The sequence below is a fragment of the Parasteatoda tepidariorum genome, chromosome 12 (assembly GCF_982258835.1).
Source record: "Parasteatoda tepidariorum strain Cologne lab strain chromosome 12, Ptep-v5.0, whole genome shotgun sequence".
Taxonomy (NCBI): domain Eukaryota; kingdom Metazoa; phylum Arthropoda; class Arachnida; order Araneae; family Theridiidae; genus Parasteatoda; species Parasteatoda tepidariorum.
This window is the reverse complement of record NC_141766.1, coordinates 65,471,001-65,543,089: the sequence shown is the minus strand read 5'-3', so window position 1 is coordinate 65,543,089 and position 72,089 is coordinate 65,471,001. Positions and strand designations below refer to the sequence as shown.

The window sequence follows — 72,089 nt, the reverse complement described above, 5'->3', positions numbered from 1 at the left end:
TTAATATTAACTTATAAATTTCAAACTCGGCCAGAAGTTAGAGTTTTATATTCCAAACAATCGTACCAAAGTAAATTTTTTTATGCTAATTAGGGGGCACATAATGGGCCAAAATAGATTTTGTTAATTAACCGGAAGGAAACTCTTTAAGCTATAAATTCGTGGAAGCAACGTGTGAGTCGTGGTGTGGTTGTTAGCGATATGGGGAAAGAAGTTTGTAGACTCGGTGGTCAGGGGATCGGTCTTGCTCACGGATTAATTTTTAATTTTTGTTTCCATTTACTTTATGTTATTTTTTAAAATTTATTTTTCGATATTTCAACGTGAATAAAGTGTTATATATATAAAAATATTTATTTTTCTTTGGCAAAGAGGGAATAATATCTGAAAAACGGATAAATTTCGACTCCGGAGCTACGCACACGACACAATCCGTAACTCCCTTTAATATATACTTATAATTTTCAAACTCGGCCAGAAGTTAGAGTTTTATATTCCAAATAATCGTACCAAATTAAATTTTTATACGCTAATTAGGAGGCGCATAATGGGCAAAAATAGATTTTGATTATTAACAGGAAGGAAGTTCTTTAAGCTATATATTCATGGAATCAACGTGTGTGTCGTGGTGTTGTTGGGGATAAAGAAGTTTGTAGACTCGGTGGTCAGGTGTTTGGTCCTGGTCACGGGTTATTTTTTAATTTTTTTTTCTATTTACTTTATTTTATTTTTAAAAATTTATTTTTCGATATTTCAACGTGAATAAAGTGTTATATATATAAAAATAATTATTTTTCTTTAGCAAAGAGGGAATAATAGCTGAAAACCGGATAAATTTCGACTCCGGAGCTACGCACACGACACAATCCGTAACTCTCTTTAATATTAACTTATAATTTTCAAACTCGGCCAGAAGTTAGAGTTTTATATTCCAAACAATCGTACCAAAGTAAATTTTTATATGCTAATTAGGGGGCACATAATGGGCCGAAATAGATTTTGATCATTAAACGGAAGGAAGCTTTTAAAGCTATAAATGCGTAGAAAAAACGTGTGAGTCGTGGTGTGGTTGTTAGCGCCATGGGAAAAGAATTTTGTAGACTCGGTGGTCAGGTGTTCGGTCCGGGTCACGGATTAATTTTGAATTTTTTTTTCTATTTACTTTATTTTATTTTTTGAAATTTATTTTTCGATATTTCAATGTGAATAAAGTGTTATATATATAAAAATAATTATTTTTTCTTTGGGAAAGAGGGTATAATAGCTGAAAATCGGATAAATTTCGACTCCGGAGCTACGCACACGACAGAATCCGTAACTCCCTTTAATATTAACTTATAATTTTCAAATTCGGCCAGAAGTTAGAGTTTTATATTCCAAACAATCGTACCAAAGTAAATTTTTATATGCTAATTAGGGGGCACATAATGGGCCAAAATAGATTTTGTTAATTAACCGGAAGGAGGCTTTTTAAGCTATAAATTCGTGGAAACAACGTGTGAGTCGTGGTGTGGTTGTTAGCGCCATGGGTTAAGATGTTTGTAGACTCTGTTGTCAGGGGTTCGGTCCTGGTCACGGATTTATTTTTAATTTTTGTTTCCATTTACTTTATTTTATTTTTTAAAACTTATTTTTCGATATTTCAACGTGAAAAAAGTGTTATATATATAAAAATGATTGTTTTTTCTTTGGGAAAGAGGGAATAATAGCTGAAAAACGGAAAAATTTCGACTCCGGAGCTACGCACACGACACAATCCGTAACTCCCTTTAATATAAACTTATAATTTTCAAACTCGGCCAGAAGTTAGAGTTTTATATTCCAAATAATCGTACCAAATTAAATTTTTATACGCTAATTAGGAGGCGCATAATGGGCAAAAATAGATTTTGATTATTAACAGGAAGGAAGTTCTTTAAGCTATATATTCATGGAATCAACGTGTGTGTCGTGGTGTTGTTGGGGATAAAGAAGTTTGTAGACTCGGTGGTCAGGTGTTTGGTCCTGGTCACGGGTTATTTTTTAATTTTTTTTTCTATTTACTTTATTTTATTTTTAAAAATTTATTTTTCGATATTTCAACGTGAATAAAGTGTTATATATATAAAAATAATTATTTTTCTTTAGCAAAGAGGGAATAATAGCTGAAAACCGGATAAATTTCGACTCCGGAGCTACGCACACGACACAATCCGTAACTCTCTTTAATATTAACTTATAATTTTCAAACTCGGCCAGAAGTTAGAGTTTTATATTCCAAAAAATCGTACCAAAGTAAATTTTTATATGCTAATTAGGGGGCACATAATGGGCCGAAATAGATTTTGATCATTAAACGGAAGGAAGCTTTTTAAGCTATAAATGCGTAGAAAAAACGTGTGAGTCGTGGTGTGGTTGTTAGTGCCATGGGTAAAGAAGTTTGTAGACTCGGTTGTCAGGGGTTCGGTCCTGGTCACGGATTAATTTTTAATTTTTGTTTCCATTTACTTTATTTTATTTTTTAAAATTTATTTTTCTATATTTCAACGTGAAAAAAGTGTTATATATATAAAAATGATTATTTTTTCTTTGGGAAAGAGGGAATAATAGCTGAAAAACGGAAAAATTTCGACTCCGGAGCTACGCACACAACACAATCCGTAACTCCCTTTAATATTAACTTATAATTTTCAAACTCGGCCAGAAGTTAGAGTTTTATATTCCAAACAATCGTACCAAAGTAAATTTTTATATGCTAATTAGGGGACACATAATGGGCCAAAATAAATGTTGTTAATTAACCGGTAGGAAGCTCTTTAGGCTATAAATTCGTGGAAGCAACGTGTGAGTCGTGGTGTGGTTGTTAGCGCCATGGGCAAAGAAGTTTGTAGACTCGGTGGTCAAGGGTGCGGTCCTGGTCACGGATTAATTTTTAATTTTTGTTTCCATTTACTTTATTTTACCTTTTAAAATTTATTTTTCGATATTTCAGCGTGAAAAAAGTGTTATATATATAAAAATGATTATTTTTTCTTTGGGAAAGGGGAAATAATAGCTGAAAACGGATAAATTTCGACTCCAGAGCTACGCACACGACTCACTCCGTAACTCCCTTTAATATTAACTTATAATTTTCAAACTCTGCCCGAAATTAGAGTTTTATATACCAAACAATCGTACCAAAGGAAATTTTAATACGCTAATTAGGTGGCACATAATGGGCCAAAATAGATTTTGTTAATTAACCGAAAGGAAATTCTTTAAGCTACAGATTCGTGAAAGCAGCGTGTGAGTCGTGGTGTGGTTGTTAGCGCCATGGGTAAAGACGTTTGTAGACTCGGTGGTCAGGGGTTCGGCCCTGGTCACGGATTAATTTTCAATCTTTTTTTTCTATTTACTTTTATTTCTTAAAATTTATTTTTCGATATTTCAGCGTGAATAAATTTATATATATAAAAATAATTATTTTTCTTTGGTAAAGAGGAAATAATAGCTGAAAACTGCGTCCTGGTCACGGATTAAGTTTTAATTTAGTGACTCAAATATGCTAATTAATTAGTGCAGGCGATTTTTTAATTTACGAAATTAAACACAAAAATGTTTTTTCTCTGAATAAACATACCTTTTTTTCCGACGGATTCAGATTTTGAACCCCCAAAATATAGGGGGTAACCATAATCTGGGGAATATTGTCCCTATAGTTTGATCATGAGGGGGATCCAAAGTTTGGAATCCTCTATCTTAATTTTATATTTTGCTTATTTCACCATACATAGAGCCCTTTTTAAGCGAGTTGAAAAAATTTTGAACATAATTTTAAAATTCGTTTATCCAAAGATAATGGCATGCAGAAAATAAGCTTTAGTAAATATTTATTATTTTTTATTTCGCTATTAAATAATAGCTGGAAAATTTTTGAATTATAAGGCAGGCAACTTTTTCTACAATTTTTATGTACGAAATATTACATGGCAAAATACAAAATCGAGCTAAATCTGTCGAATTGTTCCTGTGTACTATATTTAAAATTCGATTTCTCAGAAACTATTCAGCCGATTATGCTCAAATTTTGCATTTTGGCATGTGAAATTACATATTTTAATAGGATGTAAAACTTTTATACCTCTCAATTTAAATTTTGTCACTGCTGTAAAAGATTTTCTCGAAAAAGTTCATAAGTAAGCAGGTTTGTTAATGCTCAACCATTCCTGAAATTTTGCAGCAGTTTTTTCGTGTCACGAATTTTTTCTATGCATTATCGGCAAAACATTGTTGAAAATAAAAATTTAAAATAAAAAAAAATGTAAAAGGAACTAATAAAAAGAAAAACAAATTTTTCTAAAGGTCTGTTTAATATACGTGTTTAATATTCGTCTGTTTAATATAAGTCTGTTTAATATACAAATATACGTCTAAAATAGATAAAATTGAAATTGAAATGCGATAAATAAAATTTTAAGCGAAGTTCTTTTAAAAACTAGAAAAACTTCTATTAGCCTTATTGTACCGAAACTTTGAGGAAATGCTTAATGTTCAATCTTCAATATTCTTATTCAATTAAAAATAATAATAAAAAATAAAAGAACATAAAAAAATAAAAGAAAATAAAAAAAATAATCTCACTAAATTTGACTTTTGAAAATTATTGTAAACCCCAGATTCTCCTCTCTCTCAAAATACTGTCTTAAAAACTGCTGCCTACGTCTTGCGCAACTTTGCACTAATATTACGGCTTCTGATCATTTACACTTTCAGAGTTTACTTGCTTGATAATAGTTTAAAATTGAAGTTTCTTAATGATATTCTGTTTTATTGTTCCAAGTTTAAGATATTTCCCTGTTTTGATATAGAAAGTAGGTGCACGGTTTAATTGCATTTCATTTGCCTTATTAAAAATTTTAATAAACGCATTGTTATTTGTTTTTTTAAGATTATCAATTAATATTAACTCAATTTAAAACTTAAATTTATGCTTGGAACGGCTTTACCCAAAGGACATTAAACGGTTATTATGCTCCCTTCTTAATTTCAGTAAGTTTCAAGTAAACACTGAAACTATAATTTAAATTTAATTATCGATATTTTAATTTATTACTGTTATTACTATTTTACCTTAATTATTATTATTATTATTATTTTGGAGGTATGAGTTGCCGATAGATTCAAGTAAATAGCTTTACAATACATTTATAGTTATTATAAAAAATGGAAATTAGCACTAACGTTAGTTAGATTTACATTAATACCAAAATATAGCTCAACAAACAAAAATAATATTTCAGAAATTGAAGATTTTTCCATATTAAAAAGCTTTATGAGGCTCCAGACTACTTATCAAGATTTTAAAATAGAAACTGTGTATTACTATAATTTGATTCTGATTTTTGCCAAACGTAGCATTTATAATATTTTCTTAACCTACTTTCGAGTGTATCTATGGCTAGAAGATTGTACTTGTAATTTCGGTAACTTTCCGATTAGCTTAAGCAATTTTAATTTCAAGACAGGATAATACATGTTTTATTCGTTTTTTAATCACCATAAGTAGAATTGATTGCTTATAGGAATAATTGTGATTGATTTTGAAATTGGAATTCATTTGAGAAATTTGTTCTCTATAATTGATCAAAAATCGTCGAATACTGTCAAGTTTCGAATAATGTCCATAAAAAATTTTGTGACCAGTTCTAAGACACCCTAGTTCAGTTTGTTTTAGGCGATAGTTCGGGTTCAACATGGAAGATAACGTGATCGATTGTAGCGGCTCATGGGTACTAATTGATGGATTGCTTCTACCACAAAATTTTCGGAACTTGAATGTAGTTTATGTATTGATTCGACTTCATATTTATGTATAGTGCGAAACAAAATTACTCGGCTTAAATAACTTTCAATCTAATATGTAAATTTTTTACGTCTTGAATCTCAATTTTTTTTTTTTTTTTTTGTTCGAGGACATAATCTTGTACATGCTAATTAATTTATACAAACGATATATTAAGTTACAAAACCAGAAAAAAAAAAAGGATTTTTTTTCTTCTCCGATGGATTTTAATTTTCGATCCTCAACATATGGAAGGTAGTCAATATTTTAAAAGTTTTCCAGCCTGAAAATATTGTCAAAGTTGTTTAGGCAGGAGAGCGATTGAATGTTTGGATCTCTTAATGTTAACAAAACCTTTTGAGCATTTCGCTAGATTTGAAAAACTTTTTTAAGCGAATCATGAAGTTTTTGCACACTATTATAAGATTCGTTCATCCAAAGATAATTCTATGCAAAAAATAACCTTAAATAAATATTATTTTTTATTTTATTTGCTAATTGTCGAAAACACTTTGCATTGCAAAATATAGAAAAAAATTTTCATAATTTTTAAGAAAGTAATTTTAAAGGCAAAATGAGAAATTTGAATGAAATCGGACTACTAGTCTCCAATTAGTCCAATTTTAAAAAAAGTTATTTATGTAAAATTCGATTTCTGAAGAACTCTTCGATTGATTTCATTCAAATTTTAAATTTGCTTTAAAAGTTATACAAGGCGAACTTTGCAAAAAGGAATTTTAACATTAAGTGATTCAAACTTTCTACCGCTCTCCTTCATAAACGGTTGATACCATATTTTGCAGTCTCCTGTTTTAAGGGTCTAGGAGCTGAATCATAAAGTTAGACATTCAAACAACTAAGATCGAGTAGTAGTATGTACATTAAAGTCCGATCAATAGATAAAATATTTTCAGGGGTTTCCCTTTTTTGCGCCCTGTTTATACATAAATGCATACATCGTTATTACATAGCACATGAATACATGCGTACATATATTGAACATAAATTGTGTATATACGTACAAACATACGAGAGTACAAATATACCCACATTTACATAGATACATACATACATTATATGTATATTCATATAAAGTATGAGTGTCCCGCAGTGGACTGATCATTAAGACACGGTTTCCAGCAGATCACCGAAGTCAAGCATCACTGGCTACGGTCAGTGTGCGGATGGGTGACCGCTTGGATCAGTCTGCGTAGGGCCCGAGAGTGTGCGGTATTGGTCCTCGTTAAACTGTTCTACCGTAAAGTGCTCAACTTCGCGTGCAGGTCGTCGGGCTACCAAAGCGGGGGTGCCATCCCCTCTGCAGAGGATCAAAATTGTGATGGCATGTCTTCGGATCATCCTCAGGGGTGTTTCGCAAACCGTCGCCAATAGCCCATCTTGCAGCTCTAGTGCGACGTTAATTAACTACAACAACAACAATAAAGTATGTGTGTATCTACATATATGTGATTTAACGTACATAAGATTATGCATACTTATATGTACTACTTAAAGTATATATACGTATGTACGATACGCATAAAATAAATGGTCCATTCTAAATAACTTTTCATCTAATGATCGTATCTTCACATTCAAGGACTCAATCTTAAAGGTTCGAGAGGATGACATATATGCTAATTAATTTGTGCCCACGATATTTTAAGTTATGAAATCAGACACAAAAACATACTTTCTCTGAAAAAACATCCTGCTTTATGGTGTTACTTGGGTTTTTGTCTCTCAAATTATAGGGATGGCCGCTATCTGGAAAAAAATAATCCCAATAGTTGTAGTCAGAAGAGCGGTTCCCTTAATGTTAATATTTTTTACGTATGAGACCACATCTCAAGAGCATCTTAAGTGAATTGAAAAAAATTTTGCACTCAATAAAAAAATTCATTTGTCAAAAGCTAATTCCGTGCAAAATATAAATTTTAGTCAAAATAATCATTTTTTATTATTTTATTCAATGATAGTCTAAAAAATTTTGAATTTAAGTTAAACAATTTTAAATGGCAAAGCGCAAAATTTGAACGAAATCAATCGAATAGCTCTTAAAAATGCGACTTTTTCAAAATTCAATTTTTCAGGAACTATTCGATCCATTTTACTCAAATGTTGCATTTTGCCATTTAAAATTTCCTACTTTAAAATGTCATAAAAAATTTTATACTTAATAATCAAAAAATTTCAGCTATTACAAAATAAAATTTAAAAAAAGTAAATATTTACTGAAAGTTATATTTTGCAAAGAATTATCTTTGGATAAACGAAATTTATATTTGTATGCAAAATAACTTTAATTCGTTTTAAAAGTTCTCAAGACATGGTGAAATACGCAAAAAATAAAATTAACATTAAGGAGTCTAAGCTTTGGACTCAGACCTCACTATTGGGACGATTTATTTCGGATTGCGAATACCCGTTGGACGGCTCTTTTGACCAACCTATTATTAGGACCATATTTCCCAGAGTGCGGCTACCCCCTATTTTTTGTGGGTCAGAAATGTGCATCCGTCGAGAAAAGGTAGGTTTTTCAGAGAAAGTACGTTTCATTTTTGTCTAATTTCATAACTTAAAATATGGTTTGCATTAATTAATTAACATTTTTGAGATCCTTCCCTTAAGATTGAGTTCAAAAACGTAAATATCCGATCATTAGATCAACTCGCAGTAGAGTGAACTTTAAGACACGGTTCCCAGTAGAACACCGAAGTCAAGGATCACTGGCTACGGTCAGTGTGTGGATGGGTGATCACTTTGATCAACCTACAAAGGAACCAAAGGTGTGCGGTATCTATCCTAATTAAGCTTTTCCACCATTAAGAGCTCGACTTCAAGCGCAGGTCGTCAAGGAGGAGATCCATTCCCTCTGCAGAGGATCAAAATTGTGTTGACATGTCTTCGGATCATCCTCAAGAATGTTTCCCAACTCTACACCATTAGCCCATTGTTCATCGTTAGTACGACATAGACCAACAAAAACAACCGATCATTAGATCAAAAAATTTTCAGAGTAGTCTGCTTTTTGTTTTCAACAAGTAATTTATTCATTCTACGTCCATATGACATACAATGCACTCACGTGTGCATGTACTATGTGCATGTACTGTCTAATAACAAAGTTATTCATACAACGATATTTAAAGTAACCACAGATATATAATTATATACTGCTTGTGTATGCATGTATTTTTATTTATACGTGTGCATGCACCTGTATACATATAATGTAGGCATGTATTCCTGTACGTACAATATGTATGTACCTACAATTCATATGTATATGCATAAAATTTCATTCAATATACGCAAGTACGCACACAAAAATTTCCTCTTATTTTTCAGAGAAAGGAGCCTATCTGACGAGGAAGTCATTTATTTGAATGAAGATTGTTTCGCTAATTCCTTCATGTTAAATATGTTACGTATTCACTAGTGGTTATTATACCTATAATATCATTTGTTTATGTATTGACGAAATAGTTGATTTAATTATGATATATCTGTTTTGTATTATTCACTAATGGTTATTATACAGATAATATTTTTATATATTAACAAAATACCTAATATAATTATGGCATATCTGATTTGTACAAATGCACTTGTCATATACTAATTGTTATGATAATCATAATATTTATTTGTTGCTGTGCATTAAAAAATATGTTTGGAATTTCTACATTCATTAAACGATTTTTTAAAAAAAAATATTTTGTTATCATTAAATTTCCTACATTTATCATATCATGCATATTAAGTAAGAGATAATTAATCAGTTGCATTTTATTTATTTTGACAAAAGAAGATATTTCATGTTAATTTTCTCTGATATACAAAAAACTGAGCACTTTTGACTCATCAAAATTTCCCACACCGCATAAATTTCTGAATAAGAAAGAAGAAAATACGCAGACCCTCTTTGAGTATTACATTGTTTGTTTGTTTGTTTTGTTCATTTACGTCGCACTAGAGCTGCGCAATGGGCTATTGGCGACGGTCTGGGAAACATCCCTGAGGATGATCCGAAGACATGCCATCACAATTTTGATCCTCTGCAGAGGGGATGGCACCCCCGCTTCGGTAGCCCAACGACCTGCTTTCGCTAGCCCAACGAATTACTTTCTACAGCTATGCAAGTCTATATTAAAACAGCATTGAATGCCTACTTTAATCTGTACACATTTATTGCCATCAATCAATCTCAAGAATCAAAAAGATTTTTAAAAATGTAATTTCAAATGTGTTGGAATTCAACACACACCAAGAAAGAAAGCAATTTCAATAACTAAAATTAATTAATACAGCAATTTATTTAAAATAAATTTTAAAACTAAAAAAAATAATAAAAGCATCAATAATTTAAAACACTGTTTTTTAACTTTCAAAATCAATGATTTAAAAAAAATCATTTGATTTAAATCATGTATTAAATCAAGCTGATTTAAATCAACAAACCCTGATAACTAGTAGTTGAGAAAAGATGCCATGAAAAACATTACAAAACCTTATGAGCGGCTAACTTTTGAACTTTGAAACATACAATGCTGTAAAAGTATTAGAGTTTAGAATACAAACTAAGCAAAATAAAACAGGAAGGACCAGGGTAATTAATTTAAGGAATAACTTATCCATTTCAGTGCAAGATAATGACTCATGAAAAAGTAAAGTCTTATTATAAATTTTAAAATTCTAAGTCTATAAAATTACCCAAGATGGCATTTGTAACCGCTGAGAGGCTTTCAAAACACTGTTTCCTTTTTCATTTTAATTTACAATACATCATCACCAATTCCAAGATGGTGCTGAAGTAAAAGAGCATAGATAGCCTTTACAGATGGTTTCAAAATAACATATCTGAAAGAAAAAAAGGATATATATATATATATTATATTTCTTATTTCAGTTACTTTATTCTCTAAAAGAGTTCTTGCATTAGTTCTTTACTTTGTATATGAGAAGCTTCCAAAGCAATGGCCTTTGCATAAATACATTAAACATTGCAATATCAGATTGTATGTTAACGAATCCAATTATCAAGAATTCTATGAATAAATTATGTGCGGAGAAATACCCATACCATCAAAACACTTATCACAGTCATATTTGACTTAAGAATCACATAAGTTAAAATATGTTGCAAAGTTGGGACTTATTCAGCTTTGGATTGCTTTTCATTTTGATATGTACATGGTATTTGCGAAATTTTAGTTTCTCAAATCCCTGACTTTTCATCAATAATTCCAAGAAGTTGTCATGACTTACCGAAGTTACTATTTTATCCGACAAAAACACTACAATAAATTCAAAAAAGCATTATAATAACAATAATTGAAATGATAGGTATAACCAAAGCTGTTACACTCTGAATCCTTGAGGCAAAATTTTTTTGAGCTATCTGCGACAAAACTCTCTAGCACTAATATCTTTCTGCAAGATACTTCTCATAATAATAAACATGTATGTTACTGATCTAAAATAACAAAAGCGCTGTGTTTACAAAAAATATATATATATATATACAGTCAAACCCCGCTGTAGTGAACACGGCTTATAGTGAACTTCCGGATATAGTGAACGAAATGCTCGGTCCCGTGCCTTGCTATACACGTGTAATGTTATTTTTAGTGGATATAGTGAACCAAAAAAGTGAGGAAGTTGGATATAATGAACTTTTTTCTGTCTTCAACTGATTCCCCCCCCCCCATTTTCTTTGTAATAATTTAGAAATTTCTACTTCAAAATAAATACATATACCGATTTTTAAAACCATCTATGGAAGCTACTTTTATGTGCTCGAATGGCTGGTTAGACAGGTTTAAAAAGAGGAATAACAGACACTCAGGAAAAATTATCTGAAAGTCGGGAAGTGTTTCCATATCTGATGTTGAGGATTGCTCATCAGCTAAAGATTACTAATTTTTATTTGTGCACAAGACGAAGAGTGATGAAAAATAACACATTTTTCGCTACTACATAATATTTTTCAGTCATTTATATGAATATAATGTAATAAAAGGGAGGAATTTGGGAACCATTAGTGAAATTACCTGTGTAACGGATATAGTGAACTCCCGGTTATAGTGAACCGAAATTTTTGTCCCTTGAAGGTTCACTATAGCGGGCTTGACTGTATAACTTTTTTTAAATTGAACATGTAATTTTTATTATAACATTACATGTAACATTTTCGCATTTTGTTGGGAGGCAGGGGGACACAGAAATTATTTCCTTCACCTTTTGTAACTAATTATCACAATAAAAAAAATTGCAAATTATTAAATCCGCAGTAGTACATGGCGGAGAAAAAAAGATAGACTACAAATTCAAACGAATAGGTCACCTCAAATGAGTGTTTCGTTTCTTGAATAGGCTGTTGTATAAAAATATCGTATAAAAATATCAGATTTTAGAAACTATAGAGAAATCAATAGCAATAACTGATAAAATTTGACAGAATTATTGACCTAAAAAGTAAATACCCAAATACAAGATTCGAATTTTTCAGGTTGCTTATCGGGATATTTAAAATCTACTTGAAAATCAACAACAATAACTGACGAAAATACAACAGAAAAATTACATCAATTTACGCTACTAACGGCGTATATTGAGCACGTCAAAAAGTTATTATTCAAATGCATGATTCAAATATAACTGGTAAATTTCCGTCAAAAAATAAATGAAGGTAATTTTTTTTTTACTTTTCAAAAGAAAAATCTTTCTGCAAGAACTCTGTAACGTTCAGCGAAAATGTTGCTGTGTCTCTGCAAATCTGCCACGGGGCTCTGAATCTTCTCATTTATAGATATTAAACTTAAAAATTGAGTAAAGAAAGAGTTGAAGCATTTAAATAGCTGAAAGAAAATACAAAAGGAAATAACTTTTATATAGTTATTTAAAGCTGCTTTTTTTCTTCTTAACAGTAAGTGTAACATAAAAAGCCTAAACAAGAATTTTAAATTGATTAAAATAATATAAAAACTAAACAAATAAAATAATTAATAAGGATTCTGAAATCATTAAAGCTTAAAAGATAATTCGCTCTAGAACGGATGCCTACCACAGTTTCGCTTCAAAAGCTCTCTCCACACATCTTCGCAATATACCTTTAGGGGCCCACTGAGATCCCCTTAACTGGCCTCTAAAAACTTTCTCTGGCAGCCATGTTTGGACCATAGACCACTATTTAGGGTCCGAGTTTGAAAATTTTACCTTGATATTAAAGGGAGCTAGAGGGTCTCGAAATTTGAACCTTACTCGTGTCATTTTATTTTTTTATTCTTTTTTTTTAACATTCCATTACACTTTTTTTGCTGGATTTCACACACAGAAAACAACCGATGCATGCTGGAATATCTAAAATGTTACAAAAGGAGTCGAAAAAGAACAAATAAACTGATTTTCCTGGATTTTTCCAGTTTTTTCCTATTTCCCCCGTAAAAAAATTTATTTCCTACATGCTGTACCCTCCAGAATATCGAAAAAAACATTAAAAAAATAATATAATTTAAAATAAACAAAAAAAAAGAAATTTTTTTTTGAAAGAGTGTCCGTCCCTGGGACCCCTCCCTCCAGCAGCGAACCTGCTTGTCTGGTGGCCTACCATCCAGACTACGGTGATATGTGAAGCCGACCACAATTTCGCTTCAAAAGCTCTCTCCCCTCATCTTCGCAATATACCTTCAGGGGCCCACTGAGACCCCTTAATTGGCCAATAGAAATTTTATTCGGCAGCCACGTTTAGACCATAGACCCCTACTTATGGTCCAAGTTTGAAAATTATACCATGATATTAAATGTAGCTAGGGCGTCTCGAAATTTGAATCTTACTCGCGCCATTTTATTTTTTTATTCTTTTATTTTATTATTCCATTTCGCTTTCTTTGCTGGATTTCTCACACAGAAAACACCCCTTGCACGCTAGAGTATCCTAAATGTTTCAAAAGAAGTCGAAAAAGAGCAAATAAACTGATTTTCCTGGATTTTTCCAGTTTTTTTCTATTTTTTTTTTCAAGAAAAAAAAATTATTTCCTACACGCAGGACCCTCCAGAATACCGAAAAACACATAAAAAAAATAATATAATTTAAAATAAACAAAAGAAAAAGAAAATAAAATTTTTTGAAAATTTCTCCATTTCTGGGATTCGATCCCAGGACCCCTCTCTCCAGCAGCGAAATTGCTTGTCTGGTGGCCTACCATCCAGTCCACGGTGACACATGAAGCCTACCACAGTTTCGCTTCAAAAGCTCCTTCCTCTCATCTTCACAATATACCTTTAGGAGCCCACTGTGACCCCCCTAATTGGCCTATAAAATTCGTTTCGGCAGCCATGTTTGGACCGTTGACCCCTACTTAGGGTCCGAGTTTGAAAATTATACCTTGATATTAAAGGGAGCTAGGGGGTCTCGAAATTTGAACCTTTCTCAAGCCATTTTATTTTTTTACTCTTTTTTTTATTATTCCATTACGCTTTCTTTGCTGGATTTCACACACAGAGAACACCCCATGTATGCTGGAATATCCAAAACGTTACAAAAGAAGTCGAAAAAGAGCAAATAAACTTATTTTCCTGGATTTTTCCAGTTTTTTCCCATTTTCCTAATAAAAAAAATTATTTCCTACATGCTGGACCCTCCAGAATGTCGAAAAACACATTTAAAAAATAATATAATTTAAAATAAACAAAAAAAAAGAAAATGTTTTGAAAATGTGTCCGTCTCTTCGATCCCAGGACCCCTCCCTCCAGCAGCGAACTTGCTTGTCTGGTGGCCAACCATCCAGTCCACGGTGATACGTGAAGCCTACCACGGTTTCGCTTCAAAAGTTCCAGGGGGTCTCGAAATTTGAACCTTTCTCGAGCCATTTTATTTTTTTATTCTTTTTTTTATTATTCCATTACGCTTTCTTTGCTGGATTTCACACACAGAAAAGTTTTTTAATGCGTCATTGAGTGGCTAAAATTGTTTTTGCCATTACTTTTTTTGCTAACATAGTCTGTTGTATTGAAGCAATATTTGATTTTTGTACTTTGCGGTTTTCAGGTTAAAAGTTCGCTAAAAGATATTTCTGGTTGAAACTTTTCTTGCTGTTTATTTGAAGATAGTTGGCTGGAACTAATCGCATTTCCTTATGCGGTGCTTACTGTACTTTTCTTTCGAGCTGTATAACGAAAATTTTCCAATGGATTTGCGTCGACTAACGATTTTTTTGAGCGATTCAAAAATGGGAGCGAAATTCAAACTGTTTGCTTTCCTGCCGTGCTGAAAAATTTTGCTAATTTCTAATTTTTGTTGGTGGCAAGGCTAACATTTTTGGCTAACAATTTATAAAAGTATTTGGAAATAGAATTCAAATTTGTGAGTCTCTGTTTCAAAGGTTATCAAAAACATTTTTTGATCCTAACTTATTTTGGTTACCGAACAATGGAAAATTTATCGTAGATGAAACAATTTTCTATCATGGTCTAACGTTTGAAGGCAATATAGTCAAACTTTTAAAGCAAATATTAACTGAAATTTGCTTTGGTCACATCTTTTTTTGTTTGTAGACTAAAGAAAATATTCGTTGAGCTTGCGTTTAAAAACAATATTCAAACTTGTGATGCCATATTATGCTTAACTTGTAGTATTTAACTTGTGACTAATGAAAATTTTTGCCGGAATTACGTGTGATTACATTTCTCTTCTCTCAGCTAATGGTTTTGAGATAAAGGCAAAAAGTAGCTAAAACTTGTTTTGGCCATAAATTATTCTTAGTGAGAGGAAATTTTTTGAAGGAATAACTGTTTTCTACAAAAGTCTTAAGTTTGGTGGCAAAATTCAAACACTCTGTTTCTGTTGGGAAAAAAAAACTTTTTTGCTCATAACATTTTATTGGTGGCTTGGCTGTCCGACATTTTAAGAGAGAATGATTTCATAATATTAGGTAAATGTTTTTGCTTTTAATTTTACGATTTCTGAGTCAAAAATAGCTGATTTCCTTTTCGACCACGTATTTTTCTTTTAAAATAAATATACAGTTTACTCCTTTGACTTAGTGCTCAATTTTGCACACATTTCGTCGGGCTACCAAAGCAGGGGAGTCATCCCTTCTGCCAAGGATCAAAGTTGCGGTGGCATTTCATCCGATCATCCTCAGGGATGTCTTCCAAACCGTCGCCAATAGCCCACTCTACAGCTCAAGTATGACGTAAATAAAGTACCAACTTACCTACCTTTATCAGGGTGTGTAGCGTTTTGAAAAAGTACTTATTTTTGATTTACGTTTTTTAAAAGCCCTTAAGGGTACTTTTTTTTATTCGTAGTTCGTAAAAAGTGCTTAATTTTCTATATTTTAAAAAGAGATTTTTTTCTTTGCCATATCGATTGTCATTCTAAATTACAAAAAGTGCATCATTTTCGCAATTTTCTCTGCAATATTTATTGTAAACTAGTAATTTTATCATAATTAAGTAAAGTTTTTGAGAATTTTTTTGAATTTTATTGATTTTGTGTTTATAAATGAAGAACTTTAAACGCTGGAGAAAAAAATAATTTTATCACTGCACAGATCCCAATTTTTTTTTTTTTTGGGGGGGGGGGGGAAGTGATTAAAAATCTTTTTTGAGTGACTGAAAAGTAGTTAAAAGGTCCTTTTGTTGAAAAATCCAACTACGCACCCTGTTTATGCTTTATTAATTGGTTAAAACTTGATTTGGATGTTGAAAGTTTAATTATTACATGTTTTATTAACTATTATAGTGATTTAAATTATAGTGCTTAAAATAGTTCTTTACTGTATTTAAAACATTTGATTTATCACATCATATATTGCATCAAAAGTAATCGATCCTCTTTTCAGAATATATGAAGAATGTTATTGATAAATTGAAAGATGTTGTGAATATAAAGGTCAAAAGTCAGGTATACATTCCATTTCTTTCTAAATGTGCTTATCTTGATTTATAATATCTCAAATATATTGAGGATTTACTTGATGTTTTGTTGAAGCAAATTATTTTCTCTGATCTTTGAGTAAATAAATATAACAATATCTTCTCTATAAAAATCTTCAATATGAAAATATCTCCTATTATCTCTCCTATTATATGAAAATATCTCTTTTTATTATTGATAAGTTGAACGATGTAGTGATTATTAAGGTCAAAAGTCAGGTCACCCGTTCAACCATTTAATTTCCTGTTGGGGTATTTACATTATATTTGCAGCTACGTTAAAAGATCTTAAATTGAGTAGGATTCTTTGATCTACTTCATTATGAAGGTTTCGTTTTTATCTACTACATAATTTAAAGTCTTAATTTTTTGGAGGTATATCTAGATTTTAGTATTGCTCGGATATATCCGTCTTTAGCTTCATGTTTGCATATTTTATTCAAACTCTCTGCCACAATTTTGCCTCATATTTCCACAGCCTGAGAACAGGGTTTGAGTTTTGGACTTCCTAAACTGGTTTTGGGCAGAACACATGGGTTTTACTGTCATGAACTGTCCTATATCTTAAAGTGTCCAAAACCTTGAACTTTGGTAAAAGGTAAAAATTCTATTGGTGTAACCATTGTACACATAATAATTACACATATTATTAAATATTTGCTATTTTTTATACAATTTTCTTTAACTTATTGAAGGGAAATAATATAGTGTAATATAATAGGAAAATATTTATAAGTTTTGAAGCTCCACAATTCATTGAACAACAAAATTGAATACCTTATCCTTTGAATATGAATAAATATGCTCTTAATACAGATAATTATGTTTTTGCATGAGGATAAATAATGCGACATTAAAAATAATAATAAACTTTCTTAATAAAACGAAAACTTGTCTTCATTTTGTTTCTTGTTCAAGAATTAACCTTTTATTTTTCACAATATTTTTTGTAAAATTGTAACATAATTTTAATAAAAGGGTTTTGGACAGTATGATTTAAACTCTGGATTAATCCATTCTGTCCTTAACCTTGCCAACTTTGCCTGGGAGTGGTATATAATAATTTTAATTAATAGTTTTTTGTTTAAAATTCTTTCTTACATTAGCACATTAAAATTAGCTCAAGAAATTGTTTTTCGTGTCTTAAGTTGAGTTGTTGGAAGCCTGATTAAAATTATAGTTTTTTTTTTAATTAATTTATTTTTTTCCCCTAAGGTTTTGTTCATGACCTCCCTCCCCATTTCAGCTCACCTTCCCATGAATACTGAAAAAGAATTCGTTCTTCAGCCTGAACAGTTACCATCTCTGGTCAACCCCATTGAAGATAAACTGGGTATTATCTTTTTCTCTGATCTTGCTCATTTGACCTATTAAATATCTATTAGATTTGTATTTTGTCTAAAGTAGAAACTCCCCAAGCCATTCATCTGGCCCCTTGTCGGTGACTATTGTATCAGTGACTATGGATGGTATAGGGATTCCAAGTAGGGGTGTGGGGTCACTGTTTAGGACAGGTTTTCAGCTCCGATGGGCGAGAGAAAGGTAATATTTTTCTCCAGTTCATTGTGTTAATTCTAGAGTGCAGAGAAGCTATCTTGTTCCAGATGTACTATTCTTGTTTCCATATCATCAGATGGCCTCAGACTTTATGGTGGGTGGAGTTCTTACCAGAGACAAACTATACTTGCTACCTATTTTGTTTTTGGGTGACTTGTTTTGGGGACTCTTTTGAGCAAAAAAAGTGTCTAAAAACTTATTTTTTTAAAAAGTGGAGACTTTTTGATTATTTAGGCGACTATTTCCTCATATATTGTTTCATGTAAATAAAATAAGGGAATGATTTTTCGGCACTTCTCCTTTTTTATTAATTTGTGAAAAAAACGATCTAGTTTTTTGTACAATTTAAAAAGTGAATATTCCTATTCGTATTCGCGCGTTTGAGAAATCAAATATCGTGATACCGTCATTCTTCGTGGCACTTCTCCTTTTTTATTAATTTGTGAAAAAAACGATCTAGTTTTTTGTACAATTTAAAAAGTGAATATTCCTATTCGTATTCGCGCGTTTGAGAAATCAAATATCGTGATACCGTCATTCTTCGTGATACTTTGTGCAGCGGGGGCTACTTTATGAAAATTCGAATTTGGCATTTTTCAAGTGCTGCTATTCAGTATTATGTTTATTTCACGTTAAAAATGTGTGGAATTTGAAGATAGAAGTCTCTTCTATTACTACAAACATTTTTTCGAATTTTAAAACAATCTCAGAGTGTGTTTCGTTCATCCAATGTCAACAACTTTCCGAGGACGTCGGATGTCGTAAAGTGTGCGTGGGAACTTTAGCTGTGAAATGCAAAAACGTTGATAAAACAATTGTCGTAAGTGAAAATTTTTTTATTTATATATTAATAAACAATTATATCATGTTAGCGTAAAAAAAAATTGAAAATTAATGACAAATAAACGGAAAATGAAAAAAAATGCACTTTGGGACTACTTTGTGCAAAGTTTCATTCGTTTTTTTTTCCGACAGAAAAATGGTCAGACGTTATAAGAAAAACATGGAACGAGAAACTACCGTGATTACACTTTAGAAAAGCTGCAACAATGTTTGCAAGCAGTTGCTGGTGGTATGTCGATTGTAGAAGCTTCTCGGAAGTACAAGATCCACAGAAATACTATCTCTAATAAAATTCACAAGAAACACGTGAAACTTCGTGGTAAACTATTATTTTTCTTCTACAAAGATTTTTCTAATGAATTAATCAAACGATTTAACACATAAAAATATATTTTATAGGACATCAGGTGATTTTGGCAGAAACTGAAGAGCAAGTTCTGTCATGTTCATTCAAGGATGTTATGTTCAAATTTAACAATATTATAAATGTTAATGAATATGTAATAATTATTATTTTTAAAATTTCATCCATTTCAATGTTTAAAAATGTATATGGTTTCCTTATGTTTAAACTCAAATGTTTTGAAATAAACATTCTTTTTAAGAAAAAATTCCTTAAAAAAATAGTTTTTTAACGCTGAAAATTATTTTCAAACTAATATCTTTACATATCTTGATGTTTTTGTCTTTAAAAATGTCAACAATTAACTTTTTTAACAATTTTATATCAATATTTTACTGAAAACATGATTATTAAGCTGAATTCCTATCGCTGCACAAAGTATAGCCCCATTTGGGGGCTACTTTGTGCAAGGTGTGTTTTGACTTTTTATTCGTAAATATTACATACAAATAATGCCAATATTGATCAAATTCACTCGTCTGAGTCCAGTTATGAATATAATATCGATAAATTTTACTAAAGTTTGAATTAACATAGTTTTTTTACATGTCAAAGTTCAAAAACTGCGAAATCCTGCGCAAAGTAGCCCCGAATGACGGTACTTATATTCATTCAATTTCAAAGCATTGCTGACCAAAAAGAATAAGTTTCGTCTCTGGTTTCCTCATATTTCAAAACATAACCTGGCACATATATTCAATAGTCATACAAACAATAAAAAAATAATTTTAAAATTTTTCACATTGTTTTCCCGAAGTCACAGATTTATATTTTCTTAATACTCAATTATCCAAATCTGTGTAAAGAATCTAGATTTATATTAGCAATATTGTTCTAAAATTATATTACTAATATAGATACAGCGTTTTTATTTCTGATAATGATATAATTTATAATTTTGATTTTTATTCAATTATGCTTTAATATGTAAGTATCAAAATTTCATAAAATAAGACAATAAAGAAGTTTATAATTTTTTTGTCATAAAACTGGAGCTTTAATTTCTTAAATGCAAAAAGTGCTAGCAATCAATAAATATGCTCATATATACACATTTTTCTTACCATAGATCAAACTGTAATGGATTTTGTATTTTCTTTTAAAGGTTCAGATAGGTCTCTCCAGCCCAACGTGAACTTTGTTCTGTGTATCCCTTCTAGACATCAGTCTCTACTCAGAAAATCAGAGAGTGAGGGTGAGTATCGAAATTTTAAAAAAAAATCAAGGAAATTAGATTTTTTTTATTAAATCGATTTTTTCTTTTAAAGAAATTTATTTACCAATCAAAACTCAGATAAAATGTATAAATAATACCCCCGTGGCAACGACATGGCGACATTGTCACAGTACATTACAGAGTTTTGTGCAGCAGAGCAAAAAGTAACTTAAATCAATTTTAAAAAAAAGATAAAAAACACTTAAAATTGCAATAACTTTCAACAAATTGGAATTTCAAAATAAAGAAGAAAAAAACACTGTTCATAAACAAGTATGACCTTTTCAGCATACCTAGTTTCAACTCTGAAGTTGTATTCCTGAATTCTGTAGAGCGGTCCACGTAGTATTTTTTCCTACAAGTTAAACATTTAAAATTCAAAAACGAATTTTTGAATGCTATTTTTTTTCTTTTGTCATACTCCTTGTACATTTACATATATTCACTTGCGTAATTTCAAGTTTCTAAATTGTTTTTGCTCTACAAAACAAAATGTAACGTTAAGTTGTACGCCCAAAACAGTAGCCCTTCCGATTTTTTAATAGAGAGAGAATTGAGTGAAGCCCTGTTCAAATACTGCACTAAATGGTAAATAATATTTAATATTTGTAATAATATTTTTGAATAATTCTACATATCATAATCCAGATTCTGCCCAGCTACTAAAAACAGGTTAATGATATCAAGGTTCCCACGGGTCTGGGAAAACCTGGAATTCTCAGGGAATTTTATTTTAACTTTAAAAAGCTGGGAATAGTCGGGAAAAATTTTAATTTTTTTCAGAAACCTGAAAATTTTTTGCGTCATGCCTGAAAAATAACCAATCTTAGAATTGTCAATAACAGTAATCAGTTATTGAGATTCAAGTTCAATAATTCCCATGTCTATTACAATTATTTGTTGTAAAAATTTCGTATTTTAGTGAAACTGGCTCATTTAAAGATATTTTTTTCCTCAAAAAATCTAATAACACAATAAGCCTTAGAAATAAAAAACTAATGAAAAATTACATGGTATAGATAAAACATTGTCTGGATTTGATTGAAATTTACTTGAAATTTCTGGGCAAGTCAGGGAAATCTGAAGTGGGAACCCTTTATATTTTGGAGGAATATGTTTTTAGGTCATTATGTATAGATTTAAATCATTATTTATATGTATACCCGTCAAGTCTCTTGTTTTTTAACGAAGACTCCTGTGTTTTACGACTATTTTCTGTTTACCCCTATATTCTCAAATTTCTCCGTATTTGTCGAAGAAATTTAAAAAATAAAATTTGGGCGATCAAATATTCACTAATGGCAAAAATAATTCTCTTATTCCTCAACAGATTGTCAGTGCTCCAGTATGTTGAGTGTTGATAGTTTAAATAAGTACGCATAATGGTTTAAAGAAATTATCTTTAGATAAAGATTTACAATTTGCATATTTTTTACTTCACTAAATGTATGTGCTCATTGCCAACTTCTCCTGGCTCAATTCTCCTAGCTTTTGTACTTTTCAGAAAATCCTCTAAAATTCACTAAGTTTCCTTTGAAATAGAATTTTTGTACAGGTTATTGCTTGATTTAAATAAGTAATCTCATTTTTAGAAATCCGTTCAAAACATTTTTGTGTTCAGTTTATTTTTATTCAGAACTCTCCTTTTAAATTAATTTTTAAAAAATCTTCGAACAATGTTTGATGAATTAAATGCCTATTGATATTTGAAATTATTACATAATATTTCAAATATATTTAATGTCAATCATAACTGGAAAATATTGCAGTTTTTGTATTTTCATAATAAAAATCTCTGTAATTCCCTATACGCAAAATATTTAGTATATTTTGCGACAGTTATCATGAAATTAATATTATTTCGTAAGGTGTACTGGATTTTTTCCTGTCCATGCTGTCAGCCATGTGTTTTGTTGAAGGACATGAAGTTATTGCATATTATGTATATTTCAGGAAAGGCTCTTCCTTCCAATGCTTTTCTTTTGCACCAGATCCTCATTTGCCTGAGAATTCATCTTTACCCTGCACATTGATATGTCAAGTGTCATGAACGTCTTCTTAAACCAGTTTCGTCTTGGCTTGCTCAATCTTGTAAGTCTAGTTTATTTATTTTTGAAAGTCTAAATAGATATTAGCAATTTTTTTTAAACCTTATCTTAAGAAAGTTACCTTTCTAAAGAAAGCAGACAGTTTCAAGATAGGGTGTGTCAGGAAAATTTGAAATTGACTAAGAAATAGTTGAATAAATCTGAAATGCATAGCTGCCAACTCTACTGGATTTTGCCAGTTTCTACTGGTATAGTAAAAACTCTTCTGATCTAATTGTTTTCCCATGCATTTTACAAAATAGATTGTTTTTATGATGAGATTACGTCATAGGATTGATCAGTATTTCGTAATACATTACATCATCGTTTCATTAAAAATTTAAACTTCATGCTACATCAATTTTCAGGTTTTTTGCAAATATAATGAAAGTTTCTAAGATTATTTTTTCTGACAAATGGGGAGAAAGGTAATAAGAAATGTTTACGAAAGATACTTAATTTTCAGTCACTTTTATAGACTAACGCCTTACCACAATGAGCTAATGTTATCCCCTTGCCGCCAGGCTGACCGTGGGAGGTTTTCTTGGTTTTCTTCTCCGTGTAACGCAAATATGGGTAGGTTCCATCAAAAAATCCTTCTCGAAGGCTAGTTTGTCTCATTGTTTGACCGGAAATTGGAGCTGACATTGGCTACAAATACAACGCTGACCATAAAATAAAATGAGCTAATGTTTAAAGGCAAAATATTAACTTATGTTTAATAGGTCAAAAGGTATCTAAAACTTATTTTGACAATAACCATTGTTGCGAGCTAACGTTTAATGATAAAATACAAATCCGTTGTTTTTGGGTTTAAGTGGTTCTTGTCTAGTTTATAGATTTTTTGTTAATATCTACTTGAAAATTTTGTAAGCATTTTAATTTGTTATACGATAATTTATTAACGGATTTAAAATAAATTCACATTATTTTAAAAGTAAAAAAAATTAGCTTAAGTATTGTTCCCTATAGTATATTATTCGGCCTAACCAAATATTCGATTTGTACTTTGGATACCGATAACTATCCTAACAATTTTTTTATCCCTCTTAGTAAAAAAAATCTATATTTGATTCTGTATATTGTATGATGGCCATTATTTAAAATTTGAAATGGGAAATTTAAGATTGAGATTGTCTGTAAAACTTGTAAAAAATTAAGGATTTTATCTGAAAGTAAAAATATTTTTACACCCTATTGATATTTTATATTATATTGATATTTCATATTATATTGATATTATTTATATTATATTGATATTATATATATTATATTGATATTATATTTATTTTACTGATTCATTGATTGACCAATGTTTAAAAATATTTTTTAAACATTGGTATACATTACAAATGAGAAAAATACACTTCATATAATAAATATTTGTTTATTAAAGAAATAGATTTACAGAACTGCTAATAGAATGTCATTATATTTTGAATCAGAAGCTTGATAAATTTATTAAATTACTATTATTTAGATGTTTACCATTTTATTAAGAAAGGATTTAAGACAATATAGTAATAAATTACACTTTATTTCTTCCTAATGTGATAGCTTTGCATCAAACTGGTCCTGTTAATTGTTTCGAAAGATAAGATACTTTCAGCATGCTTCCCGAAGTTAAATTAAAAGACAACAAATGTCGAATAAATCTTTTCACCTACACAGAAAACCAAAAACGTTGTATCGTGAGACAAACCTCGAAAACCTTACGTGATTAGCCCAACGGTAAAGGGATTTTAACCCATTGGCAGAGATGATTTTTTTACTTCAACTTTCTGGTTGGTGCAAGCCGGGAGTAGAACCCATATAGACCAGTCATCGAACCCAGGACACCTCATTAGGAAGAGAATTTCTTTTCCACTGAGCCAACGAGACTTTTCCTTGACAAACGTTGAAACGTCCTAACGTTGAACAGCCGATGATCAATTTTGGATTTACGATTACCAATGTTCAACTACGTAGCCTTGTAATTTTTAACCCAATTTAGAAGACAAGGGATCAAGTATTGAGCGAGATTTGCCTTCGTGGAGAACTCCTTGAGGGAACTAACCCGCATTTGCGTTACATGGAGAGGCAAACCACGAAAACATCCCCCGGTTAGCCTGATGGCAAGGGGACTCTAACCCATGATTCGTCTGCTACTGAGGATATTTTACTCCAGCATTGTGGTCGATGCAAGCCGGCTGCGGAATTCGAACCAGTGTCACCTCTTTGGAAGTCGAGTGCTCTATCCCAGGCATTAAAAATATGTCTTACATATACCATTTGTGCAATTTCCTTTAAAATTTTTTTACTAGTAGCATATTAAAACACACCATGAATAACTGGAACTGTGAGTGACAATTAAGTATAAAACTATACTACGCAGGAGCTTAAAGTTGGTAAAGTGTAAAAGCCAACATGTGAGAAAAAATACTTAACTGATCAGACTTAAATTCATTTTTGCAAATTGTTTAAAATTTTCATACTGTCAAGCGTTATTAACTAATTATCCCACATAAATGTTACTAATTAATTTCGTGAATTTACTTACTATAAGGCTATAAATTTTTAACAAAAAAAGAGCACGAGAGTTTGCTTTTAAAAAAACGATAACGGTGCTCTAATTCAGAAATAGATCTTAATCGGTTTTGTAAAAAAAAAAAAAAAAAAAAATCGTATTCCAAAATATTTACAAAAATTGAAGTATCTAGGACGTTTTTGTTTTTTATATTTTCCTTTTAGGTCATATTGAGAAAATATGTAAATATTGGCTTGAATTTTAAATAAAATAAATAAAAGTTGAAATTTTTTATTCTTTTAAGAATAACGCGGCTCAAGAAAATATTAAATTACTTTAAATAATAATAATTAAGTGACCGTCTTTTCAATGTGATTCCAAAGTCATAAACTCGGAAAATAAGGTATAATTTTTTAGTTTTAAACTTTTTAATTTTTTTTGCATAATTCCTTTCTTGAAATGTTTGACACCTTTTTCAAATATAAGTAGTTAGGATAAAAAATAGTACAGAAGCAACTAAAAAATTATCAAGGTGAAATAAAATAAAACTCGGAAAATAAGGTAAAAGTTTTTAGTTATAAACTTAATTTTTTTTTACATAATTCCTTTCTTGAAATGTTTGACACCTTTTTTCAAGTATAAGCAGTTAGGATAAGAATAGTACAAAAGCAACTTAATAATTATCAAGGAGAAATAAAATTAAGAAAAAAGAAAATTTAAAAGAAAGAAAATTTAAAAAAAAAATTTTAATACAATATTACTTGTTAAATCTATATTTTTTAACATTAAAATTTTTTAATAGGTATTTTGCATTGTTAGTGTCATCTATTCATAAAGGTTGAACTCTCTTCATTTACGAATGAGCTGAAATTAATTATGAATTTCCAATTTTGTAGGAAAATTCTGAATAAAATGCGAGTTTCCTTCTCAAATCTCTATAATGAACCATCTTTAAAAATAACAAAATATTTCTATTTGTATGAAGACGTCCAAATAAAATAAATATATATTTTTTTCAATTTTGTACACCCTTTTTCTCCTTCTCACCTCAAATAAGTTCCCGCCGTTTCTCACAAGGTTGCCCAACAAAAAGGTTATGTAGAAATTGATTGGTGTTAAACCTCTTATTGTAAGTTTGTTCACTGGTAATAACATAGCCTTAAAGTATTAGTGATTCCGTATTAGCAGTACGTAATTGTTTACGTGCAAAAATTTCAAGTCTTTATATTTACTTCTTTAATTTGAAGAAATCTGCAGCTGAGGAACGTCGATTGCTTGCAGAAGTATATCACAAATCTACATCCCTGTGGTGTCATTAAGTAAAGTTTGAAAGGTTCCTATAGTTTTGCATAAATATTTATATAATTTTAATCAATAAGTGGGGGTGTTTTTTTCAGCTTTCGAAAACTATTTTGGTATACAAATCCAACTAAGAGTCGACGTCTTAGCTTTTTAAAGGTAAGAATTATAAAAGAAGAATTTAATAATCTTTGTGTTTATATTAGCCAGTATTTATATAAGTTTTCAAAGAAATAAAAGGAATATGCATTATAAATAAACATATATATTGGGTTGATGCACAAGTCCCACATTTTTTTCAATTTAAAAAATTTGCGTTGAAGATTAAATGTTTTGGCATAATTTTTTGTGTTATTCGAAAGAGAATTTTTCGCTCTGTAAAATAGTGTATTTCGCTTTTTTTCTTTTTTACTTTTTAGAGCATTTAAAAGGAGTATCAAGCCGACAAAAACAAGTGACATCACCTTTTTGCGTTTAATCGAGGTGCCAAAGCCACAGAAGGTGCTCAAATGCTTTACGCGGCGTTTCGTTCAATAACGACGTCGAATTACAGGCTCGGTTGGGCGACTTTTTCGAGACGCTTCCGTGTGATTTCTATCTAAAAGACATCAAAAAACTCGTTGAACATTGGGAGGAAGTCGTAAACAACAATGGAGAACATTATTGCTAAAGTTGCTGTTAATTTATATCAAAAAATAAAGTTATAAAGAAATTTTAAAAAAAAACACGGGAACTTACGCATCAACCCAATTTATTAATAGCATACATAGCATTTGTGTACTAAAAGGAAATGGCAATCAAGACTTACAACATATTCGTCGAAATTTAAGCAAAAAAGCGGTAGTTTTCGTTCAAAAAATGTTTGAGGGCTTTTAATTATGTTAAAGCAACTTTTAAGACTTTCATTATGGAAAAAAATTCACGATATAAGTAAATTAAAATAAAATTTCCTGAGATGAAAGCATTTAAAATCTTGATGCAGACTTAGGAAGAATAGGTTAACAAATTTTGAATCAACGAATTATAAATAATAATGTTAACTGTAACGTGCTGATAAGGAATTATGTTTTCTAATAATGGTAATAAAACAATTTCGAGAAAAATCCCCTGTAATATTAAATAAACATCTCTATAAAGAATGGTGCATTATCCAATTAAACAGGGTGCGTAACCAAATTTTTCAACAAAAAATAAGCACTTTTCAATCAATCAGAAAATATTTTTAGGCACTTTGAAAAATATCATAATTAGACGGGGTTGGCAAGTTTTTGACAATTGATGGTTTTATTTACATTGACAAAGACGATGGCAAGACACAAACGATGAAAATAGCAAGAGAAATAAAATTTTCTATCACTGAAAGAGAAAAAAAAAATTGGCAATGCTTAGTTGGTCCCCGTAATTCGAGAGGTTTTTCGATTCTATTACAGAAGGCGGAAAATGAAGTAGTCTGAAATTGAGAATTTCTTGCAAAATGTAACAGGGTTGCACATGAGAGTCAAAAGTCCGCTGAATCCAGCTCCCTCTAGTATTTCATCAAACATGTAAAACAAGTGGTGTTTTCATACACTACAGACCGGCGGTAGGCCGAAATAGATTGGGGTTGAATTAATTGTGAAATCGTTGATTAGGTCTTTTTGCATAATTTGTGGCGAAAATCAATTGAGCACTTTTTAAAAACACCTATGGAAAAAAGCAATGCGATCAAAGCGTAAAATGAAGTAGAATTCAAAATATCAAGTAAAAATTTTACCTGAGAATAAAGAGTGGTAAAATGTGAAAAAATCAGAAATATGAAGTTTAAGGTAAAGTGCTACGTAAATAGTGTGACACAAAGTGAGGCAAAAAGTAAATTAGAAAAAAAGTCAATCGTAAGTAAAAAATAGTTAAATGAAAGCGTAAAATACATAAAAGTAAAGCGTAAAGTAAAAAGTGGAAGGTAAAAATCGGAAAGTGTAAAAAGTGAAATATAGAAAAAAGTAAAGCATAGTAGAAAGTATAGCGTAAAGTAATGTGTAAAATATGTGTAAAATATAATGAAACATGAAAAGCTAAGCGGAAATTTAAGTGAAGCGGTCAATATAAGAATCATAAAATGTAAAGTAAAGAAAACAGTCATCATAGCAATCATAAACAAAAAATCAAGAATAGTCATCATAAACAATCATAAAATGTAAAGTAAAGTATAGCGTAAAATAAAAAGTGGAAATCATAATGTAAAAATTGTATAAACTAAAAAGTAAGCGTTAAATTAAATGTCAAGTAGAAAGCACAGAAAACCATAGAATATAAATTATACAGTAAATAAAGTATGACTAAGTTTGGACTAAAACTAATTTGAGACTAAGAGTAAACTAAGCTTAAAATATACGCGTCAAATCTAAAGTTAGGACTAAAATATAAAGAGAAAAGTAAAAGAAATATGAAGACTGAGTAAAACGTGAAGTATAAATTACAGGTGATAAATTACAGGTATAAATTACGCTTTACCTTATATATAAGGTAAAGCGTAAAATAAGGTGAAACGTAATGTATGAAGTGATGCGTAAAGTATAAAATAAAACGTAAAAGGAAAAATAATAATATGTAAAGCCTAAAGTCAAGCGCAAAATATAACGTAAACTTGGAAGAGTAATGTGAAGTAGAGTGAAAAGTAAAGATTGAAGAAAATATTAAGTGTACAAAATAAATAAATAGTAAGTGTGAAGTAAAGTAAAGGGTGAAGGGTAAAATTTTAAATATAAGGTAAAACGTAGAACAAAAAATATATAGTTTATAATGTTTAGTAGAAAGAAAAGTAAAAAGCATGTAACGTAAAAGGGGAGTAAAGTAAAAAGCGATAAAGTAAAATAGAAAGTGTAGAGTAAAGCGGCTTCAGTGAAGAGTTATCTGAGAAATCCCGAAGGCAGTAAACAGCGTATTGGACGGTTAGAAGCATGAATCTGGAAGCTTGCTTGTCACGGTAAGATTTCATCTGCACATAATAAGCCATTTAAAAAAATAACTTTCAATATGGAAAAAAATCTATGATATAAGTTAATTAAAATAAAATTTTCTACTGAAAGCATTTAAAATCTTGACACAGACTTAAAAAAATAGGTTAAAAATTTTTTAATCAATGAATTGTGAATAATGTTAACTGTAACATCCTGATAGGGAATTATGTTTTCTAATAAAGGTAATAAAACAATTTCGAGATGAATCCCCTGTAGTATTAAATAAATAAACGTTTTATTGAAATGTTTTGATAAAGAATGGTATTTTATCCAATTAAAATAAAGAAGTTTCTAAATAAATTTCAGCGTAACAAAGAATTAAATTTAATGAACTGTGAGTAAATCTTGCCTATTCTGACACAGTTTTAAAATGTGGCAAAAATGAAATTAAAAGCCGTAAAAGTAAGAAAAAAGTTGCGAGTAAAAGTAATGCATAAGATAAGTAAAGCTAAAAAAAAATACGGAGTTACAAAGAAGCTTAAAAGCTACTCATAAAAAAGCAAATTCAACGCATGAGAAAAGGAAGGAGCAACAAATTAGGGAGTTTAACACAGAAATGTAACACTAAAAGAAAAGTAACACCCAAAATCAAATATATTAAATTAACGAATGAAAATATAAGTAAAGCATAAGAAAATTGACAGTAACGCTACAAAGTAACTCCTAAAGAAAACTAAAGTTATTGACAAAAAATCACTGATAAAAGTAAACTGGTACATTTAACGCATAGAGGAAAGTAACGCTTAAAAATAATACAAAAGAAGATTAATAATAATGATTAAAGGAAGTAAATGCAACACGCATAACGTGTAACGCATGAAGAAAAGTAAGGGCGTAAAAGTAACGCGTAAAATGTAAAGGAAAACACATTAGAACATGGAGTTAAGAATGAAGTAGAGCAACGTTTAAAGGAACGCAACACATAATAAAAGTAACATGTGAAATTAAATAACACATAAGAGTAAAGTGAAAAAGTATGCATAAGAAGTCTAAATCCTTTGAGTGGCCAACTCTGAATTCGTTCGAAAGTCTTTAGGGCATATTAGTAAGACACGTTTACAGAAAGACAATTCAAAAGCAACTCTGATATGATTTATGCAATCAAGATGTCTCGAAAAAAATATTGATACCAGCATTTTACGAACGCTATCTGGGTCCACAAATGAGAGATTGTAAAATGTAATTGAATACAAAGGATCTCACATTGATTATTGATGTAATAATTGTATCGGCCTTATATTTTTTTTTCGATTTACTTAGCGTTGAAATATTAAAATGACACATAGAGTAATGTGCAATGCATTTTGCTGATAATTTTATTTTAATTTTTTTACTTTATAATCTATGGCTACATTATAAAATCAAATGATATAAGTCCTTTATTCTTAATTTTTAACATTTTCATCAGTGACTTCATACTTAGAATTATTAAGCATGGTGCAATTTGTCGCACGTATTGCAACTGCTTTAACCCATCAAAATATTCCAGACAGCTAAAATACTTTATAACCTAAACAAGTTTCAAGTAATTTTTGGAACTAGAAACAGAGGATCTGTATTCTTACCTCCAAATGTTTGTAACAACGTTTAAATCTTTAATCAAAATAAGAGGAAGAAAAAAGCCAAATCACCATTTTATTAACTTATAAAAACTGACATTTTTAAAACGGATATCGTAAGCCCTTTTTTCCTCTAATATCATTTTTTGAGACAACCAAATTAAATTTTTTTTCTCTTGGAGAAAATAAAGGAAGAGCCGTATGACCCAGAGGTAAAGGCACTAAACTGTATTCGGGAAAAGCTGGGATTCGATCCCCAACGTCTTTAGGCCCATCCAGCTTCAAATCCATTAGCAAAGTAAGTGGTCAATGCATAATGCTGATTAAATTACCATCATGCCGTTGGTAGTGAAATAGGGGATCCTTAACTTTCATGAATACCCCCATCCCACTCCCCGGTACACATAAGGCAGTGGCGGGAATGCATGCTTATAACCTGCTTTTAAGTATACCAAAAAATACTTATAAGCAGGTTAATGCTTATAAGTATTTTTTGGTCAAAAAAATACTATAATACAGGTTCATATCTTTCGTCCTAACATTGGTCTATTGTAGAAATATTTTTACCTATAAAAGACGGATTACGGCTGAAATAACTTTAAATAAATCTAAGCTATTTTTAAACACAATTTCAGATATTGAATTCGATTCATTAGTCTAATTATATTAAAAAAAAACATTAGCTCACTTGCCCATTTCCTTATTTCCTTAGCCCGATTGCCGAAAAAAGTTATGAACCAAAACAAAATTTAGATAATTTTTAACCTGAACCAAAATTCTGTTTGTTAACCCATCCTAGGAAATCATTCACACATCAAAAATTTTGTTAGCTAACCCGCTGAAAGCTTTTGTGGTTAGGACAAACTTTAGACAATTTTTAACCTACGAAACAAAAATTTTAATTCGGTTCCACGCATCAATCCATAGTACGACACCGTTAGCCTATGCACAATTTATTTTTTTTTTGTCTTGAAACGTTTTATATGATTTAGAATCACAAGTTTTGAATTATGCCCCAAAATTTCATCTTCTCTGCCAAAATTTTTTATTACTTTAACAGCAACTAAAAAGCTATGGATAATTTTTGACTATAAAAAGACAAGTTATAATTTAGCATTCAAACGATAGAGAAAATAAAGCAACAAAGTCAGTCGTTGCACATTTTCAGACATAAGAGTAAATATAGATTTATTACAGTAGTTATTTATATAACTGTAATAACAATACTTCTTGTTACAGGATCTTCAATAAGACGAGCCAAAAGTATGGAAAAATTTGATACATTACCAACACAAATATAAATTCATTAAGAAGTGACGAGAAAAAAATTATATCTGATGCCAAATTGATGATTTAATACATGTAAATACACATTTTTACTTATGCAATCAAGAAATGACTTAAGATCTGTTGATTTTTCATGTCCACCCCTAGTCCAAAAATGCCTAGATCAGGTCCATCGCCCTAACAGCACAACTAGTCCACCATCCTTCACAACAGCCTCGCGCAATTAAAGACAGGTCTCTTCCCTGTCCACAAATTGTAAACATTTGATGTAGCCGCTGTGTAACCTGGCTAATGCAGTTTGTGTTGCAGATCATCGAATTGCAGAGACAATTTCCATCGTACTTATCATGTGCGGGAAGCCAAGAATTTCCGAGGGGTGATAGAAAAAATAACACTTCCTTCTTTTGCAAGCAAGTCCGCCTCCTCACTGTCGTAAATCCCAACTTGAGAAGGGATTCATTGGAGGACAACTTTACTGTGAATGAATAAACACGTTAAAAATAATTTCAGGTCTACTTTTTTCTGGAATTTCCGTCCAGTTTTGTAACAGGGTGCGTAGACAACTCAATCAACAAAAAATAAGCACTCAAAAAATATTCTCAAGCAGTATATACAATAATAAAATGCAAAATAATTTTAAAAGACTTTTCATGATCATGATAAAATAACCAGTTTCTGACGAAGAACTCTTTTCTTGATTACATTAGCCATTATAAGAAGATGAAGAGATTTTTCGGTTCGATATCAGAGGGTGGAAACTGTAGATTGAAATTGAGAATATCCTGCAAAATGCAGCAGAGTTGCACATGGGCGTGCAAGAATCTCACCAAACCCCTCAGCTCAGTTGACGCACTAGCGGCCTCGAAAGTATTTCATCAAAGTTAAATGATTGGCGCTTTTACGCTACAGACCGGCGGGAAGCTGAATATTGTGATAGAATGAAGATTGTGATAGAATGAATTGTTAAAACGTTGAATTGAACAATGTGAAAAGCATGCTGTTGCTTAACACTGGCGAAAGTCGACAAGGTTAAAGAAAAAGATCACATTTTCGAAAACGGAAAATTTATTTATGAAGATTAAAAGATTATTATTTATAAAGATTAGAAGCAGCAAGCAATTTAGTGGAACATTACAATTCTTTTACTACCAAGTAATCGCCTTCGTAATATATCCTTCTATCAATTAGTTTCCTTTCTACTTTTCCAGAACAGACAGTTATTGCACTATGGAGTTCTCTTTCTTGAGATTTTAATAGTTCTGACTGATGATGATGGAACTGTAACCAAGCATCACCTAAGAAAAGAATGATATTTGCAATCAGTACACTTAAATTTTCACAAAAAAAGATAGCATTACAAATAAAAAGTATATATTTTAATTTTCTTCGTGTGTGGGATATTCAGTAAATTACTATGTCATCCTTTATAGATAAATTTGGAATCCTAAGCACAGATGAAGATTATATACATATTTGTGACAGCTGATATAAAAATATCTTCTGAATTAAATTTGGATATGTTTCTAATAATTTCCTATCGCTTTTTTTCAATTTTCTAGAGCAATGAAAGACGTTTTGGTACTTTCTGATCTCGTGATGATTTTCCTCGTTAATGTTTTGTCAAGTATCGATTAAACTCTTTTTTTTTCTCTTTTTTTTTTGGCTTATACATTAGTTGGCAACGCCTCAAAGTGCAGATTTTGAATTTAATTTTTAAGAAAGTTTATCATAAAAATTATGGGTGTTGATTAAGGAATATAAAAATTACAAGTGTTGGGCTTAAGAAACGCTTACTGTTAGTGATTAAATCGCTCTGATTACTTATTTCTAATCAGCAGGTTGGTCACCTGGACTATTCCTTGAGCCAACGCGGCCGACCCAATTCTGAGTTTTCAACTACTATGTTTGACTCCGTTACCTTGCGATTTTGAACCCAACCCCGAAGGCAAGGACACTTCTAGATCAAGCATTGGAACAAACTAACCTTCGTGGTGGAGTTTTTGATGGAACTAACCCGCATTTGCGTTATATGGAGGGAAAACCACAAGAACCTCGATCGGTTAGTCCGACGTCTTGTGGATTCTAACCCATGATCCGACTATAGTGTTGACATAAAATTTTCTCAATGGTAGACAGATCATGGGTTTAAATCCCCTTGCCCCGTTGGGCTAACCATGGGATGCTTTCGAGGTTTTCCTCTCAGGTAACGCAAATGCGGATAATTCCATCCCAGCTTGTCCCAATACTTGACCCAGGAGTTCCCTAGTACTGGGTTCAAATTTACAAGGCTACGGAGTTGAACATTGATAGTCCTAAGTTCAGAATTGTGCTGACTGTTCAATGCCGGTTATAAAATAAAATAATCAATCGTGTAAATTTGATTAAAATAAATTAGCTATAGCTTAAGTCTATGAAAGCATAGGCAGCAGGCACCAAAGGAGTAATATATTTTATCTTATTTTTTAATTAATAGGGATTAATTTAAGCTAAGATGAGTTCATTCCATTTGTCACAAAATTATGGGGCCTTGACCTACATGAGCCACTGGCCCACAGTAGGCTGTTTCGAAAATGCTTTACTTTTTACCCTTAAAATAACGCTATAAACGATGCGTTTTGAACTTTGCGAACGCTATACTATTTAAGATTTTTCCTTTAAATTTTCTCTGAGTATTTCTAGGCATACAAAGGTGTTTTCGAAAAACGTGCAGCTCATATTCTATACCAGTTTAAAAGAATTCAGCTCTGAAAATTTAGCTATTAACCAGTTTTAAATTAATTCCACTTTATAAAAAAATTATTTAAAATTTTTTTACAGTGTCTGCGATCATTTTAACGGTTTCTACGCTCTGAATTTAGTGTGCGTTAACCTAAATAAGATGCTGTTTTTTTAAAATTTTCTATAAGTATTTCTGGACTCTTACAAAAGTTTTCAGAAATTGTAGTACCCATATTTTGATTCTAAATTAATCTTAAATTAATTATACATCGTAAAATTTTTTAGAGAATTCATAATAATAATTACGCTATATACTCGTATTCTTTGAACTTTGCGTGTTATAGTTATGTGTGCTTTTAACATTGTGTGTTTTAGACTATGCAAGATTTTTATTTAAACTTTTCTATGAGTATTTCTGGACGAACATGGCTGTTTTCGGAAATTATGATATTCATATTTCATTTCAAAGCAAGTTTCAAATGAATTCCTCATAGTGAAAAAACCATAAACAATTCGTAAGAAGTCTACGCTTATATGATCAACAATTCATTATAAGATCCGAACTTAGCGTGATTTTCTAACTTTGCTTTTTTTCGTGACATTTTTCTGAGATACTTTTTAACTTTATTAGATTCCGTTAGTAAAAATATTGAAACTATTTAGTCTAAAATCTGCTTTAATTTCTGTTAATTCTGTTGAGTATCCATTTGGATACTCAAATATCACGAAACTTTCTTCGGTTTCGTTAAAAACAAAGAAATGCTCCGAGCAAAAATTTCGGCAAATTAATGAAATAACTATCGTCACTTCTTCAAGAAAACGAATTTCTACAAAATTAAAAAAATATTTCGTCATTCTATTTTTATGAACAAAAAAAAATTAGAAAAATCAGTCTTGTAGTTCCTGATGCATCTAATTTTTCGTAAAATCACCTTTACGTGGGCCTCATACAAGTGACACAACAGATGAAAAACAGAAAGGTGTATTACACACACTCCAGCTGCGTGATTTGAACCTCGGATCTTCCTAATACGAGGTCAATTCCGTGACCACTATACAGCCCGTTCAGCTTAACTTGAAACTTTATTTTCGATTCAGAGTCTTTATTCTAGTAAACAATCTCCCACAATGCATTGCGATAACGTTTCCAGTTGCGGAAACATTTTCATCATAAATTTGTGAGCTCGCTTATCGTCACAAAGCATGCAATTTCGTGAAGAAATGATTCTCAAAATTAGCAAACTACTGCTAAAGGATTGCTGAATCGACAAAAGTGAGAGTTATATCTCTGAGAGAGACAAGAAACTAAAATTCGCATAACAAATTTTCGTTGCTGATACAAAGCTTTTTTGTTCAATTAGTACTGTATTTATACATTTTAAGGTAATTTTTATCTCAGCTTTTCATGATTAATAATATAACTGCTTGGTTCTAGTGCTATATGCCTGTCTCTTGCAATTTGCAAATTTAGATCTCAGTAATAACTTTAATAATAAATGCTGAAGAAACCTTTGCATATTTTGTCTCCAATAGTCTTTAGAAGAGTGAAACCAATACCAGGATTATTCTGACTTATATATTCTTCTTCTTTCCATATGTTAGCCAATTTTAATGGATCAATGTTTTCGATGTAACCTGCAGAAGAAAAAAAACTTTGAAATTAAACTAGAATTAACCATTATAGTATATTATTGCGCAATTATAGTTCAATTATAGTACATTATTCCTCACTTAGGACAATTTTAAAATCTACATTTAAGTTGTTTATAATTTATTTCACGATGTTGCAAGAAAGGAACATATTACGGAACTATAAACAACTGTAAATTGTAGTCGTGGTAAATAATATGGACCTACGCAATTGTAGTAGAGGGTACTATGTATAGCATAAGGTTACTCAATTTTCCCACTCTTTTCGCCGCTCATTTATCATGGTTTCTGTAAATCTTTTCTTTTTTTCCAACGACAGCATGTTTCAGTAAGAACTTGAGTTGAAAAAAATAAGATTTGCCAAACCCATTGTAAAAGTAAGGAGAGTGGGAAATCATAAAATCTTGAGACGCATATTCTACTTACAGAGATGTAATTTTATTATTCAGTGATAGTATCATCGTTATTATTATTATTATTTGGAATTTTTTTTAAGTCGAACATTTCTGAAACTTACTCAAATGCTTCGGTACTATATTGATGTTAGAAATATCCCAAAGTTCGTAAGAACTCTTATTTTGACATGCTTCAGTCTAAATAACTCAAATTTGATGCTCTGTAGAAAACTTTTAACTCTACATGTGTAGAATATTCGAAATTATATAAAACATTTACTGGAATCCTCCTACGCGAAGTTTTCCTTAATCCATATCGTTAATATACATTTGTAGAACCTTGCCGAAAATTATTTAAAAAAATATGCGCATTAAGAGTCGAAAATTGATAACTAAGCGCGGAAAAAAATGTTATGAAAACCTGACGAATCACTAAGACGGAAAATTTAGATTGAAAAATTATTAGACGAATTATTAGACGCATTAAAGATTCTATTCAAAATCTTAATTATCAGGTGATACTATACAGCTTTATTATTTTCGTATGGCTGAAACCAGTTTGTATTTGTTTACGTTCGTGTATTAACCGGTTAACACTGCAATGCAATACGTTAAAAATAAATACAAATAGGAAGTATATAAAAATCTCCCGAATAACAACCCATTACATGCTGTTTAAATATAAAAGTATTGCATATAAACTCGTTCAAAACATGCAATTATTTAAACACTACAATGCGTTCAATAATTTGGTCGAATTATTATAATATACTAATATAATACCTGATTTAATAAATATTCCATATTTTATATAACATATCATGTAATTTATCCAATGGTCAAATTTATTTTATGTATCGTCAAATTTAACCAAATAATACACGAACGTAAACAAGTGCAAACCGGTTTCAGTCGGGTAAAAACAATAAAGAATTTACATAGAAGTTTATTGTGCGTATAATAGTTTGGCCAGGGACTGTATATTGATATTGATATAATAATAATTGCAATAATAAATATTTATTTGCTACTTCTGATATTTTCTTTCTTTAAATTCATTTTTCACAAGGATTCTAAAAATATAGAATTATGGTAGTAAGGAGCGTCTTAGAGTATTCAGATCATAAATTATGTGAGATGGTATAATTGAAATGTCTTAAACAATATTCAAAAACTAAGAACAAACACTAAATTAACAGTAAAATTAATTTCAAAATGTGAAGAAAAGCCCAGAATTATAGCGCATTTGTAAATTTATTAACCTTTAAAAATTACTTTGTATATAAATATATATTAAAGGGAATTGCATCAAGGATTAGATAATTACATTCTCGAGTTTACGCAGTTTCCAACTTTTTAAAAATAATTTACTCGCAAGCACTGTGAAATAGTTTTAGATGTATTTTTAAAAAAAGTAAAGTGTCTTTTTTAAAAACTTGGAAAGAATCTCCATAAAAAAGTTCACATGATATGCTTTTCAAACTATGAAATAGTTCAATGTAAGTATGCATTGAATGTGTATTCATTTTATTGTATGTATACATGTAATTGTATACAATGTATGTATACAATTCAATGTATGACATACTGACTGTTTCAGTATGTCATACATTGAAATACATATAAAAATAATGCCATAAAAGAATCACATTACCTTCAAAGCCAGAATAAGTAATATTCGTTTGGTAAGGTGCTTTTCTTAAAACTTGGGAAGAATCTCCATAACAAAGTTCATGTGCAATGCTTTTCGAAACCCCTTGGAATATAATCATATCATAAAATTTCTTTAATGCTTCTCCATTTTTCAGTGCTTCAGATATATGTTTTGCACCTACTTCTCGCTCAAGGTGTTTGGTAGAGTGTAAAAGTTCAACACCTATTAAAATACAATAAGTTTATAGTAAAAAACACTATTTAAAAGTAAACTTGTGTAAAAGCAAAAGTAAGTATTGTTTTTACACAACTGAAACCGGTTTGCACTTTTTTATTATTGTGTATCAATTGGTTAACATTGTAATGCAATACGCTGAAAATAAATAAAAATAGAAAGTATATGAAATTTCTCCTGAATAAAAACCCATTACATGTATGTATAATTAAGAAGTATCGCACATAAACTCGCTCAAAACAAGCAATTATTAAAGCACTACAGTGCGTCTAATAATTTTGTCGAATTATTATAATATATTAATATAATACCTGATATAATAAATATTCTATATTTATATAATATAGCCTCAAATTTTTCCAATCATTGAATTTATATTAAATATCGTCGAATTTAACCAGTTGATACGCGAACGTAAACAAGTGCAAACCGGTTTCAGTCGCGTAAAAACAATAAAGCTGTATAGTATCGCCTGATAAATTAGATTTTACATTGAATCTTATAATGCATCTGCAGTACAATTATCACAAATAACAATTGTTTTTAAGCCTATTTTTGTGTAATGAAAATGTCTTAAGGAAGTAAATAGTAAAAAGAAAATGAAATGTAGATTCATACCTAAGGCAGTTACAAGCTGTAAGATATCGTCAGGCCCTCCTCCTCTTAAGCATTCTATCGATTCCAATACTTCTAAAGAATTCCCACTATTCCTTCCAAGAGGATTTTCCATTGATGTTAACAAAGCAACAACATCAACGCTCTTCGATGCATTAACCTAATATTTACAATAATTAAAAGAATTTGATGAACACACAATTTTTTTTCACCAAACAATCAACTGAAATAGCACAAAAATATAAAATGATTACTATCAACTGAGTGTTCGCAAGCATTTTCATTTGAACTATTTAATAAACTGGGTCTGCTACTTCCCTCTGAGTAAATAGAGTTTTCTTACGAATTTTTCAAAATTAAATTCAAAGGTTGTCAACAGATGGAGCTGCTGACTATATAAACTTTGAAATAATTTTTACAGCTGCATGTCAGACCATTCAAACTAAAATATTTTCACGAGATCTATTATTTTATCTTATTTTATAACAATAGAACCAGTTTTTGATACGTAGCCTTGTAATTTTGAACCCAGAATATAAGGGAACACTTAAATTAAAAGTTGGGATAATTAGCTTTCATTGAGGACTTTTTGATGCTAGTAATTCACACAGCTGTTGTAGAAGTTGCGTAACATGAAAAGAAAAACCACGAAAGCCTCCCACGGTTAGCCTGACGGTAAGGGAACTCTAATCCATGATCCGTCAACCACTGAGGATATTTTACATTAGCACTTTGGTCGGTGCAAGCTGGATGAAGAATTCGTATCGACCAGCCATCACTGGGATTCGAACCCGGTTCACTACATTGGAAGGCTAACGCTCTATCTCCTGAGCCATCATGGCGCAGATTATAGCCATTGTGAAATTAGCAGCGTTAATGAAATGTTACTTTTTACATACCTGTAAAAAGTAACATTTCTTCCGGGAAAAAAGAGTTCTTCATTAATGGTTAAAGTTAATAGTCTTAATAAATAATCTGTGGCACTTTGATGCGACGTCACGAGAAAAAGTAATATTAAGGCATATTACTCGGAACTCACTTGTGATTTAATTGTTATGGCGCCTACTCATTCTCTTTTGACAAGATAAAAGTTTAGGCGAGTTAAATGTTGTAATAAACTATTACAGGGACATTTTTTATCCTCATAAGAAATACGTGCTGGTGTTAGCAAACTCATAATAATTTTTGGCAAATAAAATGTTTACATATAATTCACAAAAATTATTTTCTTCTCATAAAAAATTTATACTGGTGAAATCAGACTTCTACAACTGATTTTTAGCTATTAAAATGTTTAAGTAAAATTTGATAAAAGAAATGTTGTTCTCATAAAAATACTATACTGGTGCAGGCAGTCTTCTACAACTGAATTTTAGCTAATAAAATGTTTAAATAAAATTTGATAAAAGAAATTTTGTTCTCATAAAAATACTATACTGGTGCAGGCAGTATTCTACAACTGATTTTTAGCTAATAAAATGTTTGAATAAAATTCGATAAAAGAAATTTTGTTCTCATAAAAATACTATACTGGTGCAGGCAGTCTTCTACAACTGAATTTTAGCTAATAAAATGTTTGAATAAAATTCGATAAAAGAAATTTTGTTCTCATAAAAATACTATACTGGTGCAGGCAGTCTTCTACAACTGAATTTTAGCTAATAAAATGTTTGAATAAAATTCGATAAAAGAAATTTTGTTCTCATAAAAATACTATACTGGTGCAGGCAGTCTTCTACAACTGAATTTTAGCTAATAAAATGTTTGAATAAAATTCGATAAAAGAACTTTTGTTCTCATAAAAATACTATACTGGTGCAGGCAGTCTTCTACAACTGAATTTTAGCTAATAAAATGCTTAAATAAAATTTGATAAAAGAAATTTTGTTCTCATAAAAATACTATACTGGTGCAGGCAGTCTTCTACAACTGAATTTTAGCTAATAAAATGTTTAAATAAAATTTGATAAAAGAAATTTTGTTCTCATAAAAATACTATACTGGTGCAGGCAGTCTTCTACAACTGAATTTTAGCTAATAAAATGTTTGAATAAAATTCGATAAAAGAAATTTTGTTCTCATAAAAATACTATACTGGTGCAGGCAGTCTTCTACAACTGAATTTTAGCTAATAAAATGTTTAAATAAAATTTGATAAAAGAAATTTTGTTCTCATAAAAATACTATACTGGTGCAGGCAGTCTTCTACAACTGAATTTTAGCTAATAAAATGTTTGAATAAAATTCGATAAAAGAAATTTTGTTCTCATAAAAATACTATACTGGTGCAGGCAGTCTTCTACAACTGAATTTTAGCTAATAAAATGCTTAAATAAAATTTGATAAAAGAAATGTTGTTCTCATAAAAATACTATACTGGTGCAGGCAGTCTTCTACAACTGAATTTTAGCTAATAAAATGTTTAAATAAAATTTGATAAAAGAAATTTTGTTCTCATAAAAATACTATACTGGTGCAGGCAGTATTCTACAACTGATTTTTAGCTAATAAAATGTTTGAATAAAATTCGATAAAAGAAATTTTGTTCTCATAAAAATACTATACTGGTGCAGGCAGTCTTCTACAACTGAATTTTAGCTAATAAAATGTTTGAATAAAATTCGATGAAAGAAATTTTGTTCTCATAAAAATACTATACTGGTGCAGGCAGTCTTCTACAACTGAATTTTAGCTAATAAAATGTTTGAATAAAATTCGATAAAAGAAATTTTGTTCTCATAAAAATACTATACTGGTGCAGGCAGTCTTCTACAACTGAATTTTAGCTAATAAAATGTTTGAATAAAATTCGATAAAAGAAATTTTGTTCTCATAAAAATACTATACTGGTGCAGGCAGTCTTCTACAACTGAATTTTAGCTAATAAAATGTTTGAATAAAATTCGATAAAAGAAATTTTGTTCTCATAAAAATACTATACTGGTGCAGGCAGTCTTCTACAACTGAATTTTAGCTAATAAAATGCTAAAATAAAATTTGATAAAAGAAATTTTGTTCTCATAAAAATACTATACTGGTGCAGGCAGTCTTCTACAACTGATTTTTAGCTATTAAAATGTTTAAGTAAAATTTGATAAAAGAAATGTTGTTCTCATAAAAATACTATACTGGTGCAGGCAGTCTTCTACAACTGAATTTTAGCTAATAAAATGTTTAAATAAAATTTGATAAAAGAAATTTTGTTCTCATAAAAATACTATACTGGTGCAGGCAGTATTCTACAACTGATTTTTAGCTAATAAAATGTTTGAATAAAATTCGATAAAAGAAATTTTGTTCTCATAAAAATACTATACTGGTGCAGGCAGTCTTCTACAACTGAATTTTAGCTAATAAAATGTTTGAATAAAATTCGATAAAAGAAATTTTGTTCTCATAAAAATACTATACTGGTGCAGGCAGTCTTCTACAACTGAATTTTAGCTAATAAAATGTTTGAATAAAATTCGATAAAAGAAATTTTGTTCTCATAAAAATACTATACTGGTGCAGGCAGTCTTCTACAACTGAATTTTAGCTAATAAAATGTTTGAATAAAATTCGATAAAAGAAATTTTGTTCTCATAAAAATACTATACTGGTGCAGGCAGTCTTCTACAACTGAATTTTAGCTAATAAAATGCTTAAATAAAATTTGATAAAAGAAATTTTGTTCTCATAAAAATACTATACTGGTGCAGGCAGTCTTCTACAACTGAATTTTAGCTAATAAAATGTTTAAATAAAATTTGATAAAAGAAATTTTGTTCTCATAAAAATACTATACTGGTGCAGGCAGTCTTCTACAACTGAATTTTAGCTAATAAAATGTTTGAATAAAATTCGATAAAAGAAATTTTGTTCTCATAAAAATACTATACTGGTGCAGGCAGTCTTCTACAACTGAATTTTAGCTAATAAAATGTTTAAATAAAATTTGATAAAAGAAATTTTGTTCTCATAAAAATACTATACTGGTGCAGGCAGTCTTCTACAACTGAATTTTAGCTAATAAAATGTTTGAATAAAATTCGATAAAAGAAATTTTGTTCTCATAAAAATACTATACTGGTGCAGGCAGTCTTCTACAACTGAATTTTAGCTAATAAAATGCTTAAATAAAATTTGATAAAAGAAATGTTGTTCTCATAAAAATACTATACTGGTGCAGGCAGTCTTCTACAACTGAATTTTAGCTAATAAAATGTTTAAATAAAATTTGATAAAAGAAATTTTGTTCTCATAAAAATACTATACTGGTGCAGGCAGTATTCTACAACTGATTTTTAGCTAATAAAATGTTTGAATAAAATTCGATAAAAGAAATTTTGTTCTCATAAAAATACTATACTGGTGCAGGCAGTCTTCTACAACTGAATTTTAGCTAATAAAATGTTTGAATAAAATTCGATGAAAGAAATTTTGTTCTCATAAAAATACTATACTGGTGCAGGCAGTCTTCTACAACTGAATTTTAGCTAATAAAATGTTTGAATAAAATTCGATAAAAGAAATTTTGTTCTCATAAAAATACTATACTGGTGCAGGCAGTCTTCTACAACTGAATTTTAGCTAATAAAATGTTTGAATAAAATTCGATAAAAGAAATTTTGTTCTCATAAAAATACTATACTGGTGCAGGCAGTCTTCTACAACTGAATTTTAGCTAATAAAATGTTTGAATAAAATTCGATAAAAGAAATTTTGTTCTCATAAAAATACTATACTGGTGCAGGCAGTCTTCTACAACTGAATTTTAGCTAATAAAATGCTTAAATAAAATTTGATAAAAGAAATTTTGTTCTCATAAAAATACTATACTGGTGCAGGCAGTCTTCTACAACTGAATTTTAGCTAATAAAATGTTTAAATAAAATTTGATAAAAGAAATTTTGTTCTCATAAAAATACTATACTGGTGCAGGCAGTCTTCTACAACTGAATTTTAGCTAATAAAATGTTTGAATAAAATTCGATAAAAGAAATTTTGTTCTCATAAAAATACTATACTGGTGCAGGCAGTCTTCTACAACTGAATTTTAGCTAATAAAATGTTTAAATAAAATTTGATAAAAGAAATTTTGTTCTCATAAAAATACTATACTGGTGCAGGCAGTCTTCTACAACTGAATTTTAGCTAATAAAATGTTTGAATAAAATTCGATAAAAGAAATTTTGTTCTCATAAAAATACTATACTGGTGCAGGCAGTCTTCTACAACTGAATTTTAGCTAATAAAATGCTTAAATAAAATTTGATAAAAGAAATGTTGTTCTCATAAAAATACTATACTGGTGCAGGCAGTCTTCTACAACTGAATTTTAGCTAATAAAATGTTTAAATAAAATTTGATAAAAGAAATTTTGTTCTCATAAAAATACTATACTGGTGCAGGCAGTATTCTACAACTGATTTTTAGCTAATAAAATGTTTGAATAAAATTCGATAAAAGAAATTTTGTTCTCATAAAAATACTATACTGGTGCAGGCAGTCTTCTACAACTGAATTTTAGCTAATAAAATGTTTGAATAAAATTCGATAAAAGAAATTTTGTTCTCATAAAAATACTATACTGGTGCAGGCAGTCTTCTACAACTGAATTTTAGCTAATAAAATGTTTGAATAAAATTCGATAAAAGAAATTTTGTTCTCATAAAAATACTATACTGGTGCAGGCAGTCTTCTACAACTGAATTTTAGCTAATAAAATGTTTGAATAAAATTCGATAAAAGAAATTTTGTTCTCATAAAAATACTATACTGGTGCAGGCAGTCTTCTACAACTGAATTTTAGCTAATAAAATGCTTAAATAAAATTTGATAAAAGAAATTTTGTTCTCATAAAAATACTATACTGGGGCAGGCAGTCTTCTACAACTGATTTTTAGCTAATAAAATGTCTGAATAAAATTTAATAAAAGAAATTTTGTTCTCATAAAAATACTATACTGGTGCAGGCAGTCTTCTACAACTGATTTTCAGCTAATAAAATGTCTAAATAAAATTTGATAAAAGAAATTTCGTTCTCATAAAAATACTATACTGGTGCGGGCAGTCTTCTGCAACTGATTTTTAGCTAATAAAATGTTTAAGTAAAATTCGATAAAAAAAACTTTTCACATAGAAATATTTTGCTGGTGAAAGCAGATTTCTAAAACTATTTTTTGGCAAATAAAATTCTATAAAAAATATTCTTTCTTATTAAAATATTGTGCCGATGCAGACAGACTTCTGAAATAAAAATAATCTTTTCATAAAAATATCTCAAAGAGTTCAAAATCTCCTCATAATCTATTCAAAAAATCTTTTCAGAAAAGCTGGTATTGACAGACTTCAAAAATTAACTCTATATTTCCAAAAAAGCTCATATTAAAAAAAGTTATGATTTAATTATCAATTTTAACTTATTACTGTTGATTCTAATGAGCCGTAGTGGCTCAGAATATAGAGCCTCCGAATGAGGAGACACGGTTCAAATCTCAGTGTCGACTGGTCGATACGACTTCCGGGTGGCACCAACCACGGTACTAAAGAAAATATACTCAATGGTAGACGAGTAATTGGTTAGAATCCTCTTACCACCAAGCTAACTATGAGAAGTTTTCGTGGTTTTCCTCTCCATATAACACTAATTCGGGTTAGTTCCATTGAAAAATTCCTCAACAAAGGCAAATTTCCCCCAATATTTGACCTAGGAGTTCCCTTGTCTTCCGGATTGGGTTCAAAATTACAAGGCTACGGAATTTAACAATTATAGTCGTCAACTTTTCAACTACAGTTAAAAAATAAAATAAAATTTTTCAATTTTTTTAAAAAAAAGTTAAAATATAGGACATGCTTTAATGAAGGGAAAAAAACGCTTTGAAAACTGTAGCTTACTCTATCACTTATAGATAACAGAAAGATAAAGCTTTTAAGTATTGTATAGAAGTTATAAAATGAGCACACATTGCTAAAAAGTTTATTAATAAGAATCGAGATACATGACAAATGTTTGCTAAGCATTATCACTCAGACTATGTTATCATTAATTCAACATTGAAAAAATGTCTCAAAATTTTTCTGTATCAGCAAGTCCTAACGGTTCTGTTTTTATAACTATTTTTTGCTTTTGTTTCTGATGTGTGTAAATAAGTGATATATGATTCAACAATTTTTTTAAATAAACATTTTATCACTGATAAAAGAACTAATTTTCAAGTCATGTATTCTTTATTTTTGTTTGTTACTATTTATTAGCTTCGTAGAAATATATTACATCGTGATTTAAGATGCATTACACCATTATAAACGCAGTATATTTTAAAAACTGCAAATAAAGAGTAAAGGTTATAAACGTGTCTATGACCGAAAAAATCGTGATTTTTTGGTGTCAAATTAGAAGTGAAACGCTCTAAGCTACATAATGAATCTAAGCTACATTTTAAAATTCTTCGAATTCTATGCATGCCATTATATATTTCTGCCTATTGAGTTATTATCTAGCGAAAATTTCTGAAACCTGAGATATGCCTACCTAGAAACAATACGGAGGAACATTTTGATATAAAAAATGTCACCATAGTAAAAATGGCTTATCAGTATACTGAGGCAATTTCATTAAATTCTGGTGATTGTAATTAGTATGCGAAATCTGATGAACAGTACGCAAGAGAAAAAGTGAACACCCTGAATAATTTTAAATCTAATTATAGGATATTTCCTGTACTCACCATAAATAAGGTAAATAATTATTACAGAAAATATTTTAAAAAATTGTAAAGTCGGACACAAAAGTGTACTTTCTCTGAACAAACATAGATACTGTACCTGTCCATATTATAAGACGCACTATAACATTCCATGTAAATTATAATTACCAGGTGATACTATACGACTGCATTGTTTTTACTCGGATGAAACCGGTTTGCATTTATTTACGTTCCTGTATCAATCGGTTAATTTTGCAATACAATACGTTAAAAATAAATACAAATAGGAAGTATATCAGTGCATCAAAAATCTCCCGGATAAAAACCCATTACATGTATGTTTAAATATAAAAGTATTGCATATAAACTCGTGCAAATCATGTAATTGTTAAAGAACTGCAGTGCATCTAATAATTTGATCTTTTTTTGTAATATTCTAATTTAATTCTTCATATAATAAACATTCTGTATTTATATAATATTTAGTCTAATGTATCCTATAGTCAAATTGATATTATATATCGTCTAATTTACCCAATCGATACACTAACGTAAACAAGTGCAAACCGATTTCAGTCACATAAAAATGGTAAAGCTGTATAGTATCACCTGATAATTAATATTTTACATAGAATCTTATAGTGGATCTAAAAATTTGGCCAGGGACTGTATATATATATATATATATATATATACATATATATATATATATATATATATATATATATATATATATATATATATATATATATATATATATATATATATATATATATATATATATATATATATATATATATATATATATATATATATATATATACACTCAAGAGCCAAAACATTATGACCATCTCTTAATAACGAGTTGGACCACCTTTAGCCCGCAACACAGCTGCAACCCGCCTTGGAATGGATGCCACAAGTACTTGGTAGATGGACGGAGACAGATTGTACCAGATGTTTAAGCAACAGTCACTTAAATCCAAGATATTGCGACTTAGTGGTCTTTGAACTCTGAGCTGCCCTTCCATGACATCCCAAATGTGTTCTATCGGATTGAGATCCGGTGAGTTAGGCGGCCAGAACATTAACTGGAATTCAGCATCATGTTCCTGGAACCACTTCAACATAATTTGAGCCTTTTGACACGGGGCGTTGCTCTATTGGAAAATTCCATTTCCAGCTGGAAAAACAGAGGCCATGTAAGGGTGCAACTGGTCCGCAATGATGTTCAGATACCCTGTAGCATTCATGGTTTGCTCTACGACAACCACGGTCCCAGAGACGCCCAAGAGAACGTCTCCCAAAGCATATTACCGCCACCACCGGCCAGTGTATGACCTACTGTACATTGAGGGAGCAACTGTTCGCCTGGAAGACGGCGTATCCTCACACAGCCAAAATGACAAACAGTGATTCATCTGACCAGGCAACTCTCTCCCACTGATCCATGGACCAGTCGCGATGTTCCCGGGCGCAGCGCAGGCGTAGTTGGCGATGACGCTTGGTCAGCAAAAGCACACGAGTGGGACGCTTGCTGCATAGCCCCATATCCAACAGTGTCAGCTGAACAGTGTCAGCTGATACTATTCTACTTGACCCTGCATTGTATTGGGCTGTCAGCTGAGCCACTGTTTGGCTCCTGTTTTGCTTCACCAAGCGAGACAATCTCCGACGACGTTTTTCTTTGATAGCGTGTGGACGTCCAACACCATGTCGTCTACTGCTGGTTTCACCGTCATTCATCCACTTTACATAAGGACTAACAACTGTAGATTGCGAACAACCCACGAGTCGTGTAGTTTCGGAAATACTTGTTCCGAGCGTTCGAGCCATTACTATCTGCCCTCTATCAAAGTCGCTTAGATCCGTAGCCTTTTCCATCACACACAGAAATAAGTGAAAGAATGATTCTTCAAATTCTCCAGCAACAGTTAAATACCACTTTCACCTGATCAGGGAATCAGCATCCTTATAAATGAAACAAGATTACGGGGTATCAAGCAAATTTTACAGCATTCGTGAATCGATCGTTTTTTTTATTATTATTTATTTATTTTATATCAACTGTGGAAGTAGGACGTATTTTCAAACGTATTTCGTATTTTCAAGCTTTTCAAATTGTTGTTCTGATTTAATAGCATTTGAAAATGATAAAACATAAACACTTGGAAATATTCCCTTTTATTAATTAAGGAATAAATAAAAAAAAACATATTAAGTAATTAAGGCATATAAATTTAAACAAATCTGTTTAAGTTGATGACGTCATTTCTTAATTGGATTTTGGAATGAGGCATTCAATAACAGAAAGTAATTTTATGTAACTGAAACTGCTTTTTCAAGTTTAAAAAATATTTTTATGTCGTGCTGGATTGCAAAGATATTTATAAATATTGGTAGTTAGACCTGCATTATTTCCTTTTATGATATCTTCTTTGAATGAACAAATCTTTCAAATTAGTGTCGTAGTTATCTTTCTTTCCTTAGGTCCAACTTAATTTATGGCATCATTTAATCAACTTTCCTAAAGTTCTTAATGTCCCTTAAACTTGGTGCAGTATAGCCAATCTCGGCTCTTGTGCCATCTAGCCGATTACATTATTACTGAATTATACTAATCCTCTAGATTAAACTTATCCACTACATTGTTCAGCAGCATTTAAACTAGTGGATATGATACATTCGAACCGTATCTATTAATAGTCACATAAAGTTCTCAAAAATTCACAAAAAACTTTGCTGCTAGTTTTTAATGATATCCATTATGTATCTTACGTTGCATATTTTAATTTCGGATTAATGTACCGTGTTATATTTAACAAAAATTCTATATCATGCAACTAAATAATTTTGTATGTAAATGTTAAATTACTTATACTTTCGAATAGAATTAAAACTGAACATAAAGTTTTCATTAATGTATTCAGTCGCATGTTATATTCAACATACATTGTCATAGTGCCATGTAACGTTTACAAATATGTATTTATTAATCAAATAAATAATTTCTGTAACTGGTCAGATCTTAGTTCATATCATTTCATGTTGAGAGGTTCGAGCAGTTCTAAAAGGTAGCTGTAATTTTATTATATCTAAAGGTAGTAATAAAAGTTTATTATTGTAGATATTTTTATAGAAGCAACAGCATAAAATCAGAGTGTGTCCTCGATTGTTATTAGTCTATAAAAAAATCCAGACACGGAAATAAATTTAATTACATTTAGGGAAAACGACCTACATGCGAGGTGAACTACTTTTCATCAAAAGCTAAATAAAAATTTTATTATATATATATATATATATATATATATATATATATATATATATATATATATATATATATATATATATATATATATATATATACAGTGAGCAGATTAGAATTCAGAACACTTTTTACACAATTTGACGTAATAATAGAATGAACATTCACGTATTAGGTAACAAAATTAGTACTTTAAGGGTCAGACTTTAAATATGCTAATTAATTAGCGCAGACAATACTTCAACTTACGAATTTAGACACGAAAACGTACTTTCTTTGAATGAACATAACTTTTTTAAGACAAATTTAGATTTTTGTAGCTCAAAATATGACATACAATCAACAAAATATGGTCCAAATAGTTTGGTCAGTAGAGTGGTCAAAAGTTTGGAGTTAATGTTAAATTCACTTTTTGCGTATTTTGCCATAACTCAGAAAGGGAATAAAAAAGCATTTTTAAGACTATTATAAAACTTGCTTGCCTAAAGATAATTCCGCGCAAAAAACAGTTCGTTATTATTTATTACGTCTACTATTTTATTCCTTTTTAAAAATGAGTTGAAAATGTTTGATTTTAAGACAGTGTTAATGTACGCAGTTTTAAATGTAAAAATTTGAAATTTGAAATAATTGGTCAACTCGTTCTTGATGAAAAAATTTATGTAAACTGATGTATGTTACTTTTGTAAATTTCAGAGTGCTTTATTTAGAAACATTGTACACAAGAGTATTGGTTTTAAAATCAGAAGCAATCAGGTCTCTATCATTAGTCATTTTCCGTCGCATGAAAATTATCCGTGAAAAAATGCAGTGATTTAGCCGATTTCACTACAAAATTTCTGAAATCTAAACTACTGCATATTCACTGCAGAATTTTTGAGGTTAATTAACTGTGCAAAATTATTGCACTTTACAAACTGCAATAATTTTACAGTTCTTCAATCTCAATCATTCTACAAAAATAGCCAAATCAACTTCAAACTGCAATATTTTTTAAAATTTTCTGCAGTTATTAACTGCGTTGATTTTTTGGAGAGCAGTTTTTCTCAATGAATGTCAACTTATTTAAAAAAAAATTATTACTTACCAGGCTTTTAGCAGTATCTAGAGCTTCTTCTTTTGATTTAAAAACTGAGCCTTTCCCATACTTAACATCGTAAACTAATGAATTAAGACCTTCACTCAATTTTTTCGATGAAATGGAAGCTGTAAAAAAGTTGAAATTTTTATAACTTAATAATATTTTTTCAATAATTACTTAAGAATCACGCTTTAAAGTTAACGTGTGTCAGTAAATAATGATGAATTTTTTTGGACTCACCATATGGCTATAAGGGGTCGCAATTTTATAAAAACTCGAGAACAAAAATACCAACGAAAACAAGCGCATCAGCACAAATGATGAAACAGTAAGTAAAGTGTAAAGTTTTGTTTGATTGCCGAAGATAACAAAAAGAAGATAAAAAAGAATCATTAGAATCACCTATAAATTTCCTTTATCAATTAACCAAGTTTAATGCTTTTAATACAGCCCTCTTCACTAGCGTTTCTTCCTTTACATTTCACTACATTCCGTTACAATTCGTTACATTTCACTAGCGTTTTCTTCCGTCACTTTTATATTAAATTACGACCCTTAATGTATTCGCATTTTCAACTTCATTTATAGCAAAGGTACTAAAATTTGCGTATTAAGTTGTTACCTTGTATGTACAGAGTACTTTTTTTTTGTAGAAGATACTTGAAGAAGATATTTTGTAGAAGATAAGTACAAAAATGCCTATGTCCTTAAGGTAAAATATTAATTTCTAAGAAAAAATATTACTTGTGTATGCTTGTATCTTGGACCAATCTCTGCATTGTACCTTAATCCAGTCTAGTGTATATGCAACAGGTCTAATTTTCCGAAATATATTTCCCTAAGGACTAAGCCATTAAACTCCCATTAAGGCAGTCTTAATGTATGGTTTAGAAACCTGACCTTTAAATAAAAACTCAAAAAAGGCACAAAATAACCTTTGGCAAAAACGCTTTAACGCAAAAATTTATAGAATTTTTAAAGAGCTAGTTATCATCTATAGTAATAAAGTTAAAAGAATTAATGAATAAAGCTAATTGGCAGAATGTATGAAGAGAAAAAATCAAGTAAAGAAAATTTTTGTGTCAAAGCTCTTCACTAGTTGAAAAAATGAAAGACCAAAACAACGATGACTCGATTCTGTAGAATCAGATTTTAGAGTGATTAGGATGAAAGAAACTAGCAGTCCAGATCTGAAAATAGTTTGTAATGGAAGACTCTTCAGCAGAAGGCATTGACCCACCCAGGACTGTCGTGCCAAATATGCTGAAGAGGAATCTAATAAAAATCTGTAAACATTTTTATGTTCATAGCAAAGCTATAAATTTGTGAAAAATTGTAATAAAATATATTCCGTAATTACATTTACTATTAACTTGATTTATTTTAGCTCATACGGGCAATACGATAAATAACTTTTAATTGCATGACTATCCAAATTCTATCAGCTCATACATGTATGTGCAACAGTGTTACAAGTTTAAAAAAAGAACTCAAAATGGGTGTTATCCATAGAGCAACATCTAATTCTCTCAGGCAACGATTCCCAATTTTTTCGGCTACGGAATCTGAAACAAGCAACTTTCTTTCGGTGGAACCAGGACTTTATAAATAAAGTTTATTAAGGCAATTCTAAACGTTAGAACCTATACAAGACTATTTTTATATATTTAATTAATGGAATGAAGATTTTTTACCGTTTTATCATAAATAAACTTAAGTTAGTTTTTACGTTTGACAGTTCAATTTGCAGTCCTGTATCTTGTTTAGTTATGATTTTGTTTATTTAGGATATAGATAAGCTGAAAATTAATAAAATAAATATAATATAATAAAATAGCATTGAAAATGGCTATTAAGAAAATATGTCTTTTTAACGAATTTAATTATTTCATTTTGATTTGAAAAGCGCGATAGGAAATACTAATGTATTGGGAGTTCAAATTAGTTCGGTCCGTTTTCAAAAGATGGCTCTGGCTGTTATGAATTTTTCATAGTGACAGCTGGTTTCGATGGTTTCAGAGAGGTTAGACATCTTTCAATAATATTCAGTTTATATCATTTTAAGTTTCATACAAAAGCCATGTTTTTTACTTCGTTGAATATGTCAAATTTTGCGATAACTAAGCACCATTTGCGGGAGGTTTTTATGTTTTTGCGTTAATTTCAAGAAAAGTGCAGCTGAAACGCATCGAATGCTTGTAGAAGTTTATGGTGACAATGCTCCAACTGATAAATCATGTAGGGAATGGTTTCGACATTTCAAGAATGGTGAATGGTTAAAGAAGAATGGTGAATGGTGAAAGAAGAATGGTGAATGGTGAAAGAAGAATGGTGAATGATGAAAGAAGAATGGTGAATAATGTTGTGTACTATGAGCTGTTACAACTGGCGATTCCATTATGGGCAATCGGCATAGGCTACAATTGATTCGTTTGAACCATGCATTACTAGGAAAAATGGCCGGAATACGTGCAAAGACATGGAAAATTTATTCTTCTACATGATAACGGTCGGCATCATGTCGCAAAAAGCGTAAAAAATTATTTGAAAACGCTCAAATGGGATATTTTACCGCACCCGCCGGATTCACCGGACATTGCACCTTCTGATTACTGGTTGTTCCGACGGATGCAGCATGATTTGGCAGGTCAGCTGTTCACTTCTTTGGCAGAAATAGAAAATTGACCCCTAACTTGGATCGCCTCAAACAACGAGACATTTTTTCGAGATGGAATTCGAAAATTGCCCGAGAGGGGAGAAAAAGTTGTAGCCAGAGATGGACAATACTTTGATTAATCTGTTTATTCATTTTGTTCAAAAATTAATGCATTTTTGACTGCGAGAAAAACGGACTGAACTAATTTGTACTCCCAATACTATTTATAAATAGTCATTCATTTCATAATATGTTCAATATATTGAAATTAGAAATATTTTATATTCTTTTAAAAACTGTAATTTTTATTTCATTGGCATTTCACTTGAAATAATTTCCTGAGGGTAACCGAAAAATTAAATGAATTATGAATTATATGTCGGATCTAAATATAATCAGAGAGTTCAAACACTTGTTGTAAAAAGTACTAACTCACGAGACTTCTGAGGAACACAATTTGGGAACTCTAAAGTACAGTGCATGTTGGTTCAAGTAACAACTCCACCTTGTAATGTGGACTGAATTTTCTTAATTTAAAAAACTGTTTTTTAATGTATGGGACAGAATTTGTTCACAAAATATTATAAATAGGACAAAAATATAATGCATTTCTCATAAAGTTAATTATTATTTTCAACATTAAAAAAACTTAAGATTGATTTACAGTTCTTGACCAAATTGTTAGACGCACTATAAGATTTTATGTAAAATCTTAATTATCAGGTGATACTATACAGCTTTATTATTTTTATGTGACTGAAACTTGTTTCCGCTAGTGTATCAATTGCTTAAATTAGGCGATATGTAGCATAAATTTGACGATGAGATAAATTGGACGATATAATATATAAATATAGAATATTCATTATATCAAGCATTATATTAGTATACTATAATAATTAGATCAAATTATTAGACTCACTGTAGTTTTTTAGTAATAGCATGATTTGACTTTTATATTTAAACATACATGTGATGGATTTGTATTCGGGAGATTTTTTATATATTTATATACTTCCTACTTCTATTTATTTTTAACGTATCGCATTACATTGTTAAGGCCTGTTTAGACGATCCAATTTCTTGGACAGAGATTGATTGATATTGATGGAAACTTGCTTTGCTTTGAGCTTTGATCGTGTAAACAAACATCCAAGAACTTGGTCCAACTTCTTGGACGATAGTAGAGCATGTTCTACTTTCCATCCAAGTTTTTTCTCCCTTAACCAATCAGCGTCTTAGGTTTTGTGACGTCAACAATCAGGCAGCAAATTATGTCATCTTCTTGTCTGTTTTCATATATTTTAGTCCAAATAAATTGATCTGTTGCGGTTTATTTGTGTTATTATGATTTTATTTGAATTTATTTAGTAATTTTAAACTTATGTAAGTATTATTTTAAAATGTTGAATATGAACAATGCGCATGCGCAAGTTTTTCTTTCAACGAATCAGCGACATTCAAGAACTTGGATAGTGTCAACGAATCATCAAATTTCTTGGACAGAGAAATCCGTCCAATTTCTCGGATTCAAGAAATTGGACCGTGTAAACAGGCCTTTAACCAATTGATACAGGAGCGTAAACAAATACAAACCGGTTTCATCCGTGTAAAAACAATAAAGCTGTATAGTATCACCTGATAATTAAGATTTTACATATAATCTTATAGTGCGTCTAATAATATGGCCAGAGACTGTGCAACACTGTTCCCCATTTCATCTCATTTTAATCATTAGTAACCCGAATGTTTCATTTTGATGATTCTGGACCAATTGAGTATTTACATATAATAAGAGATGCACAATCTACAGTGGCTGTAATTTCTCTACAGTGGTAGAGTACTTTATCTGCTGGTGCACAATCTTCAGTTTGCCCTACAATACAACATCCTACATTTTCTAATGCTGATTGAATTTCTTGTTTTGTCAAGGAAACTCTATAACCAGGAATCGATTCTAATTTATCAAGTGTTCCTCCTGTATGTCCTAAAGACCTTCCAGATACCATAGGTACCTGAAATCAAAAATTCTTTATGAAAAATCAAACTGCGTTTTAAAATATCAATTTATACAGTCGTTTTAAAACATAAATCATTAGTCGCACTATACGATTCTATGTAAAATCTTAATTATCAGGTGATACTATACAGCTTTATTGTTTTGACGCGACTTAAAACAATTTGTAATTGTTTACGCTCGTGTGTCAATTGATGAAATTAGAAGATATGTAATATAAATTCAACAATTGGATAAGTTAGACGATATATTTTATAAATATAGAATATTTATTGTATCAGGTATTATATTAGTATATTATAATTATTAGATTAAGTTATGAGACGCACTGTAGTGTTTTGATAATCGCATGTTTTGCACGAGTTTATATGCAATACTCTTACTATATTTAAACATGAATGTAATGGGTTTTTATAGAGGAGATTTTTTATATACTTCCCATTTGTATTTATTTTTAACGTGACATTTGTTATTTAACTTGACAATTAATTCATTAAAATATTTTTAAAGATTAGTCCATTTTGAGAAGATTGTAAATATTTTTTGTTTAAAAAAACAACAAAATTCTTCGAAAATAAATTAATAAGCAAAAAATAAGCGTCAGTAATGATAATAATAATAACAAGACATACCTGTTTAATATAATAACAAAATATAATAATTGTTATAATATCAATACTCAAACAGCGCAAAATTCACCATTTACGTTTAAGAAATATTTGAAATATTCTCAAACTGTATAATAATTCCTCTTTTCAAAAATGTTATTTTAGAAATATAGTATTTTTTTAGATAATATCTCGGATATTTTCCTTGAAGTATCCTAATTCAGTTTCAAATGTAAGTTTTTGGATAATTAAGTATAATTATTTTCATTTTTAACCTCATTACAAATATGTAAACGGTAAAGAAATGTTCTTTCCCGCACAAACAACCTATCGTAAATAATACCGGAAATTTTTATAATACTTGCTATCAATCAAAAGGATTTGCAAACACTGATTTATAGGCTAGAAAAACGTCCTCATGCGCATGTCATTGAAAAAAAAATAATAAAGTAATTTTCTTATTTCTCGAAAATTTTTATAGCATTGCGTTAGTTTAAATACGCAAAATAATTTTATTATTTTCAAATTTTTATTCAAAAGATCAAACGAATCTAATTAAAATTGAATTAAATTAGTCAAATAAAAAAGAAAAGAAGTCGATTTGCATTTTATATTGAAAATGCTTGAACAGCCAGATAGTTAAAGCTTTCATTTTAATGTACTAGCAATATGTTGTTTTGTCGAAAAAAGTTTAAGTAATTAACCTTTTTATTCACGAAAGCTCAAATATATGCAGGTATTTTTAAATCTGCTTTAATATGTTCTAATACGCAATAAATCAGTTTTTTTTCTTTTTTCCATCATTTTTTTCCAATTTTTTCTATTTTTAATAACTTAATACGCATTTTTTAAATAAATAAAATTTATAGTTTTATTTTAGTGTATGAAACGCCAGGCAAATATATGAGTTATTCTATTTTTGTATATAATGATTATCTAGTGTAAACTTATAAACATAATGAATTCCTTAAAAAAAATATTATTATTTAATCCTTTAAACGTTAGTCCTCGAAAATATCCTGGTTGCTTTCCTACACAGGAAACTGGTTTTCTGTGTATGTTTTTCTTAATTAGCACACCAGTTTAAAGGTTAATTAACAGTTTTGCTATTAACCAAATTTTCTAACAAATAAGTTCAGTTATTACAGTTGAGTAAATACTGGGGGCTTACGTGATCTTAATATATATTTTTAAAATCTTTATAAAAAGGAATTGAATGAAATATAAACACAGTGCGTCACAAAATAACACTAAGCCGGGAAAGAACATATAAGTTATCAATAGTGAGCATGCTAGGTGAAAAAGCAGAAAAACTTGTTTGATTGGCAGTTGAAATTGAAGGTGTTTAATAATCACGTTTCCACTCCTCTCCGTTTTTTCAGGTAATCAAACAGGTTTCAATGCTTTTAATCTCATCTCTATCAATAGTGATCGAAATAGTTTCGAAAGCGTTTTTACCTTGCCAAAATATTAATTTTCAACCCCTAATACGTACATTTGTGAAAAAGGTTTCTTAAAAATGTATTAAGGATGCACCTAACACCTAAAATAATAATTAAAAATTACTAATTATTTATACCTTCAAGCCAAGTGCTGCCAATACTGGTGCTAAAATGAGGCTAATTTTATCTCCTACTCCTCCAGTGCTGTGTTTATCTACTACAAAATCTTTGTATGATTCGGGCCAAACAAAAGCATTAGAAGAACTCGTCATTGCCATGGTTAGCTCGGCTGTTTCAAAATCATTTAATCCTTTTAAGTAGATTGCCATCAACATTGCTCCTAAAAAATATTGAACTATATTATCACACTGTATATAATATACAGTCCCTGGCCAAATTACTCAAGATTCTATGTAAAATTTTAATTACACTGTACAGCTTTACTGTTCCTACGCTGCTAAAACCGGTTTACACTTCTTTACGTTCGTTTATCAATTGTTAAGCATTGTAATGTAATACTTTAAGAATAAATACAAATAGAAAGCACATAAAAAGTCTCCTGAATAAAAACCCATTACATGTATGTTTAAATATGAAAATATTGCATATAAACTCGTGCAAAACATGTAATTATTTAAAAACTACAGTGTGACTAATAATTTGATCTAATTATTATAATATACTAATATAATTCCTGGCATAATAAAGGTTCTATATTTATGTAATATATCGTCTAATTTATCCAATCGTTGAATTTATATTATATATCGTCTAATTTTACCAATTAGTACACGAACGTAAACAAATGCAAACCGGTTTTAATCACATAAAAACAATAGAGCTGTATAGTATCACCTGATAATTAAGATCTTACATAGAATCTTAGAGTGAGTCTAATAATTGGGCTAGTTACTGTAGTTTGCTAAAAAAGAATAAAAGAGATTTTTTTTCTAAATGGAATTTTTTTTTCTTTTTGGTATTTTGATTTTTTTTTTTTTTAAATCTTTCGGATGATCCTCGTCAGATTTCGACATGAAAATTCATGTCTAACAAAATACTTAATGGGTAGGTAAATAATATAATAAATAGCATTTTAAACAACATACAATATTTACTAAAAGAAATTGGTAAGTATTTGATTTCCCAGATGTTGTGATAGTAGTTACATTTTACGAGAGTAATATTCCTAACACCCAATAAACAAAATACATTATATATATATATATATATATATATATATATATATATATACATATATATATATACATATATATATATATATATATATATATATATATATATATATATATATATATATATATATATATATATATATATATATATATATATATATATATATATATATATATATATATATATATATATATATATATATATATATATATATATATATATATATATATATATATATATATATATATATATATATACACATACACAGGGTGATTCTAAAAAGATGGAAAAAATTTTAGGATGTGATAGTACACACCCAGAAGACAAACAATTTTTATCAAAGAATGCATGGTCGAAAACAAAACCCAAAACCGCTAGAGGGCGTCAAAGTTTATGTTCTTTAATGAGGCAAAAACACACAAAGAACGATGAAGTTAAGTTATAAAAGCAAATTTAATGGCATGTGATTACCATAAGTGTTCAAAACAGTGATCGGCAGCGGCTATGCAGGTACAACGGCGAAGAAAAGATACGCGAACTTTCCCTGCAGCGGCCGAAAGCTTGGCGACAAATAACATAGCGCAGTAACTCGCAATAGGAATAGAGCTTTCTCGTTTGCATGAAAAAACTTTCCAAATGAGCCAGCACCTTTGCGTTTTGTTTTCGACCATGCATTCTTTGATAAAAATTGTTTGTCTGGATGTGTACTATCACTTCCTAAAAATTTTCCCATCTTTTTAAAATCACCCAGTATACTTATTGTAGGTGATAGAACTCTTGTAGGCAAATGGAAATTAGCTTCATATTCTGGGTAAAAATCATAATTTCAAACAATCTATAACTATAAAACTGCTACGAAATAGAATAAAATTTTCAGACATCATTTTCTAAACTTAAATTCCATTTGCATACAAAATTTTTGCTTGATTGTCGAATATTACTTCGAATAATTTCCATGTGAGTCATAAAATGAGATTTTTATGGCCTTCGTGATATGATTCTATTATTCTAGGATTCTTATGATGTTTATTTGTTTGATGATTTTCGTGATGCTAAAATGCAGGCATTGGCCTTGTAGAAATTTGCCATTCGATAGCTCAATACATACTGGATTACCTAATAAATGAACATTGAATATCACTGTTAAATAAAAAAAAAGTGTAAATAATGCCTAATGAATTTCTTTCTCAACTTTAAGACACATCAGAATTTAAAGCAACATTTATACATTTAAATCTGATGTTTATATATATATATATATATATATATATATATATATATATATATATATATATATATATATATATATATATATATATATATATATATATATATATATATATATATATATATATATATATATATATATATATATATATATATATATATATATATATATATATATATATATATATATATATATATATACATTTAAATCTGATGCTTATATATATACATAATATAATTACAAAATTTACGGAATGTGCTTTATTTCCAAAATAATCCGTTATATTATGAATAAAAGTGTAAACGTTTTCATTTAACACTTTTCTGTAACCATAATCATCTTATTGAGCGAATTATAATAACAAAAGTGCTGAAAATCGAGCTTAATTTTAATGTACATAAATCTTAATACCTTCATGTTTGACAACCTTTTAAAACAATGTTTTTATTTTTTAAAAAGAAGAAAATGGGAGCTCAAATGTTTCATTTTTTAGAATTAAGTTTGCTGAAGTTCTATAGATTTTCTCCTTTATCGATATCATAAACATATTATAAAACTAAATTCCAAGCACGGTACATTTTTGAAACCAAAATGGAAGGGTAACAATAAAAAATATCAATACAATATATATAGATGCGTACAGTGTGACAAAAAAACCGGGCAACCCTGAATAACTTTTGATCTAATGATCGGATTTTCGCGTTCTAGGACTCAATCTTAATGGCTCGAGGGTGTGATCTCAAATATGCTGATAAATAAGTGCAGACGATATTTTAAGTTACGAAATCAGGCACAAAAACGTACTGTCTCTGAATAAACATACCATTTTTCGACGGATTCAGATTTCTAACCCCCAGAGTATAAGAGCCAGCCGCAATCGTGCAAATATGAACCCAATTGTTTAGTCCGGAGAGCAATCCAAGGTTTGAACCCCTTAATATCGTTTTTACTTTCTGTGTGTTTCGCTATAGCTCGAGAAAATTTAAAGCGAAATGAAACTTTTTTACGTACAATTATAAAATTCGTTCGTCCAAAGATAATTCCATGCAAAAATAAATGAAATGGGAAAAAATGAGTAAATTTGTTAAAATAGTTCCTGAGAAATTAAATTACAAAAAATACAGATACTTAAAATTCCATTTATCAGGAAATATTCAGTCGATTTAGCTCAAATTCCGTATTTTGCCATCTAAAAATACTTTCTTTAAAATGAGGCAAAAATTGCAAGCTTTGCAATCCAAAAATTTTTTTACCATTCTTAAATAAGAAAAATAATAAATATTTACTAAATAATAAATATTAAGTAATAAATAATTAAATATAAATAAAAAATATAATAAATAATTAAATATAAATAAAAAATATAATAAATAATTAAATATAAATGAAAAATATAATAAATAATTAAATATAAAAAATAAATATTTATTAAAAGTTATTTTTTGCATGGAATTAACTTTGGATAAGCAAATTTCATAATTGCGTGTGTAAAATTTTCAATTCGCTTAAATAGTTCTCGAAATATAGCAAAATACCCAAAAATTAAAATTACATTAAGGGTTCCAAACTTTGGAGCGCTCTCCTGTCCAAACTGTTGGAACCATATCTCCCAGATGGAAGCTACCTCTTATATTTTGGCGGTCAAAAATCCAAATCCGTCGAAAAACAAGAATGTTTATTCAGAGAAAATACGTTTTTGAGTCTGATTTCGTTAATTAAAATATCGTCTACACTTATTAATTAGCATATTTGAAATCATCCCCATGAGCCATTAAGAAATAGTCCTAGAATGTCAAGATCCTATCATTAGATCAAAAGTTATTCAGGGTGATCCGTTTTTTTTTTTTTTTCGCACTGTACAAACATTTTATTATTTAGGAGTTTTTCATACAAAGAATAATGAGTATTCATACGTAGTAGTATTCATACGTAGTAGTAATCATACATATGAGTTTTCATACGTAATGAGTATTCATACGTAATGAGTAATCATAATGAGTATTCGTATATACTTTTCATACGTAGAATAATGAACTCATTAATGGAATAATGAGTTCTCTTAATTTTTTGATACAGGTGGTCGTTTTTAAAAAAAAAAAATTCATTTGCTAAAAAATACAAAAAGGATAAAAACGTCAAAAACAGTCAAATTTTTTTTTTTCATTTTAATGCATTCAGAATCCCTCAAAACCCCCAGAAAACATTTTATTACTTTTCTAAGAAGGCTATTTATTTAGTTATTTTCAATCAAAAAACGCTTACTTTCGTTTTCGCCTGAAACGGGGAGTCACGTGATTATTCACGAACTGACGTCACACGTGTCCATATGCCGTTCACTTACAATAGCCGTGCTGTGAAAACCAATACGTTCTTGCTTTCGTTTAAATTTTCTAATTAAATCCAACCATTTTAGATGGTCTAAAGCCATCTGTATAAAAAATTGCGCCTTAATATCGCTTAATAAAAATGTGGATTTGATATAACGTATTTTTATAATGTTAAATTTCAGTGGTACCCACTGAAACATTGTTAATACTTGACGAAATTTTGTAGCTCGGAATATTTAAGATTTTTTAGTTCAATAAAAAAAGTGCATGGTATTGCTTATAAATGATGCGTTATAAATACAAAATAACTTCGTTCTTTCATTTTTAAACTATAATCTTAATTTTAATGTATACTTCAAGTTCATTTGGAAGATTTATTTTCATCTTAAGTGAAAGAAATGTTGGATCAATTTCTTATGTAGAATAAATAGTTTTAGATTTTAAAATGTAGGACAGCTTAAGTTATTGATAATTTTTATCTATTTATTCTAGCGTGAATTCAAAGCATGTAATTGTATTCATAGCAGTAGCCTCTTAAAAAACTTGTGATCCCAGCAAAACTTTAAATTCATATATATTGTATATATATATATATATATATATATATATATATATATATATATATATATATATATATATATATATATATATATATATATATATATATATATATATATATATATATATATATATATATATATATATATATATATATATATATATATATATATATATATATATATATATATATATATATATATATATATATATATATATATATATATATATATATATATATATACATATATATATATATATATATATACATATATATATATATAACGTCGTTGCCGAGTGGAAGGATTAAAACAGGTCATAGGTCGGGAAGGAGGGTACAAAATTTATTTATTAATTATTAGACAAGAGCAGTCATGAGAGTGAGTAAAAGTGCACACGAAAAGTTGCGCTCCTTGGTTATATGTTAGGGAAAATCTTGCAAAGTAAAATCCGTAAAATGTCTTAATTTAGGGAAAGAGGGAAATCTTAGTAGTTGCTATTGGTTTATGAAAGAGATCGCGCGTTTCCCACACAAGAGCAAAGGGAAAAATGTCCTGCTCTTAATTAAATGCATACTTGAGCCAAAAATAGATTTAAGAACAGGATGTGGCTTTTAAAAGTGTGAGAAAGTATTTCGTTTAGAATAATTAATTAGGATGAAGTTTTATAGCAAAGAAACTAACATAAAAAGATTAATTGAAGCTTTTTATGTTACATCCCCCTTCGCCAAAATTGTTTAGTTAGAATCCCAAAATTTTGAAATTATCCATTTACAAAATCTTCCCTATGGTAGAAGTACAAATAAAATAACCAAATTTGTAATGGTAACAATATATAAAAGTAATATAAATTATAAAACATTTACATATGTTCTCATTGTAAAAATTTTAACAATTAAAAACCTGTAGTAGCTTTATCAGCAAATTTAAAATTTTCATTTTCAACAGTTTTTTCTTTTCTGAATTAACAGCTTTTTCTATTTCAAAAGTATTTTGTTTAAAGATCACAACATTAGACAAGAGCAGTCATGAGAGTGAGTAAAAGTGCACACGAAAAGTTGCGCTCCTTGGTTATATGTTAGGGAAAATCTTGCAAAGTAAAATCCGTAAAATGTCTTAAATTAGGGAAAGAGGGAAATCTTAGTAGTTGCTATTGGTTTATGAAAAAGATCGCGCGTTTCCCACACAAGAGCAAAGGGAAAAATGTCCTGCTCTTAATTAAATGCATACTTGAGCCAAAAATAGATTTAAGAACAGGATGTGGCTTTTAAAAGTGTGAGAAAGTATTTCGTTTAGAATAATTAATTAGGATGAAGTTTTATAGCAAAGAAACTAACATAAAAAGATTAATTGAAGCTTTTTATGTTACATATATATATATATATTCCTGCAGATTTTACTAACTTTACTTTAATTGCCTTAATCTATGTTATAAGAGTATTTGAAATCAAGCATATGCATTTATTTAGTTCTTTATTGCAGAAATAAGAATAAAATTTTATAAATGCATATAAAAATAATTTTTCGCTATAGCAAAGTTCCTATTTACTCAAAGAATAAAAATATTGAGAAAAAATATCAACATTACTGTTTATTTTTTAATTATTTAATAAATAATAAAGAATGTGCATTAGAATTTCTTTCCATTTTGTATAAGTTAATTTTTTATTTTTGTTCTCTAGCTTTAGTGAAACAAAAACTTCCAGCTTAATGATATTTGCTGAAATTTTGTGGATAAATAAGTTAATTAGATATGGATAAATGAGAAATTAAGTGAAATTTTAAGTATAACTAGATAATGGTGATGATGATGGTCAGATATATTTCAATGGATTAGATTCTTGAAAGTGTTGATACGTTTTCGGCTATACCGTATGCATAACCTGAGATTTTTTTAAATTATTTTTTATTAAATTATTTTTAATTAAAAATGTATAATGTATTAATTTTACTATTTTAGAATTCTTCATTGCAAGCACTGACAAATAGCTTTTCAAAAATAAGGAGAGAAATTAACAATAACCATACTTTATTAATACTATATTGCAGAAAAAGGAATTAAAATTTACAAATTTAAAAATAAAAGTAATTTCGAACTGTAACGGAATTCCTATTTAAGCTAGGAATAATAAATATAAGCGTTAATGTGCATTTAAATATTTAATACATAATGAAACAGACAAAAAAAGATGACATAAACTGCATTAGTAAGTATTTACTTAAAAAGAAAATCCTTCAACTCTAGTAATAAATAAATAAATTAAAGAAGCAACATTAAATTACATTATTTGAATTTTTGATCATTAGCACATAGATTGTAACGATGATGGACTGATATTTTTCAATGGACTAGATTTATGAAAATACTGATTTGTTTCAATGCAATAACGAATTATAAAATCATCCATCCTATATCAAAATGTATGAAATTTCTATCCAATCTGCGACTTATTTTAATTAAGTAATTAGGTTGTAATGAAGCATTAATTTAATTTAAAAGTAAGTGGAATGAAATAGTAATTTCTATGAACTTTAACACTACTGATTTCAACCGAAAAGAAATGTTGATTCGCTGTAAAGAGCTACATAATCATTTCTTCAGATATTTTAATGATAAATAACAACGTTTGAAGTTTTAAAATATTTCTTTCATTTTGCACACACTCTCAGAACCGTAAATTTAATTCACAAAATTTCTACTGATAATTTACAAAGGATGTTCATACGGTATACGTGATATCAAAACTAAAAGAGCATTGAAATAGCCTTAGCGGATGGAGACGGCACGTTTCCCTTCGGCACATTTAACGTCATAACCAATCAGGGGTCGTTTTTGATTGCATCACTTACGGAGGCCTTTTGGGGCAATTTAAATGTTTAATAACTAAATAAATTAACATTTGCCGAAAAAAACAATCAGATTTTTGGTTTCAGGGGAGAATTTCCAATAAGTTAGGTATGAAAATAAAAAAAATTTATGATATGCTGTAATTGTCCATTATTATGATTGATAAGTGTTTAGAGGTATTTGATGCTCTGTATTTGATAGCAAACGAGTTTTTGGAAAAGTTTTCTGCAAATTGATTCATTAATTTTTTCTAATCATTAATTCTCGAGCATTTTTTTTTTTATTTTTCTTTAATATATACAGTCCCTGGTCAAATTATTAGACGCACTGTAAGATTCTAAGTAAAATCTTAATTACCAGGTGATACTATACAGCTTCATTGTTAATACGAGACTGAAATCGGTTTGACCTTGTTTACGTTCGTGTATCAATTAGATAAATTAGATCGATTTATATTATAAATTAGTCTATTGGATAAATTAGTCGATATATTATATAAATATAGAATATTTATTATATCATGTATTATATTAATGTATTATAATAATTAGACCAAATTATTAGGCGCACTGTAGTTTTTTAATAATTACATGTTTTGCACGAGCTTATGTGCAATACTTTTATATTTAAACACACATGCAATGGGTTTTTATTCAAGAGATTTTTTATATACTTCCTATTTCTATTTATTTTTAACTTATTGCATTGCAATGTTAACCAATTGATACACGAACACAAAAATGTGCAAACCGGTTTCAGTCACGTAAAAACAAAGCTGTATAGTATCACCTGATAATTAGGATTTCACATAGAATCTTATAGTGCGTCGAATAATTTGGGAGTTTTTAATATTATTTTTTCAGAAATCTAACTTTAAAGATCTGTGCTGCAATTTTTTTCAATTCAAACAAGCATCATAAAAAGTTAATAAAAAAAACTATTTTATAAAATAAGTTCTAACTTTTGAAAATGGCACATTTAATTTAATGAAATTTGATTTTTTTTTCAATTATTTTCTCTTAATACACTGATCATTAATTTTACTAATATTTTACAAATTATATAATGATTTTCAACTCAAAACATTTCAAAATTAAAAAAAAAAGGAAACAATTGACAATTCATTTTATGTTGAATTGTCAACAAAAAATATTTACCTTTCTGTCAACAATAGGCTGCATCCTCTTCTTTTGTGTTGGATTTTACAAAACTCTTTTTAAATTATAAAATATCCCTCGTCGATGTAACAAATATATAATATAAAATGTTTACGTACAGTAAAAGGTCAATAAAACGAGTTCGGCATATTACGAGACGAGAAATTCGCTACTACGACAAATTTCCAAGTCACCGTCAAAATACTAATATAGTCAAACCCTGCTATAGTAAACACGGTTTATAGTGAACTCCCGGATACAATGAACTAAATGTTCACTCCCGTGCCTTGCTATACACTCGCATAGTGTTATTTATTGTGGATATAGTGAACCAAAAAAAGAGGGGAAGTTGGATACGATGAACTTTTTTCTGTCTCTGACTGATTTATTTTCTTCATTTTTTATATCATAATTTTGAAATTTCTACTTCAAAAAAAAATACATGTACAGATTTTTAAACCATATATAGCATGGAATACAGCAATAAACATTTTTTCTTGCTTGCTTCATTATTGAATAGCATTATTGAATTGGTTCAGCATTCAAAAAAGCCGCAATCTTCCAGTATCTGGACAAATGCTTCAAGTCAAAGCAGATGAATTTGCTGAGCGATTTGGTCAGACTACTGTTATGCGCCCGAATGCTTGGGTAGACAGGTTTAAAAAGCGGAATAATATAAATTCAGGAAAAATTATCGGAGAATCTGGAAGAGTGTTTCCATATCTGATGATGAGGATTGCTCATCAGCTAAAGATTATTAATCTTTTTTGTACGCAAGACGAAGAGTAATAAAAAATAAAAGTTAACATATTTTTGTTGATACGTATTATTTTTCAGTCATTTTTGTAATTCGTTTTATTGGTCATTTATTTAAAAAAATATTAAATAAAAAAGGGGCGTTTGAAACCATTAGTTAAAATTGTTTGCGGAACGGATATAGTGAAGTCCCGGTTATATTGACCGAAATTTCAATCCCCTGAAAGTTCACTATAGCGGGGTCTCTATAGCAGGGTTCGTATAAAGGACGCAAAAATAGTACGTTTATAATAGGTATTTCGAAAAAAAAAAAAAATTATGCTGTTTTTAAGTGAGCAATGTTGTACGAAAGAAGTTGTAAATGGAAGGCATTTTTATTTATTTCTGGTATCAATATAAAAAAGCAAAAAACGAACATTGTTTTCATTTTACTTTTCTAACCCTCTATTTTAATAAAGCAAAGTATTGTGTGTGATCACCGGCTAAGTTATCCTCTTCTTAGCTAACACAGTAGAAAATAGTTTCTCAAATATCACGAAACTTTTTTTGTTTTTTATAAAATCGTTTTCTGATGTATGATCCAAGAAAAAATTTCGTCAAAGTGACGATATTCACTTCTTCGAGGAAACGAATTTCGTCAAAATTAAAGAAATATTTCGTCATTCCATTTTTCCTATTTGATTACATTTAGTCACACGTTCTTCTTTTAAAACGATTTTTAAAGCACTCTTAACAAAATAAAATAAGAAACATCCACCATAGAAAAACAGTAAAACATGCACACAATATAAAAATATTTACCTATTTGACTTCGATCAGCAGCACCCTCTTCTTTTGAAATGGATTTTATAACACACTTTACGAAATATGAAACATCCTCTGTTGATAAAACACCGCCATTTCGTTTTGTTTCAATAATCTTTGTCAATTTTAAATTCGCCATAATAAATCTAAACCTTTATTCAATAACGCAAACCTCTTGTAAGAGCTTCTTAACATTCTACATAAGTCTGACTCAAAATGAGTGGATGTTGACACAGTTGCCACTAGTGCAATTAGTAAAGAAACCAGATATTCTGAAGGAGGAAATATTGAGACCTAAAACAATTTAATGGAGGATTTTTGAGGAAACTCAAATATTGGTAAATTATAACATGAAATACATCGCCCTAATAAGTAAATTAATGTTATTATATTTTAATTTCGACTAAAAAAAATTTTTTTACATTAAATTCCGTTTTTTTTTTAAATGGCAAAAGAGTTATCCTTGTTATGTGTAGGAATGAAAAAAATAATAAAAAAAATAACTCTTGATTTCGATTAGATGGGCTTCTTTTTATCAGTCTAGTAATAAAAAGAAGATAAATTTATCTTCAAAGCATTTCAAAACAAAATGTTCAGAAAAAAGAAGTATTACAGAAAGTTTTCCTTATCATACAGTTATTAGTGGCATAATAAAAACATTCGAAAATTCGAACTATTATTTATTGTTAACTGACATACATTATTAAAAACGAATAAAAGTTTTAGTGGTAGATTCTGAATATATTTCTCTATAAAATTTTCTAAAGTACATTTATTGTACAAGGTAATTATAAGATAACTTAACCTCCACACTTAAGCATACTGTTAACGGGCACAGAATAAAATTTTGAGTAAAAGTATTATAAGGTATCTTCTCAAGAACAGTTTTCAAACTAATTCACGGTTATGGTTACTGTGACAAAATTTTAAAGTGACAACATCTACTTTTTTCATCGAAATGCAATTTAAAGAGTAAACAAATTACAATGAAGTGCATAATAGCGGCGACGCTTATACAGTACAATTGTTGCGACGCTAGACAAAGTTGAAGAGATCTCCGCCAATGGGCTCTCTTCTGCCTTCTCATTGCCATCAGAGAGAGCTAAATAAAGCTGAATCAATGACACATCAAAGTACTATAGTGTATCTACCACTACAAAAATACAATTCCAATTTCCTAGTATATAAGACATGTTAACACGATTCTATGTTGGGGTACCTTAACATAGATGAAGGTTGGCATGGTCGATAACAACTATCCCCACATTGGTGACCTTCAGACGTGACGTGAACATGCCTACCTTGACAGAAGCTCCCACTTCGACCTCAACATGTCTACTTCGATGGATGGTCCACATTGAACTGTTGACCTGCTACATGTTACTGCGACATTATCCACCTCCTCACGCTGTTGTTACTCAGTCTCGATCACGCACAACATCGACCTGTGTGCACTCGACTGCTTACGGCAACACAGGAGCAATCACGACCCAGGAGCCCTGTACTTAATACAGCTCTCACGATTAGCAAAACTATGGTGATCTTAATAAAGCTCTCTCGGCTTCTGACAAAACAGCAATGAATCAACTAGTGGTATCCGTTCATCGAATTCTATCACAGATAAAATTCTGGTGGGGGAGTAGTGTATCTACCACTACAAAAATACAATTCCAATTCCCTAGTATATACGACATGTTAACTCTATTCTATGTTGGGGTACCTTAACATGTACCCCAACCCATGAAGGTTGACATTTTCGATAACAACTAGCCCCACAATGCCATTAACTGGAGTTAAATTGGCCGCCGGGGTATTTGGACTTCAAATAACAGTTACTTATAGACCTTTGGGAGCTTTGTAAAAAATATGGCTTGCTTGTTTTATATTGTGGGCAAGATTAAATCAGAAGTGCTTCGATTTAGTAATAGTTTATCAATGAGAAATAATTAATTTCTAAGGTAGCTATTGAACAACAAGCAATTTGAGTACCTTCGCAACTTAGATTCGTGGAGCTATATGGAGTGGAAAACCTCGAAAACTTCACACGGTTTGCCTGTCGGCAAGGGGACTCTAACCTATGATCCGTCTAGCTCTAAGGATATTTTCGCGTCAGTACTGTGGACAGTGTGATCCAGATGCGGAATTCGTATCGACCGGTCGCCGCTGGGATTCAAACCCGGGTCATCTCATTGGAAAGCAAGTGCTTCGATTAACTAATAGACCGATTTCACTGATATTTTGTATTTTGCCATGTAAAATTGCATACTTTAAAATGATATGAAAATTGTATACTGTTCTATTGTATACAAAAAAAATTTTCTTCGATTATTAAATAAAATTATTAAAAATAATAAATAAGCAATAAATTTTATTTTTTGCATGGATAAACGCAATATTTGAATAAACGAATTTTATAACTGTGTGCAAAAATTTTTCAATTCGCTTAAAAAGGGTTAATAAATATAGTGAAGTAAATAAAAAGTTAAATTAACAGTAAAAGGCCAAAAGTTTGAACCGTTCTTTGGACAAAACTGTGGGACCATACTTCCCAGATTGCGGTACCATCTAAAATGTTTCGGTTCATTAAATCAAAAGTTATTCAAGGTGGCTAATTTTTTTTCACTGCATACGAAATTTTTACTGGAAATATAAAACATGCCAAAGAAACCTCAGTTGACAGTGTACTCTT

The 72,089-nt window shown here is 29.7% G+C and overlaps 1 protein-coding gene across 1 annotated transcript; it reads right to left on the bottom strand.

Annotated features, from left to right (window-relative positions):
* Positions 1-33,547: 33,547 nt before the first annotated feature.
* Positions 33,548-69,907, bottom strand: LOC107439757 (thymidine phosphorylase). Its single transcript, XM_043055887.3, has 8 exons — positions 69,398-69,907; positions 58,667-58,869; positions 56,249-56,477; positions 51,813-51,931; positions 39,770-39,926; positions 38,918-39,139; positions 36,728-36,853; positions 33,548-33,795 (listed from the first exon to the last, which is right to left on the bottom strand). Exons 1-8 carry the CDS (start codon positions 69,537-69,539, stop codon positions 33,632-33,634), a joined length of 1,362 nt encoding a protein of 453 aa, XP_042911821.3. The 5' UTR covers positions 69,540-69,907; the 3' UTR covers positions 33,548-33,631.
* Between the last annotated feature and the right edge of the window lie 2,182 nt (positions 69,908-72,089).

Coding starts and splice junctions, on each gene's coding strand:
- LOC107439757 (XM_043055887.3), bottom strand. CDS start 69,539: ATGGCGAATTTAAAATTGACAAAGATTATTGAAACAAAACGAAATGGC. Junction 56,478..58,666: donor TGGCAGCACTTGGCTTGAAG/GTATAAATAATT, acceptor TTTTGATTTCAG/GTACCTATGGTATCTGGAAG. Junction 36,854..38,917: donor TACTTATTCTGGCTTTGAAG/GTAATGTGATTC, acceptor TTTCTTCTGCAG/GTTACATCGAAAACATTGAT.